General features: G+C 44.0%; 2 protein-coding genes across 3 annotated transcripts; both read left to right on the top strand.

The window, feature by feature from the left end:
- Positions 1-4,783: 4,783 nt before the first annotated feature.
- LOC311127132 (protein FAM98A-like) lies at positions 4,784-13,201 on the top strand. Its single transcript, XM_084158896.1, has 8 exons — positions 4,784-4,895; positions 9,693-9,841; positions 9,949-10,083; positions 10,190-10,374; positions 10,513-10,593; positions 10,748-10,864; positions 11,018-11,185; positions 11,605-13,201. The coding sequence occupies exons 1-8, from the start codon at positions 4,858-4,860 to the stop codon at positions 12,241-12,243; spliced, it is 1,512 nt and encodes a 503-aa protein (XP_084015022.1). The 5' UTR covers positions 4,784-4,857; the 3' UTR covers positions 12,244-13,201.
- Positions 13,202-14,915: 1,714 nt separating this feature from the next.
- Positions 14,916-33,474, top strand: LOC311136180 (uncharacterized protein). Of its 2 annotated transcripts, XM_084170279.1 has the most exons (17): positions 14,916-15,225; positions 15,432-15,574; positions 16,024-16,167; positions 17,326-17,579; positions 17,689-18,023; positions 18,122-18,206; positions 18,291-18,425; positions 18,547-18,912; positions 18,994-19,237; positions 19,434-19,584; positions 19,805-20,329; positions 23,694-23,776; positions 30,093-30,867; positions 30,968-31,041; positions 31,205-31,304; positions 32,163-32,281; positions 32,558-33,474. In XM_084170279.1, the coding sequence occupies exons 12-17, from the start codon at positions 23,765-23,767 to the stop codon at positions 32,576-32,578; spliced, it is 1,101 nt and encodes a 366-aa protein (XP_084026405.1). In that variant the 5' UTR covers positions 14,916-15,225; positions 15,432-15,574; positions 16,024-16,167; positions 17,326-17,579; positions 17,689-18,023; positions 18,122-18,206; positions 18,291-18,425; positions 18,547-18,912; positions 18,994-19,237; positions 19,434-19,584; positions 19,805-20,329; positions 23,694-23,764; the 3' UTR covers positions 32,579-33,474. The 2 variants fall into 2 exon arrangements, with proteins under 2 accessions (XP_084026405.1, XP_084026406.1); XM_084170280.1 differs by lacking the exons at positions 14,916-15,225; positions 15,432-15,574; positions 16,024-16,167; ... (6 more) ...; positions 19,434-19,584; positions 19,805-20,329 and having other exon boundaries at positions 23,608-23,776.
- The last annotated feature ends 27,474 nt before the right edge of the window (positions 33,475-60,948 follow it).

Below are 60,948 nucleotides of genomic sequence, written 5' to 3'. Positions count from 1 at the left end.
TATATAGACAGGTGTGTGCCTTTTCAAATCATGTCCAATCAATTTAATTGACCACAGGTGGACTCCAATCAAGTTGTATAAACATCTCAAGGATGATCAATGGAAACAGAATACCCCTGACCTCAATTTCGAGTCTCATAGCAGGTCTGAATACTCGAGCTCCTGAGTGGCGCAGTGGTCTAAGGCACTGCATCGCAGTGCTAACTGTGCCACTAGAGATCCTGGTTCGAATCCAGACTCTGTCGCAGCCGGCCGCGACCGGGAGACTCATGGGCGGCGCACAATTGGTCCAGGGCAGGGGAGGGAATGGCCGGCAGGGATGTAGCTCAGTTGATAGAGCATGGCGTTTGCAACGCCAGGGTTGTGGGTTCGTTTCCCATGGGGGGCCAGTATAAAAAAAAAAAAATGTATTCACTAACTGTAAGTCGCTCTGGATAAGAGCGTCTGCTAAATGACTAAAATGTAAATGTAAAATGTTATGTAAATAAGGTATTTCTGTTTTTAAAAAATTATAAATTAGCAAACATTTCTAAAAACCTGTTTTTGCTTTGTCATTATGGGGTATTGTGTGTAGATTGATGAGGGGGGGAAAACGATTGAATTGATTTTAGAACAAGGCTGTAACATAACAAAATGTGGAAAAAATTCAAGGGGTCTGAATACTTTCCGAATGCACTGTAGGTAGGGGTAAAGTGACTAGGCAACAGGATAGATAATAGAGAATAGCAGCAGTGTATGTCATGAGTGTGTAAGTGTGTATGTGGAAAATGTATGCCTGTGTGTAAGTGATATGTGTGAGTGTGTGTGTGTATGTGTTGAAGTGTCAGTGTAAGTATGTATGAGTGTGTGGGTAGAGTCCAGTGTGTGCGCATAGAGTCAAAACGAGTTAGTGTAAAAAGGGTTACTGCAGATAGTCCGGGTAGCTATTTGGTTAACTACACTGAACAAAAATATAAACGCAACATGTAAAGTGTTGGTCACATGTTTCATGAGCTGAAATAAAAGATCCCAGAAATGTTCCATACGCACAGAAAGCTTATTTCTCTCAAGTTGTGGCCACAAATGTGTTTACATCCCTGTTAGTGAGCATTTCCCCTTTACCAAGATAATCCATCCACCTGACAGGTGTGGTATATCAAGAAGTTGATTAAACAGCATGATCATTACACAGGTGCACCTTGTGCTGGGGACAATAAAAGGCCACTCTAAAATGTGCAATTCTGTCACACAACACAATGCCACAGATGTCTCAAGTTTTGAGGGAGCGTGCAATTGGCATGCTGACTGCAGGAATGTCCACCAGAGCTGTTGCCAGAGAATTGAATGTTCATTTCTCTACCATAAACTGCCCCCAATGTCGTTTTAGAGAATTTGGCAGTACGTCCAAACCGCCTCACAACCGCAGACCACGTGTATCGCGTCGTGTGGGCGAGCGGTTTGCTGATGTCAATGTTGTGAACAGAGTGCCCCATGGTGGCAGTGGGGTTATCGTATGGGCAGGCATAAACTACGGACAACCAACACAATTACATTTTATCGATGGCAATTTGAATGCATAGAAATACCGTGACGAGTTCCTGAGGCTCATTGTGAGGCCATTTTTTTAAAGGTATCTGTGACCAACAGATGCATATCGTATTCCCAGTCATGTGAAATCCATAGATTAGGGCCTAATGCATTTATTTCAATTGACTGATTTCCTCATATGAACTGTAACTCAGTAAAATCTTAGAAATTGTTGCATGTTGCGTTTATATTTTTGTTCAGTATATTTAGCAGTCTTATGGCTTGGGGGTAGAAGCTGTTCAGGAGCCTTTTGGTCCCAGACTTAGCGCTCTGGTACTGTTTGCCGTGTGGTAGCAGAGAGAACAGTCTATGACTTGGGTGACTGGAGTCTTTGAGGGCCTTCCTCTGACACCGCCTGGTATAGAGGTCCTGGATGGCAGGGAGTTCGACCCCACGCACTACCCTCTGTAGTGCCTTGCAGTCGGATGCCGAGCAGTTGCCATACCAAGCGGTGATGCAGTCAATCAAGATGCTCTCGATGGTGCAGCTGTTGAACTTTTTGAGGATCTGAGGGCCCATGCCAAATCCTTTCAGCCTCCTGAGGGGGAAGAGGCATTGTCGATCTCTCTTCACGACTGTGTTGTTGTGTTTGGACCATGATAGGTCCTTAGCGATGTGGACATCGAGGAACTTAAAGCTCTCAACCCGCTCCACTACAGCCCTGTCGATGTGAATGGGGGCGTGTTCAGCCCTCCATTTCCTGTAGTCCATGATAAGCTCCTTTGTCTTGCCCACATTGAGGGCGAGGTTGTTGTCCTGGCACCACACGGCCAGGTCTCTGACCTCCTCCCTATAGGCTGTCTCATCGTCATTGGTGATCAGGCCCACCACCATCGTGTCATCTGCAAACTTGATGATGGTGTTGGAGTTGTGCGCGGCCACACAGTCGTGGGTGAACAGGGAGTACAGGGCGGACCTAAGCACACACCCCTGAGGGGCCCCCGTGTTGAGGGTCAGAGTGGCGGATGTGTTGTTGCCTACCCTCACCACCTGGGGGGCGGCCCCCTCAGGAAGTCCAGGATCCAGTTGCAGAGGGAGGTGTTCAGTCCCAGAGACCTAACCTTAGTGATGAGCTTGGAGGGCCCCTATGGTGTTGAACGCTGAGCTGCAGTGTATAAACAAGCATTCTCATGTAGGTGTTCCTTTTGTCCAGGTGGGAAAGGTGTGGAGTGCAATAGAGATTGCATCATCTGTGGATCTGTTTGGGCGGTATGCGAATTGGAGTTGGTCCAGGGTTTCTGGGATGATGGTGTTGATGTGAGCCATGACCAGCCTTTCAAAGCATTTCATGGCTACAGATGTGAGTGCTACGGGGCGGTAGTCATTTAGACAGGTTACCTTGGCGTTCACGTGTGTCATGTTGGACAGGAAGTCAGTGATCCACTGACAGATGGAGCTGGACACGTTCAGCAATGGCGGTCGGTGCCGTTTAAGATTAGGGAGGACAATCTTTTAATTTTTATGAGCATGGCCTTATTTCTATTAGAGCATATCATATTCCATTCACCAACTTCAATGTAACATAGATAGGTTTAGGCTACTACATGATACTCTAATGTTCCCTATACCCATCATGAGGTTGCTACAACCTAGCCGACGAATGAAAGTTTATAACTTAGGTGCACAGGTCGAGAGACAAATTGGAGTAATCAAGGTGACAGACACACATTCAAAACCTCCTTGCACACTCTTGCCTACATCTAGCTGATCTAGGCTGTAATCATTAGTCCAAAGAGTTGCAAACGAGAGTTTATATTGTACAAATTCAGGTAGGCTTATCCTCGTTTGGTTCTGTTTGCTTCCGTTTAAGAAACATTTTTCAAGAGAATCGGCGGAATTAATACACCCCAGATCACCCGCACACACACAGTTCACTTTCATAGCAGCAACATGCAAACAGCATCATCACTTTGCTCATTGTATAATTCCTTCTCGCATCTACGCGCTCTCCTCCTCTCACCTTTTCCCTTCGCTTGTGAACTTCAGTGCACAACACAATAGCTGTCTGTGACCAGGCGAAAAAACCTTTCTAAGCCAAACCCTCATACCATAACCGCTAACCGCTACACACAGCCTACATTATTGTCACCATATTAGCTAACGTCATAGTCAACATAGCTACTAGATCTAACGCGTTAGTAAACCCGCTACAATCACACAGTACAGTGTACAGCAAGCTCCAGTGGCAATAAATTAATACAACCGAAAGCTTACCTTGGAAGAGTTCCAGTGTTGGATAGCCTTAGCCAACTAGCTAACATAAATAACATTCCTCTCTGTTTGATCCGGGTGTTTAAGTAGTCTAAATTAGCTAGCTGCATCTCTCTCTCTGCTGCTTCTCCTTCATTTTTTAAGACATGTATTTGTTTAAAACTGTACAACTATTGTCTTTCTCTCTCTTTGAGTAAACTACACACCACATTTTATGCACTGCAGTGCTAGCTACCTGTAGCTTATGCTTTCAGTACTAGATTCATTCCTTGATCCTGAGAGTTCTGGGATGATGGTATTGAACGCAGAGCTAAAGTCCACAAACAATATCCTTGCATATGTCTGGGTTATCGAGGTGTTTGATGTAGTGTAGGCCCATGTTGACAGCGTCGTCTACAGACCTGTTAGCTCTGTAGGCAAACTGGAGTGGGTCGAGGGAGGCGTCAGTGATGGTTTTGAGATGTGACAGTACCAGGCGCTTTATGGTGAGCGCTACAGGTCTGTAGTCGTTCAGGAAGGACACCTTTTGTTTTTTCGGGACTGGAACAATGATGCAAGATTTTTAACAGGCAGGAACAGTGCATTATTCTAGTGACTGGTTGAATAGGCCTATGTCCGTGAAAACAGTGGAGCTGGTCAGCGCAGTGCTGGCTGGAGAGACCTTGTCTGGGCCGATACGACCATTTATAGCTAGAGTTATAACACAAATGGCAGAGGACAGCTTTCTCTATCTCTTTCAATGACTGTATCTGTAGGTTGCATGGTCCATGTTTTTATATCTATGCTGGCAGCCTGGCACCCTGTCTCCAGGATCCAAATATATATTTTGTACCTGTATGGGAAATTTATTCGGCTGTATTTTTTATTCGGTGCACGTCAAATGATTATAGCACGTCACTAATACTTGAAAATGTAAATCCTACTCGATGAGGCAATCTGCACAGGCATTGTATCGGCCAGCCCTATCGCTGGTAAGAGGTCAGGTTAGGACCCTAGCATGCCAACCCAGCACAAGTGTTGTACTTCAGTGAAATTTCAGCTTGTTGTTGTGGTTTAATCAATTGAAGATTAATCACTGAAATGGAAACAAATATTCGTGACTCAATGGAAGATCTGGGGTAGGTTTAACAATTTTTTCGATGAGAATAGTCTTTATTTAGTCTATCTGATTATGTTTTCGCTAGCCAGCTAACTTCGCTGTTAAGTTGACTGCCTGTCATCGTACGGCTGTCAACCAGAGACATTTGGCTGAGCAGTAAATTGTCATAAGATAACGATCCTACCGTTACGCTAGTTTACACTGAGCTGCACTGGGGTCGGAACTCAATCGTGGTTACATTAAGGGTGTTTTCACACTTGGTCCCTTTCAGACAATTTGTGAACTCAGTGCTGTTCACTGAATTTTTTGTGCAGTGTGAATACTCCAAAGGAACTCAGACCCCTCAAAAGAGCCACCGAAGTGAACCGAACTGAGACCATCTTAAGAGTTGGTCTGAGTTCGGTTCGCTTGAATTCCATGGTCCGTTCCTTTTTTTTTTTTTGCGCAATGTGAACACAAACATTACCCAGGTTCGCTTGTCATTATTCCCGCACTACATACTAGACCAGGGTTTCCCAAACACAGTCCTGCCCCCTTCACACTTTGGGTTTTGGGTTTTGCCCTAGCACCAGTGCTTGACTTGGGCAGGAGCTCACCGGAGCTGAATACCCTCAAATGTTCTACTGCTTGATCTCCTGCACCGCTTAAAGAATAGTATCTCAAAAGTATTCTGGAGCTCCTGCATCTAATTGTAAACATTACTGGCACCCAAAATGAGTACCGGCACCTATTTCAGTTCAAGTCAAACACTGCCTAACACTACACAACTGATTAAAATAATCAGAACTAGATGTAATCCCCTGTAGCTCAGTTGGTAGAGCATGGCGCTTGCAACGCCAGGGTTGTGGGTTAGTTTCCCACGGGGGGCCAGTATGAAAATGTATGCACTCACTAACTGTAAGTCGCTCTGGATAAGAGTGTCTGCTAAATGACTAAAATGTAATGATGAGTTGGTTATTTGAATCAGCTGTGTAGTGCCAAGAGCGGCCCAAGACCGAGTTTGGGACACCCTGCACTAGACTACTGCAACACCGTTTTCCCTGCCATAACCCCTCACATTGGTGCCACAAAAGAGAGATGATAATGTGCAGGTTCGTGGAAAAAATGTGTGCTGTTTTTGGATATTGATTAGCGGTTGTCAAAGATGCACAGCAATGCACAAATATGTGTGACGTTTTGTACTGACACAATGTTTCGATTATTTGTTTGCTATATGTGATCTAGAGGCTAAAAGAGCTTCATAAGCGGTTTATTCGATTGTGTGGTTTGAAAAGTGTAAGAAGACGACATATTTGGTGAGAATCACAACATAGGATACAAAATCAAGGCCCTTGCTATCAGGGATCCTTGGGACGTCCAAACTCTGATGTTACCCCATTGAAGTAGCCATTTAAAATGGTTAAGATTAGGGTAGGGGTTAAGGTTAGGATTTAGGGTAGGGATGTCCCATGATCCCGGATAGCACTAACCACAAAATCAATCATTATTTAATCTGCAGTATTCTTCTGCTAGTTATTCTATTACCAATAATATTTACATGTTAATATTATCTTCTGATTATAATTATTATGCCTTATCTTTTAACTAAATGCAATCTATTAGCTTCCAAAATGTAAGTAAGTCTATCTAGCTGTCCGATAACCAGTGTTGGGGAAGCTACTCTGAAAATATAGTTTACCAAGCTACCAATTACTTCACACTGGAAGAAGTTAAGCTACACTAAAGCTATCCTTAAGAAAAATATAGTTTACTTAACTAAAGTTACTTAAGAAAATAGTCAACTACATCCAAACTACTACGTGAAAAAGTATTATCTAAATCTGAAATGTCATAGACTACAAATTGCAAGAACAAATCACTCTGGAGTCAGATGTTAACAGAATGAGTATTTTAGCCTATTAAACACAAACTGTTTCATTTGAGATTTAGACTGGTCTGCCACCAAAAAAAGAAAGGAAATTCCTGCCAACTTATCCCATTTATCTTTTTTTTGCAAAAAAAAGTAGTGAGTAGTTCCAGTAGTTAGCTACACCACTACATGGGGGGGAAAAAGTTACTGTAAAATGTAGTTAAATTACTAGTTACACTACATGTAGTTTACTACTCCCCAACACAATCTGATGGAATGGCTTGTCCTGCACTTTGTAAAAACCCAGAGTGCATTGAGTGAATGTTGGAAAAAGTTATATATAACATAGCAATTTGAATGCAAAGAGCACTCTGACCACAAAATAGGTGAAGTGAACTGGCAAAATAGTTCAGTCCTCATTCAAAGGCAAGGGCAGTGTGAATACAATTACACAACGGGTGGTTCTAATCATGAATGCTGATTTGGTTAAAACCGCATTCCAGCCGGTGTCTATTCCACAAATTACCACCGGCTAAATCTACATTTTTACATTTTAGTCATTTAGCAGACACTCTTATCCAGAGCGACTTACAATTAGTGAGTGCATACATTTTTCATCTATGACGTTAAAATGACTATTTATTCTGTTCCATCTGACTGCGCAATCCACGGTCTCATCAGCCCAGCCAGGCAATTTATGAATTTGATCAACACTATAAAAAGCATCTAGACATTATCTCACGTTTCTTTTAGACTAACATTTAGTTTCAACAGTGAAGATTTGTATAAACCTTGATCTCTGTCTCTCCGACATTTGCAACATTGGTTCAATATTCAAATTCGATCTCCAGCTGTCCCATAGTAATGAACGTGTCGGGACGTGACAGTCAGGCAGCGTTTCTCAGCCAGTCGAAATCATGAATCAGCTGGCATAATTTTTATGGATATACAGTGCATTCGGAAAGTATTCAGACCCCTTGACTTTTTCTTCATTTTGTTACGTTACAGCCTTATTCGTTACAGCCTTATTCTTTTTTTTTTATCCCCGTCATCAATCTACACAAAATACCCCATAATGACAAAGCAAAAAAGCAAAAAGCTCCCGAGTGGCGCAGTGGTCTAAGGCACTGCATCTCAGTGCTTGAGGCATCACTACAGACCCCCTTGTTTGATTCCAGGCTGTATTACAACCGACCGTGATTGGGAGTCCCATAGGGCGGCGCACAATTGGCCCAGCGTCGTCCGGGTTTGGCCGGTGTAGGCCGTCATTGTAAATAAGAATTTGTTCCTAACTGACTTGCCTAGTTAAATAAAGGTAAAAAAAAAAAAGTGCAAATGTATAAAAAAACCCAACTGATATTACATTTACATAAGTATTCAGACCTTTTACTCAGTACTTTGAAGCACCTTTGACAGCGATTAGAGCCTCGAGTCATCTTCGGTATGCTTGGCACTCCTGTATTTGGGGAGTTTCTCCCATTTTTCTCTGCAGATCTTCTCAAGCTCTGTCAGGTAGGATGGGGAGCGTCGCTGCACAGCTATTTCCAGGTCTCTCCAGAGATGTTCGATCGGGTTCAAGTCCGGGCTCTGGCTGGGCCACTCAAGGACATTCAGAGACTTGTCCCGAAGACACTCATGCGTTGTCTTGGCTGCGTGCTGAGGGTCGTTGTCCTGTTGGAAGGTGAACCTTCGCCCCAGTCTGAGGTCCTGAGCAGGTTTTCATCAAGGATCTCGCTGTACTTTGCTCCGTTCATCTTTCCCTCAATCCTGACAAGTCTCCCAGTCCCTGCCGCTGAAAAACATCCCCACAGCATGATGCTGCCACCATCATGCTTCACCGTAGGGATGGTGGCAGGTTTCCTGCAGACGTGACGCTTGGCATTCAGGCCAAAGAGTTCAATCTTGGTTTCATCAGACCAGAGAATCTTGTTTCTCATCGTCTGAGAGTCCTTTAGGTGCCTTTTGGCAAACTCCAAGCGGCTGTCATGTACCTTTTACTGAGGAGTGGCTTCCGTCTGGCCACTCTACCATAAAGGCCTGATTGGTGGAGTGCTGCAGAGATTGTTGTCCTTCTGGAAGGTTCTCCCATTGTCCTTCTGGAAGGTTCTCCTATCTCCACAGAGGAACTCCAGAGCTCTGTCAGAGTGACCATCGGGTTCTTGGTCACCTCCCTGACCAAGGCCCTTCTCCCCCGATTGCTCAGTTTGGCCGGGCGGCCAGCTCAAGGAAGATTCTTGGTGCTTCCAAACTTCTTCAATTTTTGCTCTGACATGCACTGTCAACTGTGGGACCTTATATAGACAGGTGTGTGCCTTTCCAAATCATGTCCAATCAATTGAATTTACCACAGATGGACTCCAAGTTGTAGAAACATCTCAAGGATGATCAATGGAAACAGGATGCACCTAAGCTCAATTTTGAGTCTCATAGCAATACTATAGAATACTTATGTAAATAAGGTATTTCCGTTTTTTACATTTGCAAAAATTTCTAAAAACCTGTTTTCGCTTCGTCATTATGTGGTATTGTGTATAGATTGATGAGGATTTTAAAAAATGTAATCAATTTTAGAATAAGGCTGTAACGTAACGAACTGTGGAAAAGTCAAGGGGTCTGAATACTTTCCGAATGCACTGTATAAGTGGTGACAGCGTCACGACATATCTACTTTGGCTGAATGTATACCCTATCATGCCAACCGTTTGATGTTGCGATTCAGCGGGCACAATCAGAGGGCTGGCACCGCCTCAGTTTTATGAATATACACTGAAGCTGGAATATAGTAGATATGCCAGAAGGTCCCACTTATCTCATGTCTGGTTGCTATTCACAGTCAAATCAGTCCAGTAAGGGGACCTTGTCAATTGAAGCACACATGCAGCTTCTTTTGTTAAGGACTAGCTAGATAAACTGGTAAGTGTGGGTTTTAGTGAAAGTCTTATGAGGTTACTGTCAATGTTTTCTCAGGTACCAAGGCCCTCTGTTGGATGATGGACCACTGGAGGCTGCGGTGAGCGGGGGAGCACCAGCACCAGAGTTTACCAAGCTGTGTGCCTGGATCGTCTCAGAGCTCAAGCTCTACTGTCACCTGGAGGAGAATGTCCATGCCACCAACTGTGAGTCGGTTTTCATCTTAACCCATCTCAGTGTTTGTAAACTTAATTAAAAAATGTAATTGTAGTTCCCTGAGTTCTTGCACGAACTCTCCATCTACCCCACCCAGGTCCCAGTGAGGCAGAGGGGTTCCAGCTGGAGATGAGTGGTCTTCTTTCTGAGCTGGCATGTCCTTACAAGGTCCTCATCACAGGAGATGTTACCCAGAGGCTCCTCAACAAGACAAATTGCCTACTGCTCATCAGTATGTGAACAGCTTCTCTCTGTGTTGTCAGTTTCCCTATCATTTAACAAATTCATATTAAGACTGTATGATGATTGCCTCTTGAATGATATGTTCTCTCTCTCAGACTTTCTGATCTCGGAGCTGGAGGCCTCAAGGATGATCCAGGTCAACAAGCCTCAGAAGGCAGCCCAGGAGGCCAGGGGCAGTGTTGTCTTTATGGAGCTGAAGGGGATCTGTGTGTCCCTGGGCATGTCCAAACCCCCAGCCAACATCACCATGTTCCAGTTCTTCAGTGGGATCGAGAAGAAGGTCAGTCCATGTCACACCAGGCTATGGCAGAATGCTTTCTTGATTTCATGATAGGTCTGTGTCTTTTTGTTGGATGCAGCTCCACTTTAGCTAAGGTCTGTTTTTCCCCAACATTAATGTCTTTCCTTTTTTCCTCAGCTGAAAGAAGCTCTAACCAAAGTGCCATTAACTCATGTTGGGGGTCCTCTGATGAAGAAGGCACTTGGACCAGTTCACTTTGTATGACTCTTAAAAACAATAAAGATGTGCATAGCGGAATACATTTCCCACTTCAAACTAAAATATTTTTGGTTGAATATGTGTTTAGTTACAACAACAAACATTCTTAAGCGGCATACTATACTGTACATTGTACATATGATCTCTTTTACAGGACAAAATTGAAGCCATCAATCAAGCACTTGTGAATGAGTATGAAGTCCGAAGGAAGATGTTGTTGAAACGTCTTGACGTGACCGTTCAGTCCTTTGGTTGGTCGGACAAAGCTAAGGTGAGACCTCTGTACTGGGAAGATTGTTACAATTATTCAAAGTATAACTGGTTGTGGTTGTAGTTTGTTATTCATTTACAGCATTCACAAAAAATGTTTTTGATGTAAACAATTGAGTACTGTAAAGAATGATGTACTTCTATTGTTACACAGAAACATGCTGAAAAGCTGGCCAATGTATACCCACCTCTGCGTTCAACCCTAGCCACAAAGAGCAAAGTCTCTGTGGCTCACCTCTTTGCTGCACGAGAGGACCTCTCCAAGATTATGCGCACAAGTAGTGGCAGGATGAGGGAGCGCACTGCTTGTGCCATTAACAAGGTAGGGAGCAGATTTGTACTTAGCACTTGCTAACTGTTAACCTTTATCTCATTGTCACCTTGCGTGCTGCTGTCACATAGTTTTTTCATACTTCATGTCAAAAAAATATGAACATTATTTAGGCTACTTTGGCTGTGCTGTCAGAAATAGGGTTGCAAATGCAAAGCTACTGGTAATTTACCAAAGTTACCAGAATCTTCACTAATTTTGGTAATTAACAGAAAATCTATGGCAATCTGTTGTAACTTTGATAATTTTGACTAACTTTTAAAAAATGTATTCCTATTTTATATCTGTGTCCAAATTGTCCATGAGTTTCTTGTAGATAGACCTTATGTCAGAAAACACCCCTTGGCTTGTACACATTCTCTTGATGAACATGAACGATTGGTCTTCTTTTTTTGTTTCATGTTGAGCAGGTTCTGATGGGACGCGTGCCAGACAGAGGTGGGCGACCCACCGAGATCGAGGCGCCCCCACCAGAGATGCCCACCTGGCAGAAGAGGCAGGATGGCCCTCAGGGAGGTGGACGAGGAGGCGTCAGGGGGGGCTACGACCAGCACTCTCAGGGGGGCCGAGGGGGTTACGAGCGTGGAGGAGGGGGTTATGAAAGGGGCGGGAGGGGTGGAGGAGGGGGCGCCAGAGGGGGAAAAGTGCAGGGAGGCTGGTCGGACGGAGGAAGAGGTGGTGGTTACCAGGGCCATTACCAGGAAGGGGGTGGGGGGAGAGGAGGTTACGGGGCTGAAAACTATCAAGGGGGCTTTCAGGGCCCTGGTTACCCTGCAGGAGGGCATCAAGGCCGAGGAGGTGGTTACCAACACGACAACCACGATCAAGATGGTGGTCGCCACCAGGACAGGGGTGGTGGAGGGGGTCGTAGGGGAAGAGGTGATAGAGGAAGAGGTGATGGTAGGGGAAGAGGACAGGGGGGAGGCTGGGGAGGGCGAGGGGGTCATAATTTTAACCAAGGAGGACAGTTTGAACAGTTCTTCCAGCAGGGTGGCCAGCAGTACAATCAAGCAGGCTTTAGCCAGGGGAGCAGAAACTACACTAGTTGAAAACAGTGCAGGCCACTGAAGCAGAGGTCATGCAAGACTATTTTCCGATGTGAATGAAGTGAAAACGCCTTATTTTCTAAATGTGAATATGAATATACAGCATGGTTATTATAATTTCTTCCCTGAACAAAATAAGAAATGTGGAGTGACCAGTCTCCAACTGAAGAGAAGGTCCCAGTCATGCATGACATGAGAGCTCATACAAACCAGACTTTTTCAGAATCCCATGGCTATGTTACAAATGACTGTTCCCATGTGTTCTTTTACATACGTGAGTGCTTTTGTGTTTATGCTGTGTTTCACTATCTAAAGCCAATGGTTGCCATTGTTACACTAATTATCAAGCCTTATCTTGGAGATCATTTGAAAGTGCTGTAAAAAAAAATATTTGCCCCCTTTCTGATTTTCTCTATTTTTGATACTGAATGTTATCGGATCTTCAACCAAAACCTAATATTAGATCAAGGGAACCTGAGTTTACAAATAAATAAATAAAATGGACAGTTATTTTATTTATTAACAAAGTTTTGTAACCCAATTCCCCTGTGTGAAAAAGTAATTGCCCCCTTACTCAATAACTGGTTGTGCCACCTTTAGCTACAATGACTTGATCAGTCTCTCACGTTGCTGTGGAGGGATTTTGGCCCACTCTTGCATGCAGAACTGCTTTATCTCAGCGACATTTGTGGGCTTTCGAGCATGAACTGCTTGTTTCAAGTCCTGCCACAACATCTTAGTTGGGATTAGGTCTGGACTTTGACTAGGCCATTACAAAACTTAAAATGTGTTGCTTATTATTTTCATGTAGACTTGATTGTGTGTTTTGGATCATTGTCTTGCTGCATGACCCAGCTGCACTTCAGCTCATAGACGGATGGCCTGATATTCTCCTGTAGAATTCTCTGATTCATTGTTCCTTCTATTAAGGCAAATCATCCAGGTCCTGAGGCAGCAAAGCATCCCCAAACCATCACACTACCACCACCATGCTTGACCGTTGGTATGAGGTTCTTACATTCGAATGCAGTGTTTGGTTTTCACCAGACATAATGGAACTCATCTCGTCCAAAATGTTGACTCAAGTTTGCCAAAAATCACCTGGAAGCACCTGGATGATCATCAAGACTCTTGGAAGAATGTTTTATGGACAGATGGGTCAAAAGTATAACTTTTTGGACAATATGGGTCCCATTATGCCTGGCAAAAACCAAACACTGCATTCCACAGTAAGAACCTTATACCAACGGTCAAGCATGGTAGTGGTCATGGTAGTGGTCGTGTGATGTTTTGGGGATGCTTTGCTGCTCAGGACCTGGACGACTTGCCTTAATAGAAGGAACCATGAATTCTGCTCTGTATCAGAGAATTCTACAGGAGAATGTCAGGCCATTCGTCTGTGAGCGGAAGCTGAAGAGCAGCTGGGTCATGCAGCAAGACAATGATCCAAAACACACAATCAAGTCTACATGAAAATGGTTAAAAAGCAACACATTTGAAGTTTTGGAATGGCCTAGTCAAAGTCCAGACCTAATACCAATTGAGATGTTGTGGCAGGACTTGAAACGAGCAGTTCATGCTTGAAAACCCACAAATGTCGCTTAGTTAAAGCAGTTCTGCATGCAAGAGTGGGCCAAAATTCCTCCACAGCGATGTGAGAGACTGATCAAAAACTACAGGAAGCATTTGTTTGCAGTCATTGCAGCTAAAGGTGGCACAACCACTTATTGAGTGTAAGGGGGCAATTACTTTTTCACACAGGGGAATTTGGTGTTACATAATTTTGTTAATTAAATAAATTAAAAAATGTATTTTTTTTGTAAACTCAGGTTCCATTTATTTAATTAGGTTTTGGTTGAAGATCTGATAACATTAAGTAGCAACAATAGAGAAAATCAGAAAGGGGGAAAATACTTTTTCACAGCACTGTATATATCATATCTACATATTGTAAGCTGACAATTGTGGAAGTATTATAGACCATCCTTAGTTTTATTGAATTTGATTAATACTTGAAAAGAAAGCAGTGCTTTTTTGGTTTTGCACTTTGTTTACGCTAGCTTGTTATAACTAGGAATGGGGTAAAAAGAAGCTGGAGTCCCTGAAGTTTTTTGCTGTTGCAAATAGTTTTGACTGGTATCTCCTCTGTTACTTATATGAAAGACAACACCTAATGCTGCTTATAGACAAAATTGTGTACATACTTGGATGTAAGAAAAACTTTTGGATGTGTGAATGAATGAGTGGTGAGCAATAAAATCTTATTTGTTTATTTGGTCGTATTTCAGCTTTAGTTGTGACCACCAGTTTTGTACACTTAATTTGAAAACAAGTGGACCCAATTTAGCACCTCATATCAATGAATTATTGATAATGTAATCAATTAGTATAGTTTAACGTGTAATGCTATTGCTAATCCTAGGTCCAGTGGGGGCTTTTATTTTGAAATGCAGGCTTCGATATAAAGTTGTTTTTGACGAAAATGAAAACGTGTCACTTTCACGAGGTTGGAGTAATAACATGTTCAACTACCTAAGACATTGGCTCGAATCTAGTTTGTGCCTTTAGATTTCGAGAAAATTAACAACTAAGGAAGAATGTTTCACTCACTGACTTCTCAAACCCAGGTTTGGTCTGTTTTTGCAAACGTTCCCGGAAGTCTCGCGATGCTGCGCCTCTGTTTAGAAACTCTGACACGGTCGTGGCACCTAACGGTAGCTCAGTAAATTATTTGTTAGACATTTGGTCGTATCCCTGATAAGATTGATAGTTATCATTAATTGAATTGCCATGGTCATTTGACAGCGACAATGTTTCGTGGTTTTCTCAATCCGGAAGAACACCGGAGCCCTGCTCTGTTTGTCCACCTACCCCGCCATGTACTGTTACCTCCACCCGGTCCCTGCTATGGAGGGCCCTTCTGCCCGCCACCCCATGTTCCACGGTGAAAACCTCCACAGGCCCACGAGAGAGCATTATATGAATGTACGTGTCAGCGAATGTGCTTCTCAACAAGTCGAGTTCGTTTCTTGATCAAGTCTTTTGCTGTTGGGATCGCTACTCTAGCTAACTACTTGGTTTATGCTTAACTAGGATACTGGTAGACATGGTGCACACAGCCAACGCACCAAAATGTTGATGATTACAATGGTCAGCTAACTATGTTGATATGTTGTTTGTATCTCAACCAGACCCCACACTGCAGCAGCTTCTCCATTGACCGCAGTACAGTGATCAGTCTGGACAGTCAACAGATTCTCCCACCAGACACACAGCAGTTTAAGATGCCGCAGTGGTCCACCAATCCTTTGGAACCACGTCAAAGAGAGGAGAGGTGGGGAAATGGCAAGGTTCATGGATTTTGTGAAATTTTTATGGACGATTCCACGTCAGCATAGGCAGAAATATATTTTTGGTATCTCAGATTTTTCTGGCAGTTCTCACATAGAAACGTAATTGGGAGGAAGCATGTTTGACAGTGTTTTTACATTTGTATCACAAACTATTTTTTACAAAATCATGATGTAAGTGGCTATTTTAGGGCCCTTTTTAGACCTGTACATGCTCTTGAGAACCCGATGTGGCATTCTGCCTTATTCCTGGGAACTACAAACCCAACGCTCTGTTAACGTTTTGAAACAGAGCTGCCAACTCTCACGCTTTCGCCGTGTGACACACGTTTTTGCCTGTTTTCACACGCACTCACGCCACACATCCAATTTCTCACGCAAAAAAAATCGGCCTTGACTCGTTCGTTCCTTTTTTCAAACTCCCCGACGGTAGATGGCGCTGATGAGCGCCACTGAACCGTATGTGCTGCACCCCGAAGTTAGCAACAGAAGAAGAGATACCATTGCCGCGAAAGTCAACCGGAGAAGAAACGGTCACTACCTCAAGAAGTCTGATAAGAAGCTGAGCTGAGACTAGGTATGTAACAATGAAATGTCTAATTGAATACTCACTCTCTTAAACTTTAAATATTGAAAGAAATTATTTGTTTGTGCGTGTGAACATGATTTAGTGTGGTGAATGTAAACTCAGCTGATTTCGAACAGGTAAGATGTATTCCAAAGAATTTAACATAAATACAGGAAATGTGTGCAATAGAAGTAGGTATCTTTTTGTAACTGAGAGTAGAGTTATTAAACCAACATGACCATTTGAATTGTTTAAGGTTTCAAAGATGTCCCGTAAGAGACCTTTGCCAGGACAAAAGCGAAACCTTTTATTTTATTTAAAGAACCAGCCAAGTGAGAAAAGACAGACAAACACACTGACAGAACAGCCAGAACGATTGATAGAAACGACAGGACAACAGACAGAGGAGCAACACAAAGGACAGAGAGAGCAGGAGACAGGACAGACTGACAAACAAGCAGAGGAGCAACAGACAGGACAGATTGACGCACATGCAGAGGAGCAACAGACAGGACAGATTGACGCACATGCAGAGGAGCAACAGACAGGACAAATAGAACAACCAACAGGGCAGATGGAAGAAGGCACAGAGGGACAGACAGAAGAGACCCCCCCCAATCCAACAGCAGGGCCAGAAGAGTCGTGCTCTGGCTGGAGCAGCAACATATAAATCCATTTTCAAAAATGAGTGGACCTCTTAGTGGCCATTTATTACCAGAGGGAGCCTCAACACGCACTACTGGTGTGCAGTCTGCCGTATTGAAAACTCATGTTGCCACCAGGGTGTGACAGATGTAGTGCGCCATATAAAATGCAAAGGCCACCAAGATAAGCAACGAGCTCTCCAGTCCACAGCCACAATATCCCAATATGCAATGGCCGTTCCATCTGTTGGGGGTATGTCTGCACAAGAGGTTAAGTATGATATGTGTAATAATTCTGTCAAGGTTCAGTCAAGAGTTTTGTGTTCTAGTTGATCACGGTAAAGTCATGGTTGATAGTTTTGACTAATTTGTGGTTTGTATTTCAGTGTAGTACAGTCCAGTTTTCTTAATTTGAGATCTTAGTTGCTGAATGTGTTTTTTACCTGTGCCCTATTATCGCAGGCGTCTATTTTAAATAAACTATGGTCTTTTGGGAGGATTAATAATTTTTAATTTCTTACAGACAAGAAGGGCTGAGGTCAAAATGACAGCTGGGTTGGTAGTTCACAACGTCCCCCTAGCCTTTGCGGACCACCTGGGGCCTCTCCTAAAAGAATGTTTCGGAGATTCGAAGACAGCGCAGGAGTACAGGTGTGCCAGGACTAAGTCATCCTGCATTACCAATGAAGCACTCGCGCCATATTTCACACAGGAGCTTGTGAAGGAGATGAAAAAAAGCCCTGTATACCCTTGTTACGGATGGGTCGAATGACACTGGTATTTCACAAACTATTTGAGATTTTTCTCCTCTGCAAAACATGTGCTTTGTGTATTTTTAAACATCTAATAACATGAACATCTGTATGATTCTAACTTGTCATTATAGGAGTGGAAAAGATGAACCCGCTTACTGTCCGGGTCTTCATGGGCAGCAAAGTTGTCCACCAGTTTTTAAATATGTGCACAACAAGTGGGACGAGGTGTGGGACAGCAAGTGAGATCTTCACCAAAATTAACTCCACCATAGAGGAGCATGGCATCCCTTGGGAGAACTGCATTGGTCTCTGTTTACAATGCAGCTGTGAACATTGGACCACGTAATTCCATTGCCTCTAGGGTGCTCCAGAAGCATCCCAACACCTATATTCATGGTTGTCCTTGTCATGTGGCACATAACACCGCCAAAGCTGCAGGAGTGGGATTTTTTAAAGGTTTTTTAAAGTGAGTTAAGGCCTGATTTATCTTTACATGTAACTTGTTATTTGTATCCTAATTACGTGCATTGACTGAATGTGTTATGATTGATTTATGCATTGCAGGTGTCCGGTTTTGATTTGGAGGATATGGTAGTGGACATCGGTTACTGGTTCAAGGGTAGCACAAATCGGAAAGGATACCTGACAGGTATGCATGTTTGATACTATTAAGTGTAATACTGAAATGCTGAGCTGTAGAAAATATATGATATGGATTTAATGTCTAAAACAGAGTTTTGTGAGCTCCATGAAGCGGAGTACATGGAGGTCCTCCTGCATATCTCGGTCCGTTGGCTAAGCCTTGAACGTTGTGTGACCAGGATCCTGAGGCTGTATGAACCTCTGGCCAGCTACTACAAATCTGCTAGTATGGTCATCAATTTTCAATTTCATTATGCAGCAACTACATGGATTGTTAGTCACATACTTGTATTAATGACAACCTCTTGTTTTGTGTTATTTATTGATTGATTCAATATGAAAATCAGGCCAGGTTCAAGAGACTTGTGCAGACATTCACTGACCCCATGACAGAAGTGTACCTGCTGTTCTTCCAAGCCACCGTACCAACTTTCACTTCTTTCAACTTGCTGCTTCAGAGAGAGCAGTCATCAATATTTTTGTTACATGATGAGGTGGGATTGGATTTTGCTGTTTTTTTCCATTCTGTGTTTCTTGCTGATATCTGCAGGGATCCTCTAAAACAGGTTTCACCTACTATTTTTGTAAATGTCTGTTATAGATGGTGAAATTCGTACGCAAGCTATGTTCCAAGTTTATGGTTCCAGCAGCTCTGCAGTGCCATGAGGAGCCTTGTGAAATTGCCTTTGAAGAAAAGGCAAACCATTTACCAGGTTAGTATTTGACTATTATTATGATCAAACACTGTGATATTTAGCCTTGTACCTTATACCGATATGCTGTATCTGTGACAGGAAGAAAGTTGAACATTGGGTTCACAACCAGGGCTAAACTTAACAGATTACTCGATGAGGGTGACATCACACCACAGCAGGTGGATTCATTCCATGAAGCTGTGTTGTGTTTCCTGACAAGTGCTGTGGACTATGCACTTAAGAAGCTGCCACTGGAAGAGCCACTGATCAAGCACGCACAATTTGTAGATGTACGGCAGAGGGCTGAAAGTGACATCGAAGATGTCCTGTACTTTGTTGAAAGGTTAGTTTTTTTTTCTCTAATTATTGTCTATCATCTTAGCTAAAATACCCTGTGTTTTATGATGAGGTGTGTTCACTCCTAAACTGCACATGAGATATTCTTATGTGGCTTCTCCTCAAAGATGTGTATGAACTGCTGCTGGTTGATGACTATATACCTAAAACGTAACAACTTGTAACTCTACTTTCATAAATAGGTTTCCCCATCTCCTCCCATACCATTGACCAGAGGAGCATGACCTTCTGGGTGAGGAGTTTCTAAATTATCAGACCATGCCAATGATATCCCTGCAGGACTAAACTGAAATGGAAAGCTTCTGGGCTGAAATGGCAACCCGGAAGCATAAGGTAAACATTTTTTCCTTTTTTGTCTTTCCTTTTGGCAGGTGTGGCTTGGCTACATCTGTTGCTTAAAATTGTTGCATGCATATATGTGTCATGCATGTTGCAAATTATGAATGTTTTTATCTGAACTTTGTTAATGGATCAACCTACAGTATACTCACAGTATTAATCAATCAAAAATCAAGGTATGTTTTTCCATTGTGTTTTGGTGCATTTTCCATAGGTGACAGGAGCCAAAGAATTCGAGAGGCTTGCTGCCGTCGCCAAGCTTGTCCTGGTGTTGCCCCATGCAAACGCAGATGCTGAGAGGGTGTTTTCAGTTGTGAGACTGAACAAAACCAAGAGAAGAAACAGCCTAGCATTGGATGGCACCCTGTCCTCAATAATGACCATAAAGATGGCCAATCTGGAGCCCTGCTTCAAATGGGAGCCCCCCTCCGATATCATCAAGGCCTCCAAGAAGGCCACAGGCCAGTATAACCATGCCGACAGATCATAGACAAGAGGCTCATTTGAGATGAGCCAGGTCTGCGCAGAATCGATCACCGGCGATCACCGCCCAATGCATGCTGGTTAGATTTGTGTCTGACTTGATCCCGACTCATGCACACGCGGGCAACGATAACCTCATGAGATCAAGGCGGCCGCAGTTCTGAGACGCAGGCAGTGCAATTGCTTTTCACCGACTGCAGGACCCAGGCGGACCCAGGACAAAATCTCACTCCAAAGTGTTTTGAAAAGTTGGCAGGTATGTAGAAACGTTAATAAATCTCGCTTGCGATACGGTTTTGGAAACATAAAGCCCTCTACTTTCACATAAAAATAATTTCACTATGCAAAATATACACTTACTGTACACTGTTAACTGGTTTTAACAATATTTTTCATATACTGAACAAAAATATAAACACAACAATTTTAAAGATTTTACTGAGTTACAGTTCATATAAGGAAATCAGTCAATTGAAATAAATAAATTAGGCCCTAATCTATGGATTTCCACCCACTGTGGGAGCCAGGCCCAGCCAATCATAATTTGTTTTTCCCCCACAAAAGGGCTTTATTACAGACAGAAATACTCCTCAGTTTCATCAACTGCCCGGGTGGCTGGTCTCAGACGATCCCACAGGTGAAGAAGGCGGAAGTGAAGGTCCTGGGCTGGTGGGGTACACGTGGTCTGCTGTTGCGAGGCCCGTTGGATGTTCTGCCAAATTCTCGAAAATTATGTTGAAGGCGGCTCTTGGTAGAGAAATGAACATTAAATTATCTGGCAACAGCTCTGGTGGACATTCCTGCAGTCAGCATGCCAATTGCACGCTCCTTCAAAACTTGAGACATCTGTGGCATTGTGTTATGTGACAAAACTGCACATTTTAGAGTGGCCTTTTATTGTCCTCAGCACAAGGTGGACCTGTGTAAAGATCATACTGTTAAATCAGCTTCTTCATATGCCACACCTGTCAGGTGGATGGATTACCTTAGCAAAGGAGAAATGCTCACTAACAGGGATGTAAACAAATGTGGCCAAAAATTGAGAGAAATAAGCTTTTTGTGCATATGGCACATTTCTTGGATCTTTTATTTCAGCTAATGAAACAGGGGACCAACACTTTACATGTTGCGTTTATATTGCTGTTCAGTATATATATATATATGGCCGTGTGGGAACCCTAAGATAATGTCCTTGTGTTTCCAAAACTGTACTGCAAGTGATGTGTGTTAACGTTCAGACTGAACGTCAGGGCTCTTAACAAACACCCCCGGCCGGGAAGATGGTCCTGTGGTCCTCTGTAGCTCAGCTGGTAGAGCACGGCGCTTGTAACGCCAAGGTAGTGGGTTCGATCCCCGGGACCACCCATACACAAAAAAATGTATGCACGCATGACTGTAAGTCGCTTTGGATAAAAGCGTCTGCTAAATGGCATATTATATTTTATTATTAAGATAGGCTACCTTCTTGAATAGACGCTAGAGTTAGCTAGCGTCTATGAATAGGCTAGACCAGGGGTATCAACCGGGGTCAGCGAAAAATATATACAAAATAAAAGTGGAAAAAATATATATTTTGATTTAAATGTTTTTATGAATATTGCTAGCAACATAATACACATTTTGAATTACATACCTACAGTAGAAAAGAGGATAATATCTTATTTCTAATGATAGCAACTTTATTTCTTAACTCCTACTATTGAGCAAATTACACTCATTGGAGCCAATTACACTTAAGCCCCGTTTCAATTGGCACTTTGAAGTCAACCCGGGTTGGGCTGGCCTTAGTAGGTAGGCTAGCTCGAATTGCGTTTCCACTGCCTCCAGAAATTAGATATGTCATGTTGCTAGGTAGCCAATATGTGACTGTGCAGCTGGCTTGGCTAATGTTGCTATCTAGCAAGATGTTGAAGAATTTAATTCAGCTTCACCATTTTTTAAAAACAATTTACCCCATACTCCTGCCAGATTCAGAGCCATGTATACTGTACAAAAATATAAATGCAACAATTTCAACGTTTTTACTGAGTTACAGTTCATATAAGGAAATAAGTGAATTTGAAATACATTCATAGGCCCTAATCTATGGATTTCACATAACTGGGCAGGGGTGCAGCTATGTGTGAGCCTGGGAGGCCATAGGCCCATCCACTTGGGAGCCAGGCCAGGGATGTAAACAAATCTGTGCACAACATTTGAGAGAAATAAGCTTTTTGTGCGTATGGAAAATGTGTAGGATTTCTTATTTCAGCTCATGAAACATGGGACCAATATTTTACATGTTGCGTTTATATTTTTCTGCAAGCTACAAAAACTAATATAGTCGCACACTATGTATAAACTCCCAGTAATTTATTGGGTATATTTTTGCTCAGTGTATTTAGCTTGCTAGCAAAATGATTAGCGTCATCGCTAGCATAACAGGCTAGCTAGCTAGCTAGCTTAATTCCTGCCTTGCTTGCAATGGCATTGACTATTAGCTAGCTAGCTAACCAAGCAAACCAGATGACAGGTTTGATATGATGTAGCTAGCTAGCTTTCAATATGACGGCCAGCTAAAATTTCTGCTAGCTCACATTAGCTAGCTAGCTTGTTTCAACCCTGATTTGCAAGCTAATGTTAGGTAGCGATCATTCGAGGGCTGACTGTTCTCATAAAAGTTTGTGTTGGGCAAAAATAAATGAAGGTTCCAGCTATGGTGGTAATTTGTGTCATGTCTAACTACTGCAGTACTGCTTGTCTATGTGATAGCTAACAGCAACAAGCCCAGACGAGCTAGCTAAACGTGGTGTCAGCAAAGATTTTTATAACTAACCCTATCTGTGGTGTCAGCAGTGATCAGCTGGTGGTTGCAAAGTAACTCCGGCACCATCCCAAATTCTAATCGATCTGGCACCAGTTGTGAAACAGGGCTGCGCTGGCTCGGGTTTCCCTCGACCCAGCTCAAATTTCAGAATTCCATTTGAGCCAGCTCGAATTTGGCCCTAATTTTAAGTACCAGTGGAAACGGGGCTTTGCTGGATTATCTGACATAGGTTTTGAAAAAGCACCTGTGAATAGGCTACCAGTGCGGCAAGTGCAGCTGGCTGCTGGTAAGCTTTTCTTGACTTGGATATTAATTTTTGCCAACACATGGCTAACCTTTGTTTAAACAGCGAATCAGCTATGCTCTTAGCGAATCAGCTATGTTATAGTTTACACTTCCTCTACCAATTATAATGTGGGGAGGTCAAAATATTGTGTTTGCCAGACCCCCTCAAACATTTTAAGCCATCATTGGGCTGTACCAATCATTTATGGAAATATCTTAATGTGTCCAATATGGCCCCAGGCAGCTGTTTAGTGGCCATATTGGAAATGGCCGCAAGGGGGGACAAAATATGTGATAGCAATATAGCCAAAAATACTTCTTTAGACATGCCCTAGCTGTGTGTGATATTTCGTGTAGCTGCTGGATTATGGTCAAAATGACCTCAATATGACCCCCATTATGGTCTTAAGAGTACTTTATGCTCAGAATTGTTGTCTATATCATCTGTGGGGTATATGTAGTGGATAGATAACATTACAAAGTCATTTTATATTGTTTGGAATGATTTTACCCTGTTTTCTTCTAACAGGAAATCCGAATGGCAACCATTTTATTCAAATGGCCACCCTGGTTGACTGACAGGCTTCCCAGACATTAGAAATGTTCCTTAAGGTATGTAGTATTAGTGTATCAAGTTTGATAATTTATCATAAAATGCACAATTATTGCACCTATCCACTGGACTAACATTAAACTGATTTAAAGGGAACTCCCTCTGCTGGTGATTTGCTGAATGTGCAATCCAAAAGGAGGGCTGTGAACTATAATGTCAAATTCTAAGTATAAAATGGCCTTTACTACTATAGCCCATAGAAATGCATTGAATAACATATTCATCAATGGCAAAAAAGACAGGCAAAAAATACATCTTAAGGAATAGGGTTTTGAAGTGTCTGTCCTATATCTAGGAGATATAAGAAAGCTCAGGAAATGTTTTAGTTTTTTTGGACACATTTAGCGTCTTATATTTGTTGGCACAAAACTACCTTTATACTTCCATTCATTTGTGTGGGTTACCTTCAGACAAGTCCTGTGACACTTGTGGGGGATGTAGAACAAAACGAGAACACTATCGTGTTTTGTGAGAGTCTCTTTCCACAGACTCTACAGACGTATTAGTGAGAATTTAACTCGGCCACCTTCCACAGCAGATACAGAAGACTGACATAGGCGGATGTGGTGGATTGAGACGCAGCCCATGCAAAAAAACAGATCTCTACCTTAAACTGACATATTTTCATAGGGATTATGTTACTTAGACTCTTAAGGATTTTAATATTCATATTTTAATGTTGAATAAATGAATGTGAAAAATTGTATTTCAGAATCTAGACATGCTCCATATTTGAGAGCACACTATAAGGAGTATAATGACATCAAGATGTTGTCTCTATCATGTATGGTTCATGGATCATAGGAGGCATGCATAGGTCTAAAAAGGGCCTAAAATGGCCACTTTCATAATGATCAAAAAACAAAACAATGGTTTGTGATACAAATGTAAAAAGCATGTCACACATCCTTCCTCCCAATAAAGATTCTATGTGAGAATTGCCAGAACAATCTGAGATACCCACAATGTTTTCCACCTACGCTGGCGTGGAATCGCCCCCTAGTTCACAACCTCATTCAACTATAACTGCTTGCAATGGACAGGAATCTAAACAGCTTTTACTTGTATATCAGTGAGAACTTGACGGCTGGTGAATAATTCCTCAGATGCCTTGCAGCCAATAAGCCAGTCCCTGACTTCCTCAAAGGAGTCAACCTGTCGGACGCAGGGAAGCCAGTCAAGGCACCAGGTGTACCAGAAGACTGGGGCTATGAGAGGCAAAGACTCTGGAGCAAATCTCGTAGTCCAGCAAAGGAAAGCAGGAGCAAGAGCCGAGCAAAGAGCCAGGTGAGAAGCAAGAGCCGTCCGCACAGCAGATGTCGTACCTGAGGAAAAAGCCAGGCAAGAAGCAAAAGCAGACCACGGAGCAGGAGTCGCAGTCGTGGAAAGAGCCAGGTCAGAAGCAAAAGTGTTAACATATAGACAAATATGTTATACATTGTGTTCTTACACTGGTACAGTTATGCCCTATGAGAGATGTACAACTGCGCATGTGCGAAAATAAAGAATGGGCATTTTCCCGCGTTCTGGTTAAAACACCAACGATGAACATGTGTGTTTATTCCTCCGTTAAGTAAGCCGGTATTCCTGTCCTGAAGATGACAGCACCAACAGGTTATGGGCCCAGGAGGGAACATGGAAGCCGATGGAATAGATTATGTTTCGACGGAGATGAAAAAAAACTACGAGTTATGGGAGACGAAGTTTTTGGGACACTTGCGTTTGCTAGGGCTAAAGGCCACCATATTGAGCGTGGATGAAGATGAAGAAGACGGAGAGAAAAATGAAGAAGCCTACGCCGAATTGATACAGGTTTTGGATGATAAGTCTTTCCCTGATAATGAGAGAAGCAGCAGATGATGGGAGAAAAGCGTTGAAGATATTGAGGGAACATTATGGAGGTAAAGGGAAGCCACGTGTGATTAGCCTCTACACTGAGCTAACTTCTCTTCAGAAAGCCAGTGACGAAAGTGTTACGGATTATATCATTTGTGCTGAGACGGCTATTACAGCACTGAGGAATTCTGAAGAGACTTTAAGTGACGGGCTGTTGATTGCAATGATTCTGAAAGGTTTGCCCGAATCATTTAAGCCGTTTGCCATCCACATAACGCAGAGTGACGAGCCGACAACTTATGGCAAGTTCAAAACCAAGTTGAGGAGCTATGAAAGCACCGAGAAGTTTAGCGCCATTTCCACTGACGACAACGTGATGAAGGCAAGTAACATTAAAGTTAGCTAGCCAAGAGGAAGAGATAAAGGGACCGAGATAACCTGCTTCAACTGTGGCCAGAAAGGGCACAAGGCCCGGGAATGTACCGTTACTGGAGAGCACAGAGAACGGAGACAGTGGTGTAGTTTTTGCAAGAGCTCCACTCATACTGACACAAATTGCAGACGAAAAAGAAGAGACAATGTGAAACAAGCAACAGATGCTGAAGGCCACACATTTGCATTCAAAATAAGTGACTGTCAGGTTCGTGGACTGAAACAAAAAGGGCTGATGGTTGATACGGGAGCAACGTCACATATAGTCACGGACATCGGGAAGTTTAAGGAGTTTGACGAGACTTTCAAACCGGAAAAACATTCCGTGGAGCTGGCTGACGGAACAAGAACGAATGGTGTCGCGGAGAGGAGAGGTGCAGCGGAGGTTTACCCGAGAGACAACACGGGTCGTCGGGTGAAAACAACGCTGACGAAGGCGCTGTACGTGCCGTCGTTTCCACAGGACATTTTCTCTGTTAAAGCAGCGACAGCCAACGGAGCTTCAGTCAACTTTCGACAGGGGTGTAACAAGCTCATCCACAAGAACGGTACCACTTTTGACATCGAGGAGTACGATAGACTTTACTATCTTAACACTGTAAGTGATGAAAATGATGATGGATGTCATGGGTGTTATGATATTCACACATGGCACAAAATTCTTGGCCACTGTAATTTTGAGGATGTGTCAAAGTTAGAAAATGTGACAGAGGGAATGAAAATCACAGGTAAGATTGACAAATCTACCCTCAACTGTGAAATCTGCACACAGGGAAAATGTGTTCAGAGCAGAAACGGAGAGCCTGATGAAAAGGCAAAAGCAGCTCTTGAGCTTGTGCACACTGATTTGGCTGGCCCTATTGAGCCAGAGGCGAAAGATGGGTTCAGATATACTCTAGCATTTACGGATGATTATTCAGGGGCAGTTTTTGTGTATTTCCTAAAAGCAAAAAGTGATACTGTAAAAGCTACTGAGAAGTTTATTGCTGATGTGGCCCCTTATGGAAAAATAAAGTGTGTCAGGTCAGATAATGGCACAGAGTACACAGCCAAATAGTTCCAGTCACTGCTCAGTAAGAATGCCATAAGACATGAAACTTCAGCCCCTTACTCACCCCATCAAAATGGGACCGCTGAGAGAAATTGGAGAACACTGTTTGAAATGGCAAGATGCATGCTACTTGAGAGCAACCTACCAAAGAAATTGTGGACATATGCTGTAATGACTGCTGCAGTAATTCGCAATAGGTGTTACAATAAGCGTGTAGGACAGACTCCACACTACATGTTTACTGGGAGAAAGCCTGATCTTTCAAAGATGAAAGAATTTGGATCTGTTTGCTATGCATACAGACAGAACAAGAAAAAGTTGGACTCAAGATGTGAAAAGGGTATTTTTGTCGGGTATGATAAAAATAGTCCAGCATACCTAGTCTACTACCCAGACACTGGAAAAGTTCTTAAAAACAGATTAGTCAAGTTCGTTACAAAAGGTGTAGTCGAACGCCAAACTCAGACAGATTTGGAAATGAGTGATGATCTTCATGGGGAGAGATTTGAATCCCCCATGCCAAAAGCCAAGATGGCAGATCAAAATTCCGAAGAGACACAAGATGTGCAAATCGAGACTTCAGATAGTCAGAGTCCACGCTATCCAGACAGAGAGAGGAAGAAGCCCCAGTACTTAAAAGACTATGAGTGTAAAGTGAAGTGTGATGACCAGATACCACCTAGTGTTGACTACTGCTACAGAGTAATGTGCAATGCACCACAAACCTTCAAAGAAGCAATGATTTCACCAAAATCAGAGATTTGGGCTACTGCTATGAAGGAGGAGATGGATTCCCTTAGGGAAAATGATACATTCACATTGACCACACTGCCAGAGGGTAAAAATGCAGTGGGGGGCAGGTGGGTCTATGCGGTCAAAAACAATTCAGATGAGACTGAGACATACAAGGCAAGATATGTTGCAAAGGGATATAGTCAAGTGGCAGGAATAGACTATAAGGAGACTTTTTCTCCAACTGCAAATATGACATTAGTACGTTGTTTGATGCAGCTCAGTATGACTTAGAGTTACATCAGATGGATGTCAAAACAGCATATCTACATGCTCCTATTGACTGTGAAGTGTACATGGAGCAACCAGAGGGTTTTGAAGTCAGGTCAGATACAGGTGAGCAACTAGTCTGCAAACTGAACAAGTCACTGTACGGCCTGAAACAGTCAGGAAGGAACTGGAACAAAATGTTGCATGATCACCTTAGTGAAAATGGTTTTACACAGAACCCAGCTGATCACTGTGTTTACAAACAAACAAACTGCAACAGAAAGGATCATTTTGATAATTTGGGTCGATGATCTAATTATCGCTGCTAGTGATAGTGACTCACTCACAAGTGTAAAAGAAATGTTAAGTGAAAAATTTAAGATGAAAGATCTTGGGAGGCTTAGACATTTCCTAGGCATTGATTTTACACAAAGTGAAGGGAAAATAAAGATGAGCCAAACAAGGTACATAACCAAGATACTGGAAAGGTTTGGTATGTCAGACTGTAAAACAAGGTCAACACCATGTGAACAAAAAACAGACTTTGATGGTGATGGTGAACCTATTGATTCAAAAAGGTATCGTGAAGTGATAGGCAGCTTGATATATGTTATGACATGTACAAGACCGGATATCAGTTGGATTGTCAGCAAGCTGTCACAATACCTATCAGAACCAAAAGAGCAACACTGGATAACAGCTAAACATGTGTTGAGGTACTTGAAGGGGACAATGAATCAGGAGTTGTGTTACAAAAAGGGGGTGGAAAAACTCAACCTCGTAGCATATAGTGATGCTGATTGGGCAGCAGATCAAAGTGACAGACGAAGCATAACAGGGTATTGTTTTAGTTTAACTAAATGTGGACCTGTTATTTCATGGAGGTCTAAGAAGCAGCCAACTGTAGCTTTATCTACATGTGAAGCAGAGTACATGGCACTGGCTGCTACTACACAAGAAAGTTTGTACCTTGTACAGTTATTGGGCCAGATGGATAGTGAGTGCCAATATGCACCAGTAACAATCTTTGAAGATAACCAAGGTGCAATTGCTCTGTCAAAGAACCCAGTATGTCGTCAGAGGTGTAAACATGTTGACATCAGATATCATTTCATTTGATCTGCACTCAGTGATGGCAAAATAAGTATTGAATATTGTCCAACGGGAGAGACATGGTTGCAGATGTTTTGACTAAACCTGTAACGAAGTTCAAAAATGAAAAATTCTTGGGTTATATGTTTGGAATGTAAACTGACATTTGTGAGATGTTTAACTGTAAGCTAAATGTGTTGATAGTTAGGTTGAATACGACTTGTACAGTATAAGAGCAAGTGGGGGTGTTAACATATAGACTAATATGTTATAAATTGTGTTCTTACACTGGTACAGTCATGCCCTATGAGAGATGTACAACTGCGCATGTGCGAAAGTAAAGAATGGGCATTTTCCCGTGTTCTGGTTAAAACACCAACGATGAACATGTGTGTTTATTCCTCCGTTAAGTAAGCCGGTATTCCTGTCCTGAAGATGACAGCACCAACAAAAAGCAAGGCTCGTAGTAGGAGCCGTAGCTGAGGGAAAAGTCAGGCAAGGAGCAAAAGCAGAGCAAGGAGTAGGAGTCGCAGCCGTGGAAAGAGTCAGGGCCGAGTGGACCATCACCCAGACCACAGGGACAGAAGGAGCCCCAGTCGGAGCTGTAGCATCAGTAGTCACGCCTCCGCACACAATGACCTGCTCCAGGGCCTCAAACAGGTTATAAACAGCAAGCAACTGGAGGACAGTATGCCTTCCATCAAGAATGCCATTCTCACAATCCAGGTGTAATATGAGAAGGACATGGGTCATGTTAAGTTAATTAATCTTCTAAAACCTGGCAAGACCCATTTTGCTGTAAAACTATCAATTATATCTGCAGTGAAGAAGGCTAGGCAATCTAACAAATGTAAAATAAATTCTCACAATAAAACCCTTTGTCTTTTCTATTTGTTCCATAGGCCAATAACTTCAGCAGAGAAATACAGAGCAGCAGTATTCCAGGTGGGCCAGTCTTGGCCAGAAGACAGGAATTTCTTAAAGTCCCAGATGGGCCTAATCCAGTCAGCGGACAGGAAGTTCCCCAGATGAGACAGCAGGAAACTGACAGCAATCTCCTCCCCCACGGGAGAGTGTGCTGTGACTTCTTCTGGCTGCAGGGGACTAGGGAGGTCTCGCCTGTTCAGAAGCCTGAGAAGGTTGAGGAGGACTTCCTCTATGGGAATGAGGATAACCAGGCAAAACAACGCTCTGCCACCCTGCCTTTTGCACAGTCCACAACCATTACCCAGCAAAGCTCTGCAGAGGTCTCACCGGCAGGCCCTACTTACTATCAAAGCATGCCTCTGTTCGGGAACCATGGTGAAATCCAGGACTTCAAGATGCCTCCTCAACTTGTCCTGTCCAGTGTGAGGCCTGAGCAGAGGGTACAGCCTGTCCCTGCTCCTGATGTGAAACCTGCCCCCGCCCCCACTGTGAAGGAGTGTGAGAAGATCAAGACCATGCTGAAGAACATCGGGCTGAGTCTGGGTACGGCGGAGATCAGTAAGATGATCAAGCTGCAGCAGCAGAAGGATGGGAAGATGCCAAAGCAGGAGGAGAAACTGCCATCACCGGCACCAGCGTTGCCTCTTCCTCTTGTAGCTGGGGCATCACAGGAGCCCAGACTGGCCTCGCCAGCACTTGGAACAGCACCAATACAACAAGCACTGGAGTCTTTACAGTCCATTATTAAAGGTTAGAGCAGTCTATAAACAACACATTCACTATATCAGGAAAAATGTGAATCTACAGTATAATACTTTTGTGACTAATTGCATTTCACTTTCTTTCTTAGCAACAAGGGAGAAAAGGGCCAATAGTGATCCACATGATAGCAACCATTCCCAGAGGAATTCAGACAAACAAAGGGTAATTTACCTGGCAGTATCATTCCAATCACACTCTTTTCTCTGAGATAAAACTCATTATTGCTGATGATAATTACTCCTGATGTATGTTGTGTATAGCATGTTGTGATGTCTAAACTGGAAAACACTGCATTTTAATATTCTGATGAAATGGGACTTTCTAGAGCAAAGATGACCAGGAGAGTCAGAGGAGATCGAGACATGACCAAATGAAAAGGAAAGAGACTCTTATGAAGGAACTGGAGGAATTGCTAAAGCAGGATGGTACAGTATTATTCATTATAGACCTGTCTTTCTCTATCTAGATAATATATGTATTTATTTGTTGTTTCTATCATTACTTGCTAATAAAATGTATTCTAAAGGGTAGGCAACAACACATCTGCCACGCTGATCCTCCACACTGAGGCCCCTCAGGGGTGCGTGCCCTCATTAACATCAACAGGGCTGAAGTGGAGCGGGTCGAGAGTTTCAAGTTCCTTGGTGTCCACATCACCAACAAACTATCATGGTCCAAACACACCAAGACAGTCGTGAAGAGGGCACGGCAACACCTTTTCCCCCTCAGGAGACTGAACAGATTTGGCATGGGTCCCCAGATCCTCACAAAGTTCTACAGCTGCACCATCGAGAGCATCCTGACCGGTTGCATCACCGCCTGGTATGGCAACTGCTCGGCATCCGACCGTAAGGCACTACAGAGGGTAGTGCTTACGGCCCAGTACATCACTGGGGCCAAGCTTCCTGACATACAGGAACTATATAATAGGCGGTGTCAGAGGAAGGCCCAAAAAATTGTCAAAAACTCCAGTCACCAAAGTCATAGACTGTTCTCTCTGCTACCGCACGGCAAGCGGTACCGGAGCGCCAAGTCTAGGACCAAAAGGCTCCTTAACAGCTTCTACCCCCAAGCCATAAGACTGCTGAACAATTAATAAAATGGCCACCCGGATTTACTTTATTTAGTAAATATTTTCTTAACTCTATTTTTTGAACTGCATTGTTGGTTAAGGGCTTGTAAGTAAGCATTTCACGGTAAGGTCTACACCTGTTGTATTCGGCGCATGTGACAAATACAATTTGATTTGATTTTAAATGCTTTTTCATTCCTATATTTTTCAGGGTCTAGCTTTTTCATTCCTGTCATCGGGTTCAACTGCCAGAAGTGTGAGGAGTTCTTTGGAGACATGACTACTGCTGAGAGCCATGCAGCAACCCACCAGTGGAATGAGCCTAGCATGGCAAGAACCTAACTACATTCTCTCTCCCCACACACTAACCCAACTGTATAAATTACACTGAATTGACCAAATAAATAGTCTAGTTAAACCGTTGCATTGTTCATAACCTGGATCACCCCTCAGTATAAACATGAGTTTTTTTTCCAGTCCACTCCAGTCAAATTCCCAAAAATAATTGTGGTAGGTGTTATTTTCGGTACAAAAGCTGAAGGACTTACACACATCCAGATACTATTTTCGATATTATAATCCCAAACTGTTTCACCTTGTCTATAGCAGAAGCATGGAAACAGATGACCTGGACATGACAGAGGACACCCTAGCCATCACAGCAGACACCCCCTGGACCCAAAGCAGAGGGACCAGAGAGACCCAAGAGATCAGAGGCATCCTGATCTTAAACGCAAACTAGACGTGTGCCAAAAGGGTTACAGGAACGACAGGGAGAAGATCTACGTCAAAGAGGAACAACCTGGAAGCCCCAGGATAAAGATGATTATGGTCTGCGGGTACACCCCACCAGGTCTGCAAAAGGCCAGGGGGAGGGTGGATAAGGGCTCTAACGCTGCTTCCTCTGGCCCTGCCAGTGGGAAACATGGTAGGGTGAAACCGGACAAGGTTGAGACCAAAGGAAAGCCCACCGTGGAAGTATGTGACAAAAAGCATAAAGATAATGGAGAAAGCAGTTCCAGCAGTGATGATGAGAAAGGCAAATCTAAAGGCCACAAAAAGAAGAAGAAAAAAAAGACAAATGAAAAGGATGAGAAGTCTTAGCTGCTGCATGTCCTGGTTTGATTGTTTCTGTGGATGACCTTAGGTAAGTTTGGCATCATTGCTGTTGTTTCAGAAGTTGTAGCTTTTAAAGTTCGAAAGAAACTGTATTCCTCTGACCTGTTCTCTCCTTTTGGGGTTGTCTTTTTTCAACTATTTGTTTTTCTGTGTTGTAGTGGATAACAGCACATTTTCATTAAATGCTGTTGGAGGACAGGAAGTTCCAGGTGAATACAGCATTTATCATGTCCAGAATTGTTTTGCTGCCAGCCACTGATCCCATTTTTGTTTATTAAAAAACCTTCTCATATTGGGCCATGGCCACATTTTGTTTGTGTTTTATATTTCACTTTGTTCAACCTTGATTTAGTGCTGCAAATATTATGTAATGTCTTTTTGCAATTAAAAGTCAACTTTCATTTCAGGCTTGTACTGTGTTTTTCTCCCTGATGTGAAACTGTTGTGATGGAATTATTTTATAATGGAGAAGTTCTCCTGTAATTCTTGACATGTATTGTCCTCTTATAATCTAGGTCTCAGTAATTGACGGAGGAAGTCCATTAAGCGCATATGATCTTGCCAACGTCATTGGATCCTATCAGGATAGAAACTAAGTGGGAATTCTTAGTTACCATCTTTCTGTAAGGTAAACGGGGTATGGTAGTAGGTGCCAGGCGCACTGGTTTGAGTGTGTCAAGAACTGCTACGCTGCTGCGTTTTTCACGCTCAACAGTTTCCTGTGTGTATCAAGAATGGTCCACCCAAAGGACATCCAGCCTACTTGACAAAATTGTGGGAAGCATTTGAGTAAATATGGGCTGGCATCCCTGTGGAACGCTTTCGACGCCTTGTAGATTCCATGCCCCGACGAATTGAGGCTGTTCTGAGGGCAAAGGAGGGAGAAACTCCGTGTACATCATTAGCCCACTTATGTTTTTGTCCACTTGCTCAATCTCACATGTCCTCTCTGTGTGTGTATCAAATTGATAGCCTACTGTGTATGATTTTAATTTGTGCTTCTTTTGGCTTGATAACAAATAGCATTTCTGAATTACAAGAATATTGCTACACATTTCAGACAGTTACGTTCATCACTGTGTGATATATTAGATTCTGAAAAGACCAAAGCTACAATTACATATATTTTGATATTTAATGATTAGACTTACTCTAGAGTTGCTGGAGGCCTTTTTGAAACAGTTGAGGGCTGAAAACATCCTCACAAACAGGTACCGCTTGCATGGTTTCTCCTGCGGTTGAGAGGTGGAGGAAAGACATGTCAGCTTCTGGCACAATGTGCGATGCAAGAGACGGGAGAGAGGGTTGACATGAACATGATTTCAATTCCATCAAACTTTTTCCCCTCAACATTTCTATTTACTGTATAGTGGCAGAGGCATTTGGAACTGGAAGTATGTATATAAAAGCCCAATAACATTGTGGATTAAAATGTTATAACCAGGGATCATCAACTAGAACATAATTACAAATAATTTGTAGACTGCAAATTGACCACAAGAAGTCGAAACAGATATATTTGACTAAAACATAATAATTTCAAACCTTGCTTACATTTGTATACGATCACCTTCGGAAAGTATTCAGACCCCTTGACTTGTTCCACATTTTGTTAGGTTACAGCCTTATTCTAAAATCGATTAAATTGTTTTTTTCCTCATCAATCTACACACAATACCCCATAATGACAAAGCAAAAACTGTTTTTTAGAAATGTTAGCTAATTTATTAAAAACAGTAAATGGGAATATCACATTTACATAAGTATTAAGACCCTTTACTCAGTACTTTGTTGAAGCACCTTTGGCAGCGATTACAGCCTCGAGTCTTCTTGGGTATGACGCTACAAGCTTGGCACACCTGTATTTGGGGAGTTTCTCCCATTCTTCTCTGCAGAACCTCTCAAGCTCTGTCAGGTTGGATGGGGAGCGTTGCTGCACAGCTATTTTCAGGTCTCTCCAGAGATGTTCGATCGGGTTCAAGTCCGGGTTCTGGCTAGGCCACTCAAGGACATTCAGAGACTTGTCCCAAAGCCACTCCTGTGTTGTCTTGGCTGTGTGCTTAGGGTCGTTGTCCTGTTGGAAGATGAACCTTCGCCCCAGTTTGAGGTCCTGAGCGCTCTGGAACAGGTTTTCATCAAGGATCTCTCTGTACTGTGCTCCGTTCATCTTTGCCTCGATCCTGACTAGTCTCCCTGTCCCTGCCACTGAAAAACATCCCCAAAGCATGATGCTGCCACCACCATGCTTCACCGTAGGGATGGTGCCAGGTTTCCTCCAGACGTGACACTTGGCATTCAGGCCAAAGAGTTCAATCTTGGTTTCATCACACCAGAGAATCTTGTTTCTCATGGTCTGAGAGTCTTTAGGTGCCTTTTGGCAAACTCCAAGCGGGCTGTCATGTGCCTTTTACTGAGTGGCTTCCGTCTGGCCACTCTACCATAAAGGCCTGATTGGTGGAGTGCTGCAGAGATGGTTGTCCTTCTGGAAGGTTCTCCCATCTCCACAGAGGACCTCTGGAACTCTGTCAGAGTGACCATCGGGTTCTTGGTCACCTCCCTCACCAAGGCCCTTCTCCCCCGATTGCTCAGTTTGGCCGGGCGGCCAGCTCTAGGAAGAGTCTTGGTGGTTCCAAACTTCTTCCATTTAAGAATGATGGAGGCCACTGTGTTCTTGGGGACCTTCAATCCTGCAGAAATGTTTTGGTACCCTTCCGCAGATCTGTGCCTCAACACAATCCTGTCTCGGAGCTCACGGCTTGGTTTTTGCTCTGACATGCACTGTCAACTGTGGCACCTTATATAGACAGGTGTGTGCCTTTCCAAATCATGTCCAATCAATTGAATTGACTCCAATCAAGTTGTAGAAACATCTCAAGGATGATCAATGGAAACAGGATGCACTTGAGCTCAATTTCGAGGCTCATAGCAAAGGGTCTGAATACTTATGTAAATAAGGTTTATTTTTTTATACATTTGCAAAAATGTATAGAAACCTGTTTTCGCTTTGTCATTATGTGCTATTGTGTATAGATTGCTGAGGAATTTATTTTATTTAATCAATTTTAGAATAAGGCTGTAAAGGAACAAAATGTGGAAAAATTCAAGGGGTCTGAATACTTTCTGAAGGCACTGTATTGCTCTTTTATAGCTCTATGTTAAGTGGGAATACTTTGGAACACATTTCCAAAATTAAAATCACTTGGGGCCCGATTCCGACCTGAGTTAATGGAACGTAATGCCTTTTTTTATGCACTTTTCTCTCTATGACCTTGAACTTAAGCATGAGAATAACGTGCTGTTCACCTGCTATTCGTTTGGGTGGAGATCGAATAAATGCTGCTATTCGTTTGGGTGGAGATCGAATAAATGCTGCCATTCGTTTGGGTGGAGATCGAATAAATGCTGCTATTCGTTTGGGTGGAGATCGAATAAATGAAGTTGTGGCGGTGGTGTGTCTACAGATACACCAAATTCTGACCTTAAATTAATTCCCTAATAATTCCACGCGAGGAAACCATGAATAAGGTCTAGGGATGTAGCTCAGTTGGTAGAGCATGGCGTTTGCAACGCCAGGGTTGTGGGTTTGTTTCCCACGGGGGGGCAGTATGAAACAAATAAATAAAAATATAATGTATGCACTCACTAACTGTAAGTCGCTCTGGATAAGAGTGTCTGCTAAATGACTAAAATGTAGCGAACCTACCAGTTCCAAGTGGAAAAAGCATCTACTTAATTTTTTCGGATAAAAATGACATGCACTGTAATTTACAACTTGATAAGAGCTAGGTAAATAAGTAATCCATTTGAAGAAGGGAATTTTAAATATATATGACACTTGTTTTAGATATGTTTTACCTTATAATCGCTGGAGACAAATGTGAAACCAGTCATATGGCAGCAAACTGAAGCATATCAACTTTTCCCAACAATAAAGTATATGAAATGCTGTTCCATTATGCAGAATTGAAATTGTACAGCGTTTTAACTTGCAGGGATGGGCACTCTCGAATGTCTTAATTATAGGCTACCCCAACTTTCTATAATGTTAAATATTAGCCATCAGTATCGTCCATCAGTAGGCCTAATAACAACACGTACAGTTGAAGTCGGAAGTTTACACTTAGGTTGGAATCATTAAAACTCGTTTTTCAACCACTCCACACATTTCTTGTTAACAAACTATAGTTTTGGCAAGTCAGTTAGGACATCTACTTTGTGCATGACACAAGTAATTTTTCCAACAATTGTTCACAGACAGATTATTTAACTTATAATTCACTGTATCACAATTCCAGTGGGTCAGAAGTTTACATACACTAAGTTGACTGTGCCTTTAAACAGCTTGGAAAAATTCCAGAAAATGATGTCATGGCTTTAGAAGCTTCTAGGCCAATTGACATCATTTGAATCAATTGGAGGTGTACCTGTGGATGTATTTCAAGGCCTACCTTCAAACTCAGTGCCTCTTTGCTTGACATCATGGGAAAATCAAAAGAAATCAGCCATGACCTTAGAAAAACAATTGTAGACCTCCACAAGTCTGGTTCATCCTTGGGAGCAATTTCCAAACGCCTGAAGGTACCACATTCATCTGTACAAACAATATTACGCAAGTATAAACACCATGGGTGTCACAATCGTTTACAGACGGGACGGACCAAGGCACAGCGTGATATACGTACATGTTTATTTAAATGAATAAACAACCAACGAACCGTGAAGTCCAAGGCAACACAACATACCTTAACCGGAACAAGATCCCACAATCCACTAGTGCCAATAGGCTGCCTAAGTATGGTCCCCAATCAGAGACAACGAGCGACAGCTGCCTCTGATTGGGAACCACACCGGCCAACATAGATCTAGACATACTAGATCTAAACATTGAAAATGCAACATAGAAAATCACAACAAGGAATATACACACCCTGACTCAACAAATAAGAGTCCCCAGAGTCAGGGTGTGACAGTAACCCCCCCCCCCCCAAAGGTGCGGACTCCGACCGCACAACCTTTACTTAACAGGGTAGGGGCCGGGTGGGCATTCCGCCTCGGAGGCGGATCCGGCTCCGGGCGTGACAACCACCTATTCTCCGCCTCCCTGTTGCGCCCCTGGTCTGGTCTGGACCTCGGCGCGCTGCTTCCCCTCTCCTTCATCCCACTATACTCCAAGCCCTGTCTGGACCCTGGTGTGGGAGACCCCGAACCTGGAGAGGGGCTGACGTCTGGGTCTGGACTGGAGCCGCTGACCGGACCTGGACCGGGCACCGGTGGAGCGGACTGCTCAGGTTCCGTACTGGAGCCGCTGACCGGAGCTGGACTGGGCACCGGTGGAGCGGACTGCTCTGGCTCCGGAGTGGAGCCGCTGACCGGATCTGGACTGGACCCCGGTGGAGCGGACTGCTCTGGCTCCGGAGTGGAGCCGCTGACCGGAGCTGGATCAGGCACCGGTGGAGCGGACTGCTCTGGCTCCGGAGTGGAGCCGCTGACCGGAGCTGGACTGGACCCCGGTGGAGTGGACTGCTCTGGCTCTGGAGTGGAGCAGCTGACCGGAGCTGGATCAGGCACCGGTGGAGTGGACTGCTCTGGCTCCAGAGTGGAGCAGCTGACCGGAGCTGGATCAGGCACCGGTGGAGTGGACTGCTCTGGCTCCGGACTGGAGCAGCTGACCGGAGCTGGATCAGGCACCGGTGGAGCGGACTGCTCTGGCTCCGGACTGGAGCAGCTGACCGGAGCTGGATCAGGCACCGGTGGAACAGGCACGAGCCGTGCCGGACTGGACAACAGCACCACTGGTCTGGTGCGAGGAGCAGGCACGGGCCGGACCGGACTAGGAACACGCACCACCGGCTTGGTGCGAGGGGCAGGAACAGGCCGGGCCGGACAGGCGATGCGCACTACTGTCTTGGTGCGAGGGGCAGGAACGGGCCAGGCCGGACTGGCGACGCGCACCACTGGCTTGGTGCGAGGGGCAGGAACGGGCCGGGCCGGACTGGCGACGCGCACCACTGGCTTGGTGCGAGGGGCAGGAACGGGCCGGGCCGGGCTGGCGACGCGCACCACTGGCTTGGTGCGAGGGGCAGGAACGGGCCGGACTGGCAATGCGCACTACTGTCTTGGTGCGAGGGGCTGGAACGGGCCGGGCCGGACTGGCGACGCGCACCACTGGCTTGGTGCGAGGGGCAGGAACAGGACGGGCCGGGCTGGCGACGCGCACCACTGGCTTGGTGCGAGGGGCAGGAACGGGCCGGGCCGGGCTGGCGACGCGCACCACTGGCTTGGTGCGAGGGGCAGGAACGGGCCGGGCCGGGCTGGCAACGCGCACCACTGGCTTGGTGCGAGGAGCAGGAACAGGCCGGACCTGACTGCGAAGGCGGACTGGAGGTCTGGAGCGGAGAGCTGGCACAGCCCGTCCTGGCTGGCTGCCCACTTTCGCACTACACGTGCGGGGCGCTGGCACAGGACGCACTGGGCTGTGCACGCGCACTGGCGATACAGCTCGTAGAACTGCCGCAGGATATGCGGGACCGAGGAGGCGTACTGGAGACCAGGAGCGTTGAGCCGGCACATCCCGTCCTGGCTGGATGCCCATCTTCGCACGGCACATGCGTGGTGCAAGCACAGGACGTACAGGACTGTGCCGGCGCACTGGCGACACAGTACGTAGCTCCGCATAACACGGAGCTTGCCCAGTCATACGCCTTCTCGCGTGAGTACGGGGAGTTGGCTCTGCTCTAACACTAGGCTCCGCCAACCACCCTTTTAGCCCCCCCCCCCCCCCCCCAACATTTTTATTGGGGCTGTCTCTCGGGCTTCTTCCTCGACCGGCTTCCTCTGTGTTGCCGTTGCTCCTCTCCTGCCTGGGCATCTACCTTCGCCCATGGTCCTTTCCCCGCGAATATCTCCTCCCATGACCACAAATTGGCCACCTGTGACATGGCCATCCGCTCTGCCTGGACACGCTGCTTGGTCCTCGTTTGGTGGGATCTTCTGTCCTGTTCGTTTACAGACGGGACGGACCAAGGCGCAGCGTGATATACGTACATGTTTATTTAAATGAATAAACACCCGACAAAACAACAAACCGTGAAGTCCAAGGCAGCACAACACAACATACCTTAACCGGAACAAGATCCCACAACCCACTAGTGCCAATAGGCTGCCTAAGTATGGTCCCCAATCAGAGACAACGAGCGACAGCTGCCTCTGATTGGGAACCACACCGGCCAACATAGATCTAGACATACTAGATCTAAACATAGAAAATGCAACATAGAAAATCACAACATGGAATATACACACCCTGACTCAACAAATAAGAGTCTCCAGAGTCAGGGCGTGACAATGGGACCATGCAGCCATCATACCGCTCAGGAAGGAGATGCGTTCTGTCTCCTAGAGATGAACGTACTTTGGTGCGAAAAGTGCAAATCAATCCCAGAACAACAGCAAAGGACCTTGTGAAGATGCTGGAGGAAAGAGGTACAAAAGTAATATCCACAGTAAAGCAAGTCCTATATCGACATAACCTGAAAGGCTGCTCAGCAAGGAAGAAGCCACTGCTCCAAAACCGCCATAAAAGCCAGACTACGGTTTGCAACTGCACATGGGGACAAAGATCGTACTTTTTGGAGAAATGTCCTCTGGTCTGATGAAACAAAAATAGAACTGTTTGGCCATAATGACCATCGTTATGTTTGGAGGTGGGTTCTTGCAAGCCGAAGAACACCATCCCAACCGTGAAGCACGGGGGTGGCAGCATCATGCTGTGAGGGTGCTTTGCTGCAGGAGGGACTGGTGTACTTCACAAAATAGATGGCATCATGAGGAAGGAAAAGTATGTGGATATATTGAAGCAACATCTCAAGACATCATTTAGGAAGTTAAAGCTTGGTCGCAAATGGGTCTTCCAAATGGATAATGACCCCAAGCATACATTTACATTTACATTTACGTCATTTAGCAGACGCTCTTATCCAGAGCGACTTACTTTTTTTTTTTTCATACCCCCATACTTCCAAAGTTGTGGCAAAATTGCTTAAGGACAACAAAGTCAAGGTATTGGAGTGGCCATCACAAAGCCCTGACCTCAATCCTATAGAAAATGTGTGGGCAGAACTGAAAAAGCATGTGAGAGCAAGGAGGCCTACAAACCTGACTCAGTTACACCAGCTCTGTCAGGAGGAATGGGCCAAAATTCACACAACTTATTGTGGGAAGCTTGGGGAAGGCTACCCGAAACGTTTGACCCAAGTTAAACAATTTAAAGGCAATGCTACCAAATACTAATTGAGTGTATGTAAACTGACATTTCACATTCTTAAAATAAAGTGGTGATCCTAACTGACCTAAGACAGGGAATTTTTACTATGATGAAATGTCAGGAATTGTGAAAAACTGAGTTTAAATGTATTTGGCTAAGGTGTATGTAAACGTCCGACTTCAACTGTATTCAACTGCCAATTTACTGTTAGGTCCCTTTAGTTGGTATATCCTACATTATCATTCCATTTAATTCCATTGTTTCATTTACCTTCATTTGCGTCCTCTGTAAACACTGTCACTGCCATGTGGTTGTTGCTGAGGATAATTAGTAACAGTTAATAATATATTTTAAAAAAGACATGTAGGCTACTTAAATTGTTATGGAGTGGAGCGCAGACCAGGTCATAACAGTTTGAACCCGACACATGGCTCAATACTTGGCTGTGTCATCACACAGTTCCATGGTTAGTGCAGGCAATAGTAGAGGGTATAGCCTACTATTGTACACTATTCTCCCTATTATAATTATATGTACACTAATCTTCCAACATTACCAGTGGTTAAAGATCTGAATGTGGCAATTTTCTGAATTAATCAAACCACCGTTTTCTTTCTTTCGTGTGTAAAGGCTATCCAAACCAGTTTTTTATGATTGATAAATACTTTCCTAACCCTAAATAATCTACAAGATCAAAGTATTTTTAAATCTACCAATTGGTGCTGAAACAAAGACATATATTTAGATGGATTTCTATCATTGATCCCTAATAGTCTGAACACGTTCTTTCGAGTCTGTCGACAAAATTCAAACTAAAAGGTACACCGTATTTAAAGGGGTGGCTTAAGATAAATGTACTGAACCCCATTGAATGAAAACTCCACGAGAAAATCTGTTGGCCACCAAGTGGGAAGGTTTTCAGCAGTTGAATTACATTGGCCGTGTTCAAGAGCATCAAAACGACTGCAGGCAACTGCCGACTGACTGATCTACAAATCACCTTGCATCATAAATAACGATTCATGATTATTTGTAGATCAGTCAGTCACAATTTACCCATGATACATTGTGGTTTTAATCGTCTCGAACATGGCCATTTATTCAGCGCGCGCAAGGGAACCCCGCCTGCAAGCCCGTTAAGCACCTACATAAGGTAACTCTGAATACCAACTACTGAGATGTGCGTAGGAAAGGCGTGAGTAAGAAAGGTGTCATTTCGTAAGTCGGAATCGGGCCCATGGAGCTGATTTGCCTGTGTTTTTAAGTATTTTATGTCCAACAATAAAACTCAATTAAAAAATTGCTCAGAAAACTTGGGAGGTAAATAAAATCACCCATGGGCCGCCAGTTGGGGAACCCTTTTATAAATTATTTATACTTAATTTAAACATAATCCTAGAGTAGAAGGGTCTTAATGTATGAATTTACGAATGCAAATGTCATCCTCGTGGGCAATCTTAGCCCGGTCCTGTGCTGCCTCTAAGGCCTGGATGTTCTTCTTGCTGCTCTTCTTGGACCGCTAATTGTTACCACGAAAAAGACAAATGTTAATGGCTAATATTGTTAATACATTTCTTGAACTCTTTCTACACTTCACATGGTAGCTCAATGACAACTGAGCCAGAATATTTGTATTGTTACAGTTAAATAATATAATAATAACCAGGACATCTGTATATCTCTTGTCTATCTTAGAGTTGGTCTTGAACGTCTTTGACAGGAAGCTGAATCTCCCTTTTCCTTTCTGGACAGCTTCAGCCGGAATTAGCATGACATCGCTCTGTTTCTCAACCTTAGACCTCTCTGTCATGGATGTTGGCCCCATCTTCAGATGTTCCTTTGTTTCCTATGTGCTCCATCTCCATTGAGGGATCAGAAAAGCTGGGAGAAGTTGTCCATCACTTGCTGGGCCATAGCCTTTGTGAACAGATTCACAGCAGTATTGTAGACCAGAGACACCGGTTGGAGCCTTTGAGGCTTCCTGATCTACCCCCCAGGACACAGAAGGGATGAGAAGAGGGGGAAACAACTTTCCATTGCCTCCTCAGTAAAGGCATCAATCAATCAATCGTATTAAAATGCCCTTTTTTACATCAACAGAAACCCAGCCTAAAACCCCAAACAGCAAGCAATGCAGATGTAGAAGCACGGTGGCTATGAAAAATCCTAGAAAGGCAGGAACCTAGGAAGAAACCTAGAGAGGATCCAGGCTCTGAGGGTTGGCCAGTCCTCTTCTGGCTGTGCCGGGTGGAGATTATAAGAGTACATGGCCATTTTTAGGCCAGATTGTTCTTCAAGATGTTCAAACGTTCATAAATGACCAGCAGGGTCAAATAATAATCACAGTGGTTGTAGAGGTTGCAACAGGTCAGTACTTCAGGAGTAAATGTCAGTTGGCTTTTCATAGCCGAGCATTCAGAGGTCGAGACAGCAGGTGCGGTAGAGAGCGATAGAGAGTCGAAAAACAGCAGGTCCGGGACAAGGTAGCACGTCCGGTGAACAGGTCAGGGTTCCCTAGCCGCAGGCAGAACAGTTGAAACTGGAGCAGCAGCACGACCAGGTGGACTGGGGACAGCAAGGATTCATCAGGCCAGGTAGTCCTGAGGCATGGTCCTAGGACTCAGGTCCTCCGGGAGGGGAGGGAAAGAGGGAGAGCGAGAGAATTAGAGGGAGCATACTTAAATTCACACAGGACACCAGATAAGACAGGAGAATTTCACCAGATATAACAGACTGACCCTAGCCCCCCAGCACATAGACTATTGCAGCATAGATACTGGAGACTGAGACAGGGGTGGGTCGGGCGACACTGTGGCCCTGTCCAACAATACCCCCGGACAGGGCCAACCAGGCAGGATATAACCCCACCCACTTTGCCAAAGCACAGCCCTAAGACCACTAGAGGGATATCAACAGACCACCAACTTACTACCCTGAGACAAGGCTGAGTATAGCCCACGAAGATATCCTCCACTGCACGAGCCTGAGGGATGCAAAACTGGACAGGAAGATCACGTCTGTGACTCAACCCACTCAAGTGACGCACCCCTCCTAGGGACAGCATGGAAGAGCACTAGTAAGCCAGTGACTCAGCCCCCGTAAAAGGGTCAGATGCAGAGAATCCCAGTGGAGAGAGGGGAGCCGGCGAGGCAGAGACAGCAAGGGCAGTTCGTCGCTCCAGTGCCTTGCCGTTCACTTTCGCACCGCTGGGCCAGACTACACTCAATCATAGAACCTACTGAAGAGATGAGTCTTCAGTAAAGACTTAAAGGTCGAGACAGAGTCTGCGTCTCTCACATGGATAGGCAGACCATTCCATTAAAATGGATCTCTATAGGAGAAAGCCCTGCCTCCAGCTGTTTGCTTAGAATTTCTAGGGACAATAAGGAGGCCTGCGTCTTGTGATCGTAGCGTACGTGTAGGTATGTACAGCAGGACCAAATCGGAGAGATGGTTAGGAGCATGCTCATGTAATGCTTTGTAGGTTAGCAGTATAACCTTGAAATCAGCCCTAGCCTTAACAGGAAGCCAATGTAGAGAGGCTAGCACTGCAGTAATATAATTACATTTTTTGGTTCTAGTCAGGTGTTACGAACCCCGTGGCTCTAAACATCTAGGGTGGATGGACATGAGACCCGTAACATAAATCATGCAAATTAGGAGTGTGACATGGAACAGGGAGAACAAAAATTACACAACAACCATGAACTACCGTCAAACATAAATGGTTTATTTCTGAACACACGGTAAAGGTTTGGGAAAAAGGGCTGAGCAGGACCCAAGAAATGAAACAATAGTGTAAAACACCCCTAAACTGATCTTGCCTGCCTCAAGAACCGCTAGGCTACTGCTACTCATAAAAAAAATACAGTGGGTGGTCCGCTCAGGTCTAACTAGTGTTTATAGACAGTTCTTTCTACGGGAAATGTATGCCCAAGGGCCGCTAGCTCAAACTCCCCTTTTCCCAGAAACACACAAAGTTACCAAACAGAGTAACCAGCAAATTAATGAGTACTCTAAACACAGGACATCACAGTATCCATTACTCATATACAAAAAAGTAGTCTAACAAAATTACCAACCAGAGTAACCAGCAACTTAGTGAGTAAACAAAAACAGGACACCACAGTGTCCATACTCACATACGGAAATAGTCTCTCTCTAACAACAAACACAAGTGACTGGTTTTTATACAATGGGATGTGTGATTGAAAAACCCAGCAACAGGTGGTGCTATGCAGAGGAATGTTCACTGATTGGTCCACCTTAGCAATCAGCAGACACCTCAACGACCACCAATCAGGAACATACAGGACACCTGTGATTAGGGCAGAAGGAGTAGAAACACACAAAAACACAGGATACCTGTATCCGTAACACAGGATTCTTGCAGCCGTGTTTAGCACCAACTGAAGTTTATTTAGTGCTTTATCCGGGTAGCCGGAGAGTAGGGCATTGCAGTAGTCTAATCTAGAAGTGACAAAGGCATGGATTAGCTTTTCTGCATAATTTTTTAACAAAAAGCATAAATAGGTTCAGAGGAGAACAGCTTCCCTGCTAGTTTTTGCCTCATACATGTTTTTGATAGGACAGTATCTGATACACTTTTCCCAGATGCGACTGATTCCATCCTAAACAGTTGTTTGTGCTTCATAATTAGGTTCTGAAGTTCAACAAGTTGATGGGACATAGATCAAACTGTCCCCTCGGCGATGACTTCCTCCATTCTATTCGAAGCAGAATCAGTAGGAACCTGCTGTAGTCCAGCTGGATTTACAGAATCCAGAATGGTACTCACAAAGTCAGACATGATTCCAATGTCTGGGACTGCAGCATCACTTACGTCAATAGTTGTAATCCTAACAATTGGATAACTATTGACTGGTACCTCAGTTGGAATGGGGGTCCCTGGGAGTGACATTTCAAATTGGTCCAGTGACCTAGATAGTTTTTTATGAAGACCTTGATAAGGAGGAGGTGTTCCTGGGTGGCTTGTACTCCAGCTCTTCATTGACTTCACAGTGAACCATTTCAACAGTTTTCACCATAGAGGCCGCAATATTATGAAGTCTGGCAAGCTCCCCTGACGTCTTCATGTCTTCAGACATTCCCTCCTGGATGGTCACTAAGATTAGACTGATACTTTTTTGGGCATCAGCCACAGTAGCGCTGCTTTTGAGAGCTGACTTCTAATGCTGAGAGACAACCTCCCCCTTCCCACCCCCCAGCATTCTCTGTTGACTTGAAAATAGTCTGTGCTACAGACCAAGTCTTCATCTCAGAGACAACACTAGTTTGTGTGTCTGTGCATGACGTCGCTGAATCTTTTGAACCCTGGAGAAGCACAGAGTCTGTAGGCCTTAGAATACAAGAGGACTCTGTGGTCTGTAACAGGCTTTTCACACCATCCACTATGGTTCCAACAATATTAAAGGCTGTTGTGTCCATACTCATAATGGAAGTGGTGGGGACACCCTGCAAAATGTGAAAATCGGATTGCCTGCATCTGACCACATTGGTGAGAGACTCTGTGTTGTGAGAACTGGTTGAGAAAATGTTCATTGACTTGATGAGGATTCTTCCCATTCGTTGAGTGGCCTTCCTCTGAAAGTCCTCTTTCGAAAGCGCACCATTAACTCCATTTGAGGAAACACACAAACTATGTAAAGAGGAGGACCTAGATGCAGATATATTATTTAGCTAGACTATGATATTATCCACAAATTTAGTTGCTACTAGCGACTCCTCAGATGTCCTCTTCCCAGCAGAGGATGACCACTCTTCCTTCGACACTTCTGACTTATGATGTAAGAGCAGAATTCGGCTGATGACCTCTCAGGACCACGTTGTATCATGCGAAAACTAAAGGGATATTTAATATACAGTGGGGAGAACAAGTATTTGATACACTGCCGATTTTGCAGGTTTTCCTACTTACAAAGCATGTAGAGGTCTGTAATTTTTAGCATAGGTACACTTCAACTGTGAGAGACAAAAATCCAGAAAATCACATTGTATGATTTTTAAGTAATTAATTTGCATTTTATTGCATGACATAAGTATTTGATACATCAGAAAAGCAGAACTTAATATTTGGTACAGAAACCTTTCTTTGCAATTACAGAGATCATATGTTTCCTGTAGGTCTTGACCAGGTTTGCACACACTGCAGCAGGGATTTTGGCCAACTCCTCCATACAGACCTTCTCCAGATCCTTCAGGTTTCGGGGCTGTCGCTGGGCAATACGGACTTTCAGCTCCCTCCAAAGATTTTCTATTGGGTTTAGGTCTGGAGACTGGCTAGGCCACTCCAGGACCTTCAGATGCTTCTTACGGAGCCACTCTTTAGTTGCCCTGGCTGTGTGTTTCGAGTCGTTGTCATGCTGGAAGACCCAGCCACGACCCATCTTCAATGCTCTTACTGAGGGAAGGAGGTTGTTGGCCAAGATCTCGCGATACATGGCCCCATCCATCCTCCCCTCAATACGGTGCAGTCGTCCTGTCCCCTTTGCAGAAAAGCATCCCCAAAGAATGATGTTTCCATCTCCATGCTTCACGGTTGGGATGGTGTTCTTGGGGTTGTAGTCATCCTTCTTCTTCCTCCAAACACGGCGAGTGGAGTTTAGACCAAAAAGATCTATTTTTGTCTCATCAGACTACATGACCTTCTCCCATTCCTCCTCTGGATCATCCAGATGGTCATTGGCAAACTTCAGACGGGCCTAGACATGCGCTGACTTGAGCAGGGGGACCTTGCGTGCGCTGCAGGATTTTAATCCATGACGGCGTAGTGTGTTACTAATGGTTTTCTTTGAGACTGTGGTCCCAGCTCTCTTCAGGTCATTGACCAGGTCCTGCCGTGTAGTTCTGGGCTGATCCCTCACCTTCCTCATGATCATTGATGCCCCACGAGGTGAGATCTTGCATGGAGCCCCAGACCGAGGGTGATTGACCGTCATCTTGAACTTCTTCCATTTTCTAATAATTGTGCCAACAGTTGTTGCCTTCTCACCAAGCTGCTTGCCTATTGTCCTGTAGCCCATCCCAGCCTTGTGCAGGTCTACAATTTTATCCCTGATGTCCTTACACAGCTCTCTGGTCTTGGCCATTGTGGAGAGGTTGGAGTCTGTTTGATTAAGTGTGTGGACAGGTGTCTTTTATACAGGTAACGAGTTCAAACAGGTGCAGTTAATACAGGTAATGAGTGGAGAACAGGAGGGCTTCTTAAAGAAAAACTAACAGGTCTGTGAGAGCCGGAATTCCTACTGGTTGGTAGGTGATCAAATACTTATGTCATGCAATAAAATGCAAATTAATTACTTAAAAATTATACAATGTGATTTTCAGGATTTTTGTTTTAGATTCCGTCTCTCACAGTTGAAGTGAACCTATGATAAACATTACAGACCTCTACATGCTTTGTAAGTAGGAAAACCTGCCAAATTGGCAGTGTATCAAATACTTGTTCTCCCCACTGTAACTTCTTACATGGCTGAAAATAAGAAACAAATCATGGTACGAATGGCAATACAGAAGGGCTCCTCACAGAGACACCCTCTCACATGTTCTCCCAGGCCCAGAACCCAGGAGACCTGAAGCCCCGCGCATTAGCACCCAAATAAATACACTTCCCCTCTGTCACAGGTGCAGCTCATCACCTGTGATTAGAGATAGACGGAGGAGAGCAGGAACAAAAAGAGAGCAAATGATGGTACAAAAAAATTCTATCACATACTCATCACATTCACACAGCTGCTTAAGAATAACGGATTCATGTGTAATGATGAAAGTATGCATATAACTGTAAATTGATGAAATATCAAAGAAATGACTCATCACAGGGCCTGTAAGAGCCATCATTGGTCTGGAACTCTCACTTTGCCCTCTGCGAAGAATTACAACACCAGATGAGCTGTAGCATGGAGTCACTACCTGTAGCATGGGCTCACTTGCTGGAGGCAGGAGAGCTTTGGATCAAAGCTGGAGCAGGCATGGTTTCACCTTGCTCTGAAGGCGCTTCTGCTTGACATGTGGCTTTACCTCTGTCTGTGAGGGCCAAAAGTGGAGTGTAAAAGTTGTGCATCTTATGCTGTAATCTTTGCTTGAGTCTGAGCATAATGGGCAAAGACTGTCCCTTTGTTGCACAATGCCCGGCGGACAATACATTTCATATGACAAATGTCTCTACCATGTCAGTGGCTTTAGATTCCACATTCAGGGAAGTGGTGAAAGACAGTTGCTCTGAGGTGAGAGAGGATATTGATGTGGGAAACCTGGTGGAAGATGTAAGTAGCACATCAGCCACAGCCTCAGTGGCCTGGGACTTGTTGAAATCCTCTCGATAGTTGCAATTATATTTGTAGAGGTCGCACTGGTGGTACTCCACTTTGCAGGGGAGAGTTGGGGAGAAGTTTCCAAAGAATCTTGATGACTGGATAGCTCAAAGTCAGAGGATGAGGGGGAATTTGAGATCGAAAATGTATCCAGATTTGTTAACATGCCATCCACGACCAGACAAGCTGCAAGGGACTCATCAGAAGACCTTGTGCCAATAGAGGTTGAGGACTCCACTTTTGTCTCTTCAGCCTTGAAAGTGGTCAGGATCTCATCAATGACCTCCTTGGTACTGGTGTCGAGGTTGATTTGGCTAACCTGAGAGTCACTGGGACCTGTATGGAGGGCCTCAACTTCCCCAGAGCTGACCTCCTGTAGGGGTTCTTCTTGAGATGACAGTGAATTGGTGACCGACCCCAGAGTGAAAAACTCTGCAAGTTTACTCTGCATGATGTTCAATAATCCACTGGTGGCAGAATAGATTTTCTGTTTCCTAGTACGATGTCCGCTCTTTAAGTTACTCAGGTCAGATTAATTGAATGATGTGTATTTCTGTGTGCTCGCTGGTCAGGCTATATCAGCCTGCTCCATGTTGTCACCAGCTTCAATGGCCTGTACAATGTGTTGTACATCTGCCACAAATCACTCTATGATCTTAGTTGCCTCTGAAAGAACATTGACAGAAGACAATTGAGCCTCACTCAGGCTTGGTTGTGGTAGATCATGGATGGACATTTCCACCATTTCTTTGGAAAATAGGGGCTGACTGAAAAAAATTATTCCGCTGAGCCCGCATTCTAAGCATGGCTGCCAAATATTTGACCAATAAAAAAAATAACAATTATAAAATATTTTATCTTTCTGTGTTTTCATAATTTTCCATCAATTCGCAAGTGGCTGAATCTCACTGGAGAAATCATCTGAGCAAGGGAAACAGCGCCCCTCTGTCTCTGTATGTGTAGCCCATGTATCTGATGCTGTCTGGACCAAAAGAGTATGACATGTTGCAGCTGTAGCATTTGATTGATTGATGCCAGCAAGCATTTGGCCTCAATTGATAAAAAAAAATAACAAAAATAGCCAATCGGCGTTGAGCTCAACAGTGGGTTGTCCCGGTGCAGCAAAACGCTTCCCCCCCCCCCCCCCCCCCCCAAGGGAGACCAGTTTGGATTTGGCTTCACACCAATCAAATCACATCCAAGCAAACGTAATTTTCATTTCTGGTCTGCTTGTGTTGATGTCCTGCAGTAGCTCGCTTGCTAAATTGGCCCTTTCCCACGCCATGGATGGAGATAGGGATTTGGACTTGACGGCGATTCTGATCTAATGAAAAGCATGAGCTGGCGCACACCCAGAGAAAATTATTTTATGTAGAGGTGCTGACTAACGGCGAATAAACTGTAAGCTATAAATAGTCTCTCTCTATCTATCTATCTATCTATCTATCTATCTATCTATCTATCTATCTATCTATCTATCTATCTATCTATCTATCTATCTATCTATCTATCTATCTATCTATCTATCTATCTATATATATATATATACAGTGGGGAGAACAAGCATTTGATACACTGCCGATTTTGCAGGTTTTCCTACTTACAAAGCATGTAGAGGTCTGTAATTTTTATCATAGGTACACTTCAACTGTGAGAGACGGAATCTAAAACAAAAATCCTGAAAATCACATTGTATGATTTTTAAGTAATTAATTTGCATTTTATTGCATGACATAAGTATTTGATCACCTACCAACCAGTAAGAATTCCGGCTCTCACAGACCTGTTCGTTTTTCTTTTAAGAAGCCCTCCTGTTCTCCACTCATTACCTGTATTAACTGCATCTATTTGAACTCATTACCTGTATAAAAGACACCTGTCCACACACTCAATCAAACAGACTCCAACCTCTCCACAATGGCCAAGACCAGAGAGCTGTGTAAGGACATCAGGGATAAAATTGTAGACCTGCACAAGGCTGGGATGGGCTACAGGACAATAGGCAAGCAGCTTGGTGAGAAGGCAACAACTGTTGGCGCAATTATTAGAAAATGGAAGAAGTTCAAGATGACGGTCAATCACCCTCGGTCTGGGGCTCCATGCAAGATCTCAACCTGTGGGGCATCAATGATCATGAGGAAGGTGAGGGATCAGCCCAGAACTACACGGCAGGACCTGGTCAATGACCTGAAGAGAGCTGGGACCACAGTCTCAAAGAAAACCATTAGTAACACACTACGCCGTCATGGATTCAAATCCTGCAGCGCACGCAAGGTCCCCCTGCTCAAGCCAGCGCATGTCTAGGCCCGTCTGAAGTTTGCCAATGACCATCTGGATGATCCAGAGGAGGAATGGGAGAAGGTAATGTGGTCTGATGAGACAAAAATAGAGCTTTTTGGTCTAAACTCCACTCGCCGTGTTTGGAGGAAGAAGAAGGATGAGTACAACCCCAAGAACACCATCCCAACCGTGAAGCATGGAGATGGAAACATCATTCTTTGGGGATGCTTTTCTGCAAAGGGGACAGGACGACTGCACCGTATTGAGGGGAGGATGGATGGGGCCATGTATCGCGAGATCTTGGCCAACAACCTCCTTCCCTCAGTAAGAGCATTGAAGATGGGTCGTGGCTGGGTCTTCCAGCATGACAAAGACCCGAAACACACAGCCAGGGCAACTAAGATGTGGCTCCGTAAGAAGCATCTCAAGGTCCTGGAGTGGCCTAGCCAGTCTCCAGACCTGAACCCAATAGAAAATCTTTGGAGGGAGCTGAAAGTCCGTATTGCCCAGCGACAGCCCCGAAACCTGAAGGATCTGGAGAAGGTCTGTATGGAGGAGTTGACCAAAATCCCTGCAGCAGTGTGTGCAAACCTGGTCAAGACCTACAGGAAACGTATGATCTCTGTAATTGCAAACAAAGGTTTCTGTACCAAATATTAAGTTCTGCTTTTCTGATATATCAAATACTTATGTCATGCAATAAAATGCAAATTAATTACTTAAAAATCATACAATGTGATTTTCAGGATTTTTGTTTTAGATTCCGTTTCTCACAGTTGATGTGTACCTATGATAAAAACTACAGACCTCTACATGCTTTGTAAGTAGGAAAACCTGCAAAATCGGCAGTGTATCAAATACTTGTTCTCCCCACTGTGTATATATATATACACTGCTCAAAAAAATAAAGGGAACACTTAAACAACACAATGTAACTCCAAGTCAATCACACTTCTGTGAAATCAAACTGTCCACTTAGGAAGCAACACTGATTGACAATAAATTTCACATGCTGTTGTGCAAATGGAATAGACAACAGGTGGAAATTATAGGCAATTAGCAAGACACCCCCAATAAAGAAGTGGTTCTGCAGGTGGTGACCACAGACCACTTCTCAGTTCCTATGCTTCCTGGCTGATGTTTTGGTCACTTTTGAATGCTGGTGGTGCTTTCACTCTAGTGGTAGCATGAGATGGAGTCTACAACCCACACAAGTGGCTCAGGTAGTGCAGCTCATCCAGGATGGCACATCAATGCGAGCTGTGGCAAGAAGGTTTGCTGTGTCTGTCAGCGTAGTGTCCAGAGCATGGAGGCGCTTCCAGGAGACAGGCCAGTACATCAGGAGACGTGGAGGAGGCCGTAGGAGGGCAACAACCCAGCAGCAGGACCTCTACCTCCGCCTTTGTGCAAGGAGGAGCAGGAGGAGCACTGCCAGAGCCCTGCAAAATGACCTCCAGCAGGCCACAAATGTGCATGTGTCTGCTCAAACGGTCAGAAACAGACTCCATGAGGGTGGTATGAGGGCCCGACGTCCACAGGTGGGGGTTGTGCTTACAGCCCAACACCGTGCAGGACGTTTAGTATTTGCCAGAGAACACCAAGATTGGCAAATTCGCCACTGGCGCCCTGTGCTCTCGCAGGTTCACACTGAGCACAGGTGACAGACGTGACAGAGTCTGGAGACGCCGTGGAGAACGTTCTGCTGCCTGCAACATCCTCCAGCATGACCGGTTTGGCGGTGGGTCAGTCATGGTGTGGGGTGGCATTTCTTTGGGGGGCCGCACAGCCCTCCATGTGCTCGCCAGAGGTAGCCTGACTGCCATTAGGTACTGAGATGAGATCCTCAGACCCCTTGTGAGACCATATGCTGGTGCGGTTGGCCCTGGGTTCCTCCTAATGCAAGACAATGCTAGACCTCATGTGGCTGGAGTGTGTCAGCAGTTCCTGCAAGAGGAAGGCATTGATGCTATGGACTGGCCCGCCCGTTCCCCAGACCTGAATCCAATTGAGCACATCTGTGACATCATGTCTCGCTCCATCCACCAACGCCACGTTGCACCACAGACTGTCCAGGAGTTGGCGGATGCTTTAGTCCAGGTCTGGGAGGAGATCCCTCAGGAGACCATCCGCCACCTCATCAGGAGCATGCCCAGGCATTGTAGGGAGGTCATACAGGCACGTGGAGGCCACACACACTACTGAGCCTAATTTTGACTTGTTTTAAGGACATTACATCAAAGTTGGATCAGCCTGTAGTGTGGTTTTCCACTTTAATTTTGAGGGTGAATCCAAATCCAGACCTCCATGGTTTGATAAATTTGATTTCCATTGATAATTTTTGTGTGATTTTGTTGTCAGCACATTCAACTATGTAAAGAAAAAAGTATTTAATAAGATGATTTCATTCATTCAGATCTAGGATGTGTTGTTTAAGTGTTCCCTTTATTTTTTTGAGCAGTGTATATATATATATATATATATATATATATATATATATAGAAACTTCGAGTAATTTATTGGGTAAAACACTAAACGTTTTGGCATCACTGTGCCTTCTTCAGGGTAATGTCATGAATGCTTGAACCAGGTTATTTAGACAAACAGTGCAATTAGTGCAACCAATGACAATAGTGAGGGGTGTGTCATAATTATTAGGTCGATTTAGAATGAATTGAGTGAAACTGTTAAAAGACAATAGTTTACAGCACATTGAATATATTTGGCTATTTGTTATCATATGGAAACATAATTAGATAGTGTACATAATATTAGCATCAACATAATTATTGTTTTAATTTAATTTCACATATTTCATTGTTTCCAATTTCAGAACATTTTTGTTACATATAATATTTTGGTTCAACCATAATGCATAATAAGCATCATCAACAGGGGGAACATATTGGGTGTAAGCTGTAGAAATAATATATTCATTTATAAGAATAATTGTTCGTAAGAAGGGCCTGAGATCAAAGTCAACATTCAGACCACTAGGGGTCAATGTTTTTAAATAGGATATCCAGTAGGCCTCCCTCTGTAGTAGTAGGGTCTCGATGTTACCTCCTCTCCTTGGTAGAGCAACATGCTCAATGCCTGTGTATTTGAGGGAGGAGATAGGATGGTTAGCTTCAACAAAGTGAGCTGCTACTGGATAGTCAGTGTTCTTACACCTGATTGAGCTGCGGTGTTCAGCTATGCTTTGTTTTCATTGTCTTTTCGTTTGTCCTACGTTGGCTTTCCCACATGTACAGGTAATGAGATAGATTACTCCCTTTGTCTTGCATGAGATTATACCCCTAACAGGGATTTTTCTACCTGTATGTGGGTGTCTGAAGAAGGATGTTTTTGTAGTGCTATTGAACTGTGTGCATGAGACACATTTGTAGTTTCCATTTGGAATGGGTGTCAAGAGTGTCTGAGTGGGCTCGGGGCAGGTCAGATCTCACTAAGCTATCCCCAATATTGTGACCACGCTTATAGACCACCAGTGGATGTTCCTTAAAGAGGTGTGCAATTGTTTTTTCTGATTGCAGATTATGCCAGTGCTTTTTCAGGATTGCTTTCATTTTCTCTGAACACTTGGTGTACTTAGTGCAAAAGACTGTTGCGTTGTTTTTCTTCTTTGGTTTAGTTTTTAGCAATTCCTCTCCCGGGTTTTGAGATATTTTCATCATTGCAGCATCAAGAGTTGTGTCCTTGTAGCCTCTCATTTTGAATATATCTGTCATTTTCTTAGCATTGCTGTCAAAATCTGACTGGTGGCCACAGATTTGTTTAACCCTGCATAACTGGTTATATGGTAGACCATTCTTGAGGGGAAGGGGATGCATACTATCCACACGTAGCAGGGTATGTGGCCTTTGTGTATAAGTCTGTGTGTAATGCATAATTCTCTTTGATGATCCATAAGTCCAGGTAGTTTATTTTTCTCTCATCAGTCTGCATGGTGAATTTGAGATATTCAGAGCTCTCGTTTAGCAGTTTGGAATTCATTTAGTTCCTGCTGACTTCTGATCTAACCATAAATGTATATGTTGTGCCAATGGCCTGAGACGATTGAAGTTCAATATGTAGCCTAGCCCTTTTAGGCTCACGTTAATCAAATCAAATCAAATCAAATGTTATTGGTCACATGCGCCGAATACAACAGGTGCAGACATTACAGTGAAATGCTTACTTACAGCCCTTAACCAACAGTGCATTTATTTTTAACAAAAAAAGTAAAAATAAAACAACAACAAAAAAAGTGTTGAGAAAAAAAGAGCAGAAGTAAAATAAAATAACAGTAGGGAGGCTATATATACAGGGGGGTACCGGTGCAGAGTCAATGTGCGGGGGCACCGGCTAGTTGAGATAGTTGAAGTAATATGTACATGTGGGTAAAGTTAAAGTGACTATGCATAAATAATTAACAGAGTAGCAGCAGCGTAAAAAGGATGGGGTGGGGGGGCAGTGCAAATAGTCCGGGTAGCCATGATTAGCTGTTCAGGAGTCTTATGGCTTGGGGGTAGAAGCTGTTGAGAAGTCTTTTGGACCTAGACTTGGCACTCCGGTACCGCTTGCCGTGCGGTAGCAGGGAGAACAGTCTATGACTAGGGTGGCTGGAGTCTTTGACAATTTTGAGGGCCTTCCTCTGACACCGCCTGGTATAGAGGTCCTGGATGGCAGGAAGCTTGGCCCCAGTGATGTACTGGGCCGTACGCACTACCCTCTGTAGTGCCTTGCGGTCGGAGGCCAAGCAGTTGCCATACCAGGCGGTGATGCAACCAGTCAGGATGCTCTCGATGGTGCAGCTGTAGAATTTTTTGAGGATCTGAGGACCCATGCCAAATCTTTTCAGTCTCCTGAGGGGGAATAGGCTTTGTCGTGCCCTCTTTACGACTGTCTTGGTGTGTTTGGACCATGATAGTTCGTTGGTGATGTGGACACCAAGGAACTTGAAGCTCTCAACCTGTTCCACTACAGCCCCGTCGATGAGAATGGGGGCGTGCTCAGTCCTCTTTTTTTTCCTGTAGTCCACAATCATCTCCTTTGTCTTGGTCACGTTGAGGGAGAGGTTGTTATCCTGGCACCACACGGCCAGGTCTCTGACCTCCTCCCTATAGGCTGTCTCATCGTTGTCGGTGATCAGGCCTACCACTGTTGTGTCGTCGGCAAACTTAATGATGGTGTTGGAGTCGTGCCTGGCCATGCAGTCATGGGTGAACAGAGAGTACAGGAGGGGACTGAGCACGCACCCCTGAGGGGCCCCCGTGTTGAGGATCAGTGTGGCAGATGTGTTGTTACCTACCCTTACCACCTGGGGGCGGCCCGTCAGGAAGTCCAGGATCCAGTTGCAGAGGGAGGTGTTTAGTCCCAGGATCCTTAGCTTAGTGATGAACTTAGAGGGCACTATGGTGTTGAATGCTGAGCTGTAGTCAATGAATAGCATTCTCACGTAGGTGTTCCTCTTGTCCAGGTGGGAAAGGGCAGTGTGGAGTGCAATAGAGATTGCATCATCTGTGGATCTGTTGGGGCGGTATGCAAATTGGAGTGGGTCTAGGGTTTCTGGGATAATGCTGTTGATGTGAGCCATGACCAGCCTTTCAAAGCACTTCATGGCTACAGACGTCAGTGCTACGGGTCGGTAGTCATTTAGGCAGGTTATCTTAGAGTCCTTGGGCACGGGGACTATGGTGGTCTGCTTGAAACATGTTGGTATTACAGACTCAGTCAGGGACATGTTGAAAATGTCAGTGAAGACACTTGCCAGTTGGTCAGCACATGCTCGGAGTACACGTCCTGGTAATCCGTCTGGCTCTGCGGCCTTGTGAATGTTAATCAGCTAGCTAATTCGCTGGTTCAATGTTGGCCAAAAATTAAAAGTGTACTGTATGACAGAGCCATAGACCGTTTTGCCAACATGAAAGAGAGGAGGATGGCATTGGCATTCAACTAGTCTACAAGTAGGTTGAGTCAAAATATTTTAATACTTGCACACGCACGCACACACACAGACAGAAATCAGTCCATGGACAGCCACATGACATTTAGCAACATTGATTGGACTAAATCGTTTTTGGTACAGTGTATCTTTAAGTTTGTTTTCAGTGTATTAAACTAAGCATATATAGCCTTGTTGATTTGATGATTTTTAACTGTTTGTTACATGCAATATTTGCTTTGCGGACTTCACCAGACAGATGTTGCTATCCGGTTTTGTGATGAAACAAACATATGTGTAGTTGAATTTATTCCGCCACTGTGTGACTGTTGTCTTTTTGTTGTCACTGCCTTATTGTATATCAGGCTGGCGTATGAATGCATGGGTTATAGCAGGGGTGTCAAACTCATTTTAGCTCAGGGGCCACATGGAGGAAAATCTATTCCCAAGTGGGCCGGACCGGTAAAATCATGGTATATATAACTTAAAAACAACAACTTCAGATTGTTTTCTTTGTTTTAATACTATCAACATAAAACATAAAGCTGGAGCCTGAGGACAGTGTGTCCAAAATAGTACAAGCACAACATCACTATTAATCATAAAACACCTCAAGTTTATTTGAAAATTCTAAAGAAAAAGAACACACAAACACACAATGCCTCAGTGATTCACATAACTGTTTCACAGATCACAGAACTATATCAGGGTGTCATTTCTCAGGCAGAAATGTAGATACAAATAATGAAATCCTGTTCCCCAAACAAGTGCAAGAACCACTGAGTCAAGAATAGGTTAAATATACAAATAAAATAAAATCAATTAAAAACAATAGCACATCAACATAAAAACATATAAACATAAAGCTGGAGCCTGAGGACAGTGTGTCCAAAAGCACAACATCACTATTAATCATAAAACACCTCAAGTTATTTGAAATTCTGAGGACAAACAACACACAAACACACAATGCCTCAGTGATTCACAGAAGTATATCACAGATCACAGAACTATATCAGGGTGTCTCATGCAGCACTTTAAGTGGGGTTGCATAGTTTATTTGACTCCTGATACCTGGCATCTTTTAGCTTTCACCAGCGCATCAATATCAGGCGTCACATCCTGAGTGGCAGCCAACTTCAGGATGTGATTCAAGTGCTTGTGCGTGAGCCTTGAGCGCAGCTTTGTTTTATTTATGCTCATTACAGAGAACTTGCTCACAAAGATATGTGGTTCCAAACATGCACAACAGTTTTGCAGCGAGGGCTGTCAAGTTGGGGTAACCTGGCAAGAGATTCTGATAAAATGTGTCCAAGCCAGCTGCGGCAAATTTGCCCTTCAAATCCGAGTCACACTGCAAGTCTATTATTTCAAGTTGGATGCTGACGGGCAGATCAGAGGGATTCACGGTGAATGGCGAACAAAAAACTTTGAAGTCTTTCTCCAGTTCACCAAAAATCTGAAAGCGTTGCTCAAACTCCCTTAACAGTCCCGTAATTTTATCTTTGAACCGCTTCATGTCTGCCACATGTTGGGTCGCGCACACATTTTTCAGACAGGGGAAGTGAGCTGCATCACCACCGGCGAGTTGCGTCTCCCACAATGACAGCTTCAACTTGAAAGAACGTATACTGTCATAATACTGCGTGGCAACTTTGTTGCGCCCTTGCAGCTGTTTGTTCAAGTTATTCAGGTGCTCTGTAACATCCACCATAAATGCAAGGTCCTGCATCCATTCTGCGGAATTACATTCTAACACTGGTTTGCCCTTTTCTTCCATGAACTGTTCAATTTCTTCTCATAAATCAAAGAAACGCCTCAGCACAGCACCTCGGCTTAACCATCTTACCTCAGTGTGGTATGGCAGGCCATAGATGTGGTCTTTCTCTCTGAGAAGGCTGTCAAACTGACGGTGATTCAGGCTTCTGGATTGGATGAAATTAACAGTTTGGATGACCACCTTCATGACGTTATCCATCTTTAATGACTTGCAACACAAAGCCTCATGGTGCAAAATACAGTGAAAAGTCCAAAAATCACGTCCTCCATTTGCAGATTGCACTTTCTCTCTGAACTTTGTCACAAAGCCTGCTTTTTCCAGATAATTGAGGGCGCACCATCTGTACCCAGGCTGACAGCGCGGGACCAGTCCACTCCGACCCTGTCCAGCGCGCCGACGAGTGCAGTGAAAATATCAGCTGCTGTCGTTGTATCTGTCATCGGCACCAACTCCACGAACTCCTCGTGACGGTCAATGTGTCATCAACTCCGCGGATGAAAATGGCCAGTTGTGCAACATCTGTAATGTCCGTGCTTTCATCAATTGCAACCGAAAACGCAATAAATGACTTTACTTTTTGCTTCAACTGGCTGTCGAAATCCACTGAAAGATCGGAAATCCTGTCTGCAACTGTGTTTCTTGTCAGGCTGATATTTGCAAAAGCCTGGTGCTTTTCAGGGCACACAATCTCTGCTGCCTTCATCATGCATGTTTTTACAAATATACCCTCACTAAATGGTTTTGAAGCCACTGCGATTTCATTAGCAATGAGGTAGCTAGCTTTCACTGCAGCGTCACTGATGTCTCGGCTGTGAGTAAACACAGACTGCTGTTTCTTCAGACCCACCAACAGTTCATTCACCTTCTCTCTTCTCCGCTGTCCTTGAAAGTTGTCATATTTAATAATAAATAATAATAATAATATGCCATTTAGCAGACGCTTTTATCCAAAGCGACTTACAGTCATGCGTGCATACATTTTTTTTTTTTTTTTTTTTTTTTGTATTTGTCGGCATGAAGACTCACATAGTGGCGACGAAGGTTATATTCTTTCAGCACTGCAACATGCTGTGAACACACCAAACATACAGCTTTCCCATTCAATTCCGTGAATAAATAGAAGGATGACAATTTTTCTTGGAACACTCTGCACTCTGCGTCCACTTTTCTCTTTTTTGACAGAGACATATTGGGGCAATGAGGGTGCCAAAGCACATAATGTTAAAAGTAGAAGCCGTAATAAATATCGCGGGCAAAACAAAGTAGCTCATCCGGACTGGCTGCACTTGCTTGACCTAT

This window comes from Coregonus lavaretus (assembly GCF_964263955.1).
Source record: "Coregonus lavaretus genome assembly, chromosome: 1".
In the NCBI taxonomy this organism is placed as follows: domain Eukaryota; kingdom Metazoa; phylum Chordata; class Actinopteri; order Salmoniformes; family Salmonidae; genus Coregonus; species Coregonus lavaretus.
The sequence above is the reverse complement of the archived record's forward strand: the minus strand, read 5'-3'. Positions and strand labels throughout refer to the sequence as shown.

Coding starts and splice junctions, on each gene's coding strand:
- LOC311127132 (XM_084158896.1), top strand. CDS start 4,858: ATGGAAACAAATATTCGTGACTCAATGGAAGATCTGGG. Junction 9,842..9,948: donor GAATGTCCATGCCACCAACT/GTGAGTCGGTTT, acceptor TACCCCACCCAG/GTCCCAGTGAGGCAGAGGGG. Junction 11,186..11,604: donor CTGCTTGTGCCATTAACAAG/GTAGGGAGCAGA, acceptor CATGTTGAGCAG/GTTCTGATGGGACGCGTGCC.
- LOC311136180 (XM_084170279.1), top strand. Junction 31,042..31,204: donor GGAATTCAGACAAACAAAGG/GTAATTTACCTG, acceptor GGGACTTTCTAG/AGCAAAGATGACCAGGAGAG. Junction 31,305..32,162: donor GGAATTGCTAAAGCAGGATG/GTACAGTATTAT, acceptor TATATTTTTCAG/GGTCTAGCTTTTTCATTCCT.